Here is a 72,089-nt window from a genome sequence, read left to right as displayed (position 1 = left end):
ATCTGGGCAGTGGAAGGCATTCAGGCCTAAAAGCAAAGGACAAGGGAGGAATGCCAAAGGAGCTGGTAACCTTGGGCCTAAAGAAGGCAAGATAGCAAAGCGCTAAAAGGGCAAATGTGCTAAGAAGGACAAGGCAAAGATCAAGTGCTACAATTGTGGTAAGAAGGGTCACTTCGCTCGTGAGTTCACTAAGCCGAAGAAGGTATCCATTCTTAACAACTCTGCTATTACTTATGTTTGTATACATGTTTTTGTTGCTCATACTATTCTTGAGTGGATTGTAGATTCAGGAGCAACCAAACATATAGCCAGAGATAGAGTTGGGTGTGTGGATTACAAAAAGATACCAACAGACACGCAGTACGTTACTTTGGGTAACGAAACTCAAGAAGAAGTCATAGGAGTTGGAACCTACCAAATCAAATTGCGTCTGGGACGTACGTTACTTCTTCATGATGTGCTTCATGCACCTGGTGTCCAATGTAATCTATTTTCAGTACTTACTATGCTTAGACTTGGATTTAGTTTCCGTTTTGATGGTCCTTAGTTGGATTTTTATTTAAATAAACCCTTGTATGGACATGGTTATTTATCTAATAATTTCTTTATGTTGGATTTAGATCATTCCTCCTTTTCTTTTATTGCTCATAATGATGATATTTCTGATTCTGTAATGTGGCATGCTAGACTTGGACACATAGGAAAAGATTGATTGGCTAGACTAGCTAGAGAAGGCCTATAGGGGTCTATCACTAATGTAAGTCTACCTATGTGTGAATCTTGTCTAGCTGGAAAGGCCTGTAGAAAGCCTTTTGGTAAGGCTCCAAGGGCAACTCATCCTTTGGAATTAGTCAATTCGGACATATGTGGACCTATGAATGTTAAGGCACGCCATGACGCCTCTTATTTTCTCACATTTATAGATGACTATTCACGTTTCAGTTATGTCTATCTGATCTCTCATCGTTTTGAAGCATTAGATTACTTTAAGCGCTTTATGGCAGAGGTTGAGAATCAGAAAGAAAGGAACCTAAAGGTTTTTCGAACTGATAGGGGTTGTGAATATTTGTCTAAACAGTTTCAGGAACTGTGTGAGGAAAAAGGGATACGCAAGCAATTGACAATTCCTGGTACTCCACAACAAAATGGTGTTGCAGAGAGAAGGAACCGTACTCTATTAGAGATGGTTAGATCGATGATGGTGCAAGCTAACTTACCAATTTCGTTTTGGGGGGATGCATTGTTGACTGCTGCCTACATCCTTAACCGTGTGCCTTCTAAGTCAATTCCCACAACACCATATGAGTTATGGACTAGTGCAAAACCCAATTTGAAGAACTTATGACCTTGGGGTTGTGCAGGTTTTGTTCACAGTACTTCCTATAAGTATGGGAAATTGGGCCCTAGAGCAAGTAAGAAAATCTTTATAAGATATTCAGAAAACTCAAAGGGGTATGTAATGTATGGTGAACATTCTGATGGTGGAATGACTGAGATAGAGTCTCGTGATGTCAACTTCATTGAAGATGATTTTCCAAACATCAGTGAAGCAAAACAAAATCTTCAGCTTTATGAGCTGTAAGAACTTAAAGGTGTCATACCATCTTTGGGTAAGGGTGGAGAATCACAACTTCATCCTAAAATCGCCAAAGATAGTGGGAGTGATTTTGCTCCTAGTGGGAGCAAACCACTAGATAGTGGCACACAAGGATCCAAGGTACGTAGAAGTGAACGTGGAACTATTCCCCGTCGTCATTTTGAGATTGAAGGGGAATCTTTTATATGTGATTCACTGGACCTTGATAAGCCTGCTTCCTATGAGGAAGCATTAGCTTCACTTGCTTCACATGAATGGATAATTGCTATGAGGGATGAGATGGATTCTATGTCAAAGAATCAAGTTTGGGAGTTGGTTGACCTTCCGCTTGGGTGCAAGACCATTGGAAACAAGTGGGTTTTAAAAATAAAGCGCAAGGCAGATGGATCAATTGACAAATATAAGGCTCGTCTCATGGCGAAAGGCTATACCTAAAGAGAAGGGATAGACTATGATGAGATTTTCTCCCTAGTGGTGAGATTTGTCTCTATTCGCCTTATTCTAGCTATTGTTGCACATTTGGATTTGGAACTCTTCCAAATGGATGTAAAGACTGCATTTCTCAATGGAGAACTAGACGAGGAGATCTATATGGATCAACCTATTGGCTTTGAGGTCAAGGAATAAGGGCGCAAAGTGTGCCGCTTTAAGCATTCCATTTATGGCCTAAAGCAAGCGTCTAGACAATGGTATTTCAAATTTCATAAGGATATTATTTCGATTGGTTTCGAAATGATGGAAGAAGACCATTGTGTGTATGTCAAATGATTAGGAAAGAGTTTACTTATCCTGTCTTTGTATGTGGACGATATTTTGTTGGATGGAAATGATATGGGGATGATTGTCACCACCAAAAGGTGGTTGTCCTCTATTTTTGAAATGAAGGACATGGGAGAGGCTAATTATGTGCTTGGAGTTAAGATCTTCAGGGATTGCTCAAAGAAGCTTCTTGGTTTGTCTCAAGAATTTTACATAAAGACAATCTTAAAGCGATTCTGTATGCATAATTCCAGACCCATAGACACTCCAATTGAGAAGGGACATACATTAAGCCTAGAAGATTGCCTTAAATCAAAAAAGGAAAAGAGAGAAATGGCAAGAGTTCCCTATGCAAGTGCAATTGGAAGTCTGATGTATGCTATGTTGTGTGCTCGACCAGACATCTGTTTTGTAGTTGGTATGGTTAGTCGTTATCAAAGTAATCCATGACCTGTTCATTGGCAAGCAGTTAAGAGGAATTTTTGATACCTTCGTGGGACATTGGATCTCATTCTTTGCTATCAGGGTGGAGATTTGAGATTGAGAGGTTATTCTGATGCTGACTGGGCCAGTGATAGAGATGAGCGCAAGTCCACTACAAGTTATGCATTTCTACTTAGTGGTGCACCTATCTCTTGGTGCAGTAAGAAACAGTCTTGCATTGCTTTGTCCACAATGGAGTCTGAGTATGTTGCTTGTTCAGCAGCAACACAAGAAGCTATTTGGTTAAAGAGATTTTTCCAAAGCCTAAGGGTGACATCTCTTGCAGATGAAGCTGTAAAGATGTATTATGATAATATGGTAGCCTTGTCTCATGTTAAAGATCCTAAGTATTATAGCAAAAGCAAACACATACAAACTCGTTATAACTACATTCGTCTTGCTATTACACAAGGAGAGGTGATCCTCCAACATATCTCCACTAGCAAAATGGTGGCTGATCCACTTACTAAAACCATTGCTAGAGATGCCTTTTAGGCTCATGTTAGGAGTTTGGGACTTTGTAGGATTTGATATGTTTTTGGATACCTTATGGACATTTATGTTTATTCATACTTTATGCAATAATGATTCTATTCATTTTGATTCATCTTGTGATGTGATTGATATTGCATATTGAGCACACATTATTTGAGAATATGTCACGAGGTTTAGATCGGTTTACTCACATAGACGATCACTCTAGCGCTTAAGTAGCGAGCAGGATGAGACATAGTGATCACTTTGTTTTTCTGTAAATCAAGTAAGTGATCATCTTGATGATTAGGGAAGCGTGCAAGATAATATAATGAATGTCGCCTTAGCTAGCCTAAGATGAGACTTATGGGAGTCGCACTTGAAGTGTATCCACAACTTCATGAAGCCTAAATAAAGCCAAATGTGAGATCTTGGACAGGAACTTGATGTGTAACTGTGCTGAGAAACTTAGGTTGGTTGTTTTTGTGGCAATTGGACTAAGATTTGTATGGTGTTTGAGTGTGACAAGCCCAGTTAAGTGGGAGCTCCACCGTAGCATACAAATTATACTATATGTGCTATAGCCGACCAATTAAGGGAGTGATTGGATAGATCCCTTCTCCGTCACTATGTGAGCCCTAGTCGACCAATATATGGTCCATTTTATGCCCTTTTTCAACCTAGAACTATGTCATGAAGTGAACGTTTGATGTCGCTACTTTAGCATGTCATCTCAGGGCCATGATATATACGGTCTCGTGGAGCATGTATAGGAAAGCGGTCAAGTGTAAATGAATTGACATGAGTGTCTGGAGAAGATTATTTAGAACACACCATTTATTTTATGGCTTATAGCCCGAGCGATTATGAGGAATTTTTTTTTCAACATAATCATGAGCATATTATATGGTATTGGATCAAGTTTTGCTTTGAGTTTTGAACTCATGAGGGATTAAAGGAAACTTGATCAGGTGTGATCAAGTAATTTGGGGCATAGACGAGATACTATGAGTGATGTACCATGTTAGTTTAGATGGTGACTTAATATAGTACTCCTACCCTACACCTTCTCGTTAGGTCACACACTCCATTTTTTTGTATAAAGAGAGGATTGGACAAGAGATTGAGAGGAGCCAGTTTTGACTGTAATACCCAGTGTGGACGAGTGGGAGATGTTAGAAATTGGGCTGGTTTTGATCCAACCCATAAACCATGGCCCATGGGTTGTCCACATGGGTTATTTGATAAGTAAGTTTAAATTTAAACTAACTGATATTGGTATGAGTTATCAATATCAGTAGTGGGGTAATTTAAACTTAATAGATATTGATATGGGTTATCAATATCAGTGGTGGAGTAATTTGAAACTTAAAAGATGAGATCTTTTAAGGATTACATATATCTGATAGTAAGTGAATCTCTACTAGTATTTAAATACTCCTACATCAGTTAGATAGAAGTTAGACACAGTGAGTGAACATATGTATATTTCTGAGTGCTCTCTCAAAATAAGCCATCTCTCTGGGACACCATTTACTGTTCCCTAAAATTTGGAACGTGGAAATTAGGAGAGACTCTAGTAGCCTCTCCTGCGACTTGGAGGTGTTCTATAAAGGAGATCATGAGGAGTTCATAAAGCAAGCAAAGAACAAGATCCGGCAATTTGGTGATCTGTCCCACCAAAGGTATGTGTCTATATGACCTCTACTAAAGTATATATTTTTTCAACATCTCTATTAGAAAGCTCAACCACCGGCGAAAAAGAAATGGATGATCCAAGAAGAATTGTGACCGGGTGATCTGACACAGGGGACTTGGGTTAGGGTTAGGGATTCCATTCAATTTGGTTCAGATTTGGGGATTTCTCTCCATTTTTATTTTTTTAATTTTTTCCAAAAATAAAATTATTTCCTGTCTCTCTCTCTCTCTAGAGTCTAGAAGGGTCTGTAGCTATTTTTGAGAACATGCAACTGCGGATGGGAATTGTCCATTTGTTGACTTTACATTGCAACCAACACCGCACAACTATTTCAATATCAATTAAAATTAAAACATGTGACAGATATTTTGTTTTATAACTAATAAAAATGAGTTCCTATTGGTTCAACTCGTATAGAGTTTTTTCTTAACACAAAATATGAACCGGTGTGTTTGACATATAAATTTATCTATCCCAAAAGAAAAATATCAATCACCATCTAAAATGATCCTAACTTTATAAATTCCTCATCATGAGAATAATGTTTTCAATTGAAAACGTGAGGACCATCTCGTGGTTAAAATTCGAAACTGGACCCCCCCGCCCTATATGATCTCCTACCGACCTCCGGAATAAAGGCTAGATGTTCGAAGGTCAACATTTCGTTTGTACAAAACTGTCAACTGTGGTGTTCATTTGTATAGGTAGCATCTCGCAAAAGAAGTATCAACCCAATACTATATACATATTCTTCTTTTACCACTTCTTTTTTTCTTGACAAATAGCTTGAGCATATTGCTAAACTTAAACCATGGAGAAAATTGCTTTTTGCCCATTTCTGAAAAAAAATCTAGCATTTTGCCATCTTTCTCAAACTAATTAGGGAAATGCTCATCTTTTAAAAATCGAGTTTCTGAAAATCATTTTAGGGCCTATAGCGGCGTTTTTAAGGATCCTATAGTGACGTTTTAAAGACCTATAGTGACGTTTTGTAACTCGATTTTCATAAAGTTGAGTTATATGCAATTTTTTTTCTTTTCTTTACCTATAACTCGACTTTATGAAAATCGAGTTACAAAACGTCACTATAGGTCTTTAAAACGTCACTATAGGGTCCTTAAAAATACCGCTATAGGGTCTAAATCGATTTTCAGAAACTCGATTTACAAAAGAGGGCAAAACGCTGGATTTTTTTTCAGAAAGGGGCAAAAAGCAATTTTGTCCCTTAAACCATATTTATTAACAGTTATTATAGTAATAATACAGATACTATATCCTAAAGTTTGTATGAAGAGTGAAGACGTGCTTAACTCGTGTGATAAGACTATAATAAGAAAAAATACATACCTAGTGGATGGTACCGGGCAGAAGGTGATAACGTAGTCTGCGGATGCACATGTGAAGGTACTGGTGCCATCACCGTAAGCATAGCTGTAAGCGTATGGGCACAATCCAAATAAAAATCTTTGTTCCAATGTGTGTATTGTCCTATAATCCACCAATCGCGGTATGTGACACGTCTTTTCTTCTTTTTCTTTTTTTTTAATTAGACATACAATATATTATAATTGATACAATATAAAGTGGAACAATTTTATTGGGACATAACATTTTTTGTTGGTCCTCCAAAGAATAAAATACCAGGCAAAATCCAGTAATATTCAGCATACACATGAGATATGAAATTGTGGGAAAGTATCGAAGTCTATTAATGCTAAAAACAAAAGTATCCCCATTTTTTGGGTTAATAACAGAAATGAACCAGCCCAAATTCAGGTGGCATATTCTAAATGGTAAATGCCACTGGTGAGCAAGGCTTTTAGTCATTGAGCACTTTGAACAGAGAGGAGACCCACCTGGAGATGATGGCAAGTATGAAAGTAAAAGCTGGAGTCAGATCAACCATTGCTGAGGCCAAAGTTGGAGAGCTGTACCCTATACCAGTAAACATGAAGCTCTGCACACAGCAACTATAAAACCCACTAAAAATCATGATTGATTATAGATAAGTGTAATCAATATTCGGTTCATAGTTAAATAAAAGTTCTCGAAAATAAAATTAGCGAGTTACGCTTTGAGAACATGTTTCGAACGGCACCGTGACAGCAACTTCCTGGCCTATTGTATACAGTACTTTTCCCTTTACTTCCTGGGTTTGTTCCTATTGCTGGTTGTTTTGGGTCTTGCGTAATAGGCCTATTGTATACATCTCGACCACCCTGTACCACTAATTCAACGCCTTGGGATGAATCACAGCACGACTGGGTTCCCGGTGAACCAGGTCCTGGCTTTCGATTCGTGTTGCACAAAGGACAGGGCTTCAGAAGCGAACCTCCAATGTTGTATGGCTCATTCAACGAAGAGTACTCGATACAATTCACAAGCACTAATATAAAAGCCAATATTGTAAAGAGGACAGACCATTTGTACTCCATTTTCTAATGTAAAATCAAATAAACAATTAATGGTGATGGTTGGAAAAAGGTCTGTAACTTCACTATTTAAGAGGCTATCAGAAGTTGCTGCATATAAACTTAGAGCTGTACTGGCTGCTGAAAGAAGGAAAAGGGCAGATAGTGGAAGTCATAAATTATTTATTTATTTTAGTCACTATACTAATCTCTTTACCTTTTTGGTACTTTTATCTAATCAATAAAGACACAACCTTTTGAATAAAAAACAAATTGTTTTTATTTTTTATTTTTTTATTTTTTTAATTTTTATAGTAAATTTGAATATATCATGTGTAGACTGAAAAGTGTATGAGAATATTGAGATTAACTACTGTGAAAATGGAGAGAGAGAAAGAAGCTCTGAAGAAAGTGATGCGCTGGAGAGAAGTACCAAGAAATTTAAAGATAACCATTGTGATGAGGAATGTCAATCTGGAAACTCTGGAACTAATGCTTATACATTTAGGAGCTATAAGGATAAGTTGGTGGGGGATATTCCAGGGGCGTACGAACAAGCCTTTGGCTTTGAGGCTTTCATGGAGGATGAAGCAGACTCGGACTGTGAAGAGTCTAGTCTCTGTGAAGGTATGGTGGCGGTTTCTCTGTCAAAAGAAGAAAAGATCAGAATCCGTGTACTGTGGGGAAATGCCATCATTGTCAAAACGTTTGGGCGAAAAGTGGGTTTTCTTTTTCTGTCAACTAAATTGCGATCTATGTGGAGGCCATCTGGAAGAATGGATATCATTGATCTAGGTAACGATTTTTTTCTCGTTAAGTTTGAGCTGAAAATTGACCTAGACGTGGTCTTAAAAGGGGGTCCCTGGTTTGTTGGCCAACAGTTTCTTGCCATTAGGAAATGGGAGCCGGAGTTTAAGGCGGAGGAAGCTACTCTTTCCTCTGTGGCTGTTTGGATTAGGTTGCCTGGATTACCTATTGAGTTTTATGAACCCACCATTCTCAAGAAAATTGGTCGGGCAATTGGTCCTGTTTTGCGTATTGACTCTTTTACAGCGAATGGTGCTAGAGGCCGTTTTGCTAGACTGTGTGTACAGATTAACATTGATCAACCCCTCATCAATACTGTAAAAATTGGTAAAATGTCTCAGCCTGTCCAATATGAAGGGATCAACATGCTTTGTTTTGCATGCGGCCGTTTAGGTCATCGTATGGATAATTGTCTAGCAGTGGTTCGAAGCAATGCAGGGACTAATACAAGGCCCCCTACACAGTCACCACCGGAAAACCAAATGGCCTCTGATTCGTTGGTGTGTGACCAGGCCGGGGATCCTTTGAAGGATCATACTACTTCCAATGCTGATGTGGTGTTGGAACAAGTGGGCAAGGTGTATGGTGAGTGGATGGTTGTGGCACGTAAGAAAAAACCCAACGGGAAGAATAGCACCCACTCAAATGGAATCAGAGTTGATGAGACTAAGGGGCAGGATGTGCCACCAAATCCAAGGGATCCCCAAGCAATCCCTCGTGATGCGGCCCCTGACACCAGAAAAGACATGAAGCGTAAGGCTTCTATGTCTAATGCTGGCAAGGATAGACACCTTGGAGGAAATAGTCAGGATAAGATTGGCTCTAGTCAAGGTCCAATTAAGGGCAATAAGGGGCTTTCCTATAAAGCTTCCAGTACCTTATCTAAACCAAACCATAGGAAATCTGTTGCTGACTGCGTGGTGAACCATAGTTTGGGTTGGGATCAAAACCCTTGGCTTCCTAAGACCCTACATAACACTAACTCCCTTTTTTGCTTCGGTGCTGGGTCCTCTGAAAATGACTTCTCAAGACTTCCTTTGGGCAAGACTTCTGAAAGGGGAAATAATTCCTGTGGGGAGGTCAACTATTGCGGGAATCCAAAGGGACCCGACGGAGATCATGGGGTGGTCCAGTACAGAGGAGATGGAGGCATGGAAGAATATCTTCCCGTTAACAGAGATCAGTGCACGACTGGGGTATCTTCCGATGACGGACGAGGCGTGGTTCACCACTCCAAACCCATATTGGCACTTCTTGACGGATCTGCCAAAGTTTCCTCCGTTGATGTCTCAGCTGCCAGGGCATCTATTCGAGCAACCCCTTTGCGAAAAATCGCTGAGTGTCCTGGAGGAAATTTTTCTGGAGCCGGAGATTTCGCAGAGGAAAATCCTCCTAGAGAAACCCATCGAAATGGCCATCATGGGAAATCTGTTCAAGGTGAAGCTTCTGCAGTTCTCAGTCCTTTCAATAGCTCTCACTCTCAATATCTGCAGCAACATGGGTCCGTTAGGTGTGTTGAAGCATGTGGTGAATCTTTTCTCGGAAATCATTCGGGTGAAGAGAGAGTTGAAACAAACATGGAGGTTGAGGGAGACGGGTGAGGACCCTTCCCCGACTTATTTTGATTCCTGGTTAAATCTAAATCCTATTATGAATATATTAATATGGAATTGCAGAGGGGCAATGAAGCCCAACTTCAAGAAGACTGCACTGGATATTATTGAATGGCACCAACCTACTATCTTTGTCGTTACAGAAACTCGGATTGATGGGCCGAGAGCTGATAGCATTATTAGAGGCCTGCCATTTGATGGGGCTTACTTAACTGAAACTATTGGTTTTGCTAGGGGCATCTGGCTTTTATGGCGTTCTGAACTTGTGGATATGGACATTCTCTCTGCCACTGAACAAGAGATTCATACCATTATTCAGGTTAGATCCTCCTCTCTTACTTGGCTTCTTAGTGCTATTTATGGTAGTCCCCGTTTTAGGGAACATAGCTTGTTATGGAACAATTTGAAAATTCTTTTTGTTAGACATAATCTTCCGTGGGCGGTGATGGGGGATTTTAATGATGTCACAAAGGAAGAAGAAAAATATGGGGGCAATGGGATTAATTGTAGAAGGGTTAATGCTTATAATGAGTGTATGAATTTTTGTAATTTGCTTGATTTGGGGTTCTTTGGTCCTAAGTTCACTTGGTCAAATTGTCGGGAGTTCTCTGAGTTAATTCAACAAAGGCTTGACAGAGTTTGGGTGAATCCCGGTTGGAAACTTTTATACCCTGAGGCCAGTGTTTCTCACTTGGCTCGTATTAGTTCGGACCACTGCCCTCTTCTCTTATCTCTGTTGCCGAATCTTGGTCAAAGGGGTCTTCGCCCATTTCGTTTCCAGCCTATGTGGTTAAACCATGATGGTTTTCCTGGTGTTGTGAGGGAAGCGTGGGAAGGAAACAGTCAGGATGTTTGCTTTGCAGTTGAAAATTTTACTCGGAAGGCTAAGACTTGGAATAAAGAGGTTTTTGGAGATATCTTTTGGAGGAAAAGGAATCTAACTACGAGACTCCTTGGTGCGGAGAAAGCCCTTGCAAATAACCCATCGCAAAGATTGATTGATATTCATAAGTTTCTTTCTGGGGAGATGGAGAAGATTCTTGTTTTGGAAGAGGAGTTGTGGGGAATGAAAGCTAGGATTAATTGGCTGATTCAGGGTGAGCGCAACACCACTTTCTTCCATATCACCGCTTTGAATAGAAGGAGTAGTAATCGCATTGTTGGCATAAATGATTCTAATGGAAACTGGATTGTTGATATTGACAGAGTAAAGGAGATTTTCCTCATGGGGTTTAAAAAACTCTATTCTTCCGAGCAGGTCTTTTGTGAGAGAACCTTTCAGAACCCCTTTCTATTTGAAAATTCCCTCTCGGACTCTGAGGCCTTTAATTTGACCTTGCCTCCCTCAGATGCTGAAATTCTATTTGCCCTCAATTCAATGAAAGCTTTCAAAGCTCCTGGACCAGACGGTCTCCATGCTGGTTTTTTCCAGAGATTCTGGTTGGTTGTTGGGGACTCTGTTAAAATGGAAGTGAAAAGAATTTTTCAGACTAAAAAGGTTCCTCAATGTCTTAACAGAACCCTTATAGCCCTGATTCCGAAAAATTTGGGCCCTGAAACAATTAGTCACTTTAGACCCATTAGTCTCTGCAATACTTTGTACAAAGTTGTGTAAAAAATTCTTGTTCTAAGAATGAAGCATCTTATGCCTAGTCAGTTTTGCCCTTCCCAAACTGCCTTTGTTGTTGGCAGAAGAGGTACAGATAATGTTATTGTGGCCTAAGAACTCCTCTATGCAATGGAAAGGATGAAAGGGCGGACAGGTTATATGATAATAAAGATTGACCTTGAGAAGACTTATGACCGTTTGGAATGGGGTTTCGTGAGAAATATGCTTGCCAGTCTCAACTTTCACATGGACACGGTGAATTTGGTATTGAGTTGCATTTCCACTACATCTGTTTCCCTTCTCTTTAATGGCGAACAACTTGATGAATTCCAACCTTCAAGAGGGCTGCGGCAAGGAGATCCGATCTCTCCCTATATATTTATTTTATGTATGGAATTTCTAAGTGCTTTAATCAACAAGAAGTGTGAGGAGGGTGTTTGGGGCAGGGTTAAAGCCTTAAGGAATGGACCGGGCTTCTCACATATCTTCTTTACTGATGACCTTCTTTTATTTGCCAAAGCTACACAGGAGAACTGTGAAGCCATTTTTGAGGTCTTGGAGGAATTTTGCTCGGCAACGGGTCTAAAGATCAGTCGTGAAAAACCTAAAGTCTTTTTCTCTCCTACTGTGTCAACTGAAGATAGGGTGAACTTAACAAACCAGCTGGATATTTGCGAGACAAACAATTTGGGCAACTATCTTGGGTTTCCCTTGAGGCATAAAGGTAGAAATAGAAATGAATTCCTTTTTATTATCGATAGAGTTCAGGCCAAATTGGCTGGTTGGAAATCTAACTGTCTTTCTCCAGTTGGTAGACTTGTTCTTCTTAAGGCAGTGGTCACCCCCATTGTTGAATACTTTATGCAGTGCTGTAAACTTCCTATTAGAGTGAGTGAACGAATTGATAAGCTCACTCGTGACTTCCTTTGGGGCTCAAATGATGAAAGGCAGAGAATGCACATGGTCGGGTGGGATAAGGTGACAAATCCTACTTGCATTGGGGGGCTCGGCTTATTTCAAGTGAAAGCGAGAAATGATGCCATCCTTGCAAAATTATGTTGGCGTATCGCTTCGAATCTGGATGCGGCCTGGTCTCAAATGCTTTGTAAAAAATACTTGACCCCTGCCAGATTGAACGATAGGGGTAGAAAGTACCCCGCTTCTCGTACTTGGAAGGCTTATAAGATTGGAGGGTTGATTTTCAATAAAGGTTTGAAATGGGTTATTTCCAATGGGGAAGGTGTGAATGTTTGGAATGACTTTTGGCTGCCGTCAGGTCCGCTGAGAGGCCTAATACATGGTCCCTTGGTGGAAGGGGAAGGAAATATTTCTGTGAAAGATTTTCTGGCCTATGAGAGGAGTTTTTCTTTTGTTCTCCCTGATCTGATTGTGCAGGAAATAAGAGGCATACCCCCTGCTCTAAATTCTGCCTGCGAAGACATTCTCATTTGGGCTTTCTCCAAAGATGGTAATTTCTCCTTAATTTCAGCTTATCTACTTGCGAAAGATTTAAACCCCTTGAACCTTCCTACTTCTAAGATGTGGGTTTGGAAATCAAAAACCACGCCTTGCATCAAATTTTTCTTTTGGCTGTGCTTCCATGGCAGCATCCCCTGTAAAGAAGTCCTTGGTTCATGTGGTTTTAATCTTGATACTGTGTGTGAGCTCTGTGGTTGTAATTCTGAATCTATTATTCATATTCTTCGTGATTGTGATGTTGCGAGGAATGTTTGGAGGAATTTGGGTATAAACGATGATAACCAGGAATTTTACAATACTCCCCTTACTGTGTGGTTGAAGAAGAACTGTGAATTGTCTTTCTCGCTTGCTAGAACTGGGATTCCATGGAACTTCTTATTCCCACAAGCTGTTTGGCTTTTATGGCTGCACCGAAATAGCTATATTTTCAGGAATAAAAGAATTGATGAATCTCTCCATTTGCAGTGTATTAAGAAAAGTGTTGAGTTTTATGCTATTGTCCCAAATTCTTCTAACAAACCTCCTCGAACACAGATCCAAGTTAAATGGATGAAGCCCAATCCTGGTTGGGTAAAACTGAATACCGATGGGGCAGTTGGTGGTGCTCTCGGCAAGGCTGGTAGGGGTGGTGTGTTACATTGCAATAGAGGGAATTGGGTAGCTGGTTTTATTAGGAAGCTTGGTGCGGTGTCCAGCACTAAGGCGGAACTCTGGGCACTTAAGGATGGCCTTTTACTAGCTAAACAACTTAATATCCAGCATATTAACATTGAAATAGATGCTAAATATATTGTACATTTACTTTCTGACCCAAACACTATTAATCTGATGCTTGAACCTCTCCTAAATGATTGCAGGACCCTGATCAACTTGATGCCTAATTGCACTGTGTCCCACATATTCCGGGAAGCTAACAGTTGTGCGGATATTTTGGCAAAACTGGGAGCCGAGCTAGTTTCTGGCTTCCACATTTTGTATGAACCACCGCCTGTGGTGGAAAATGCGCTAGCTTTTGACAAAGCTGAGCTATTTTGTAATAGACTGATTATTTAATGTTATTTTCCTTCCGCTGTTTACCAAAAAAAAAAGAATATATCATATGTATTAGGACAAAACTTAGGTGCAATATTTTAGGTACTGTTCATTAGGTATTTCTCTTAAAATTCAGCCATATAACTACTTAATTAAAAAATATACTTTTATCCTATGAGAAAAAAATTCATATAGCAAAATTTTAAGAGGGGAACTTAAAGAACAATACTTAAGTATTGTACCTAAGTCTTGCCCTATCTACAATGAGTCCATCCATTTACGGATTTGTCACATATTAATTTATAAATAGTAATAATTGGATAATGGCAACGTAGAGGATAGAGTAACAACAATTATTTCGGATGTGTAAATAGATATGTTTATTTTATTAACTAACCTGATTTCCTTATTTTCCTAGAAAAAAAGAAAAAAGAAAAAGGACTTGACTTACTTTCAGACCTCGAGTCCTACCACTTCATAAGGACATTTATGGTCTTAAGTAAGCTCCAAGGGTTTGGTTTGACAATTTTACATCTCAGCTGTTCCATTTTGGTTTCATGCTTTTGGGGCAGATAGTAACTTGTTTATCCTCATTCACCCCTCTTGTGTGGTTTATCTTCTCCTTTATCTTGATGATATAATCATCATTGGCAGCAATTCTTCCTTTATCATAGGCATTATTCAGCAACTTAGTGCCATATTTGCTCTTAAAAATCTTGGTCCTTTGAGTTACTTTCTTGGTTTGTAGTTTAAGTACACTCCTACTAGTATATTTGTTCATCAGTCAAAGTATGCTCAGGATCTTTTCATCAAGTTCAAGATGCTTGATTGTAAACCTTGCTCAAATCCTTGTTCCTCTACTCATCACTTAGTTCCTGCTAATAGTCCAATTTTGCTTGATCCTACTATCTATAAGAGTATGGTTGGAGCTCTTTAATATATGACTTTCTCGAGGCCTGATCTTTCCTATGCTAATTGTTGATGCCCACTTTGGCAAGGAGGCCCAATAGTAGGAAGAAGCCCAACAATATCGGAGGAAAATAGTTAGTAAATTGAGAAGAAAACCATTAAGTTTGAATAGCAGGAATAATGGATCATATGCCTAGAAAATAGCAAATGAGCCTTAAAGAAAGTAAGCGGGCCTAAAGGAGCCCAAAGAAAGAAGTAGTAAACCCATGGGCATTATAAGAAATAGAAAGCAAGCAAGGATGGGCCAAAGAGGCCTGAAGTAATGAATTAAGTGAGTAAGGGGTTGGTAGGAAAGCCCATAAACCCCAAAAGTAAAGGATATGGTAATTTGGGCCGGGGAAGCCCAAAAGACTTAGCAAAGGCCCATGGGAATAAAGAATTAGAATGGACTGAGGATGACCAAGGAAATGAAATTGGCTGAGGATGCCCAAAAGGAAGAAATGGGCCAAGGAAGCCCTGAAGCAATGGAATGGGACAAGGAAGCCAAAAACAGCATGAATACTAGCCCAATGATAATACTGGGCCACTGGAATTAAGCAAAGGGAAAGCACATAGCAGGCCTAAAAGGGAAAGCATATAGCATGGGTCAAACAATAACACAACAGGAATGACAGAATGGCATGCCAGAAGTGCTAACAGACCCGTGAAAGAGGCAAAGAATGGATTAGAGAAGGAAAAGCCCATAATCAAGCAAGGCCCAGCCTAGAAAGGAAGTGAGACATAAAGAATGAAGGCTCAGAGACCCATTTACGCCATAAGAGGTCAAGAACGAGCAGCAGAATGTACAAACGAGCCTTTAGGTCATGGCAAACACATAAGCAGCAGATGAGCCATAGACACACATGGAAGTGGAGCACACACAAGGCTCAGGCACCACCAACTTGTACCCAACCAATACAAGAATGGTGGGCCATGGGTCAGAGGTAAGAGAGGGTATGGTCTGGCGGGGGAGGGGGGGAGGATGGATGCTGAATATATTGTACATTTACTTTCTGACCCAAACACTGTTAATCTGATGCTTGAACCTCTCCTACATGATTGCAGGACCCTGATCAACTCGATGCCTAATTGCACTGTGTCCCACATATTCTGGGAAGCTAACAGTTGTGCTGATATTTTGGCAAAAATGGGAGCCGAACTAGTTTCTAGCTTCCACATTTTGTATGAACCACCGCCTGTGGTGGAAAATGCGCTAGCTTTTGACAAAGCTGATCTATTTTGTAATAGACTGATTATTTAATATTATGTTCCTTCCGTTGTTTACCAAAAATAAAAAATAAAAACAACAGAGTTCATTAATTATTATTATTATTATTATTTTTTGGAAAAAAAACTGAGCACATTGATTATGAAAAATAAATTAGAGGGGTGTTTCAAGTTTCAACAACCAAGGGAATCGACTTCCTTTCCAATTTGATCATATTTGGTTCGAAGAAATATAAATAAATAAATTTTACTACACAGATTTGGGGAAAACATCGATTCTTGACTAATAATAAAGCATGAAGTCTACGAATAACTGAACACAATAATTAAAATACATCAATTAGGGGTATTTGGTTTGCCGTGTTGTGCTCTTGATATGATGCACGTTATCTTTATTTGGTTCATTTGATTTTTTCTAACATTACCGTAATCTAGAATTACAAAATATATCACATTATCTTAATTATATCACTTTTTTTTTTTAGAGAATCATATCACTTTTTTAAATTAAGGTAATTTTACATTACTGATAGATAGGATGTAATAATTTATAGAATGGAAAAAATTGTCCATACCAATAAATTTTATTTACAAAATTACTCTAATATATTTTGAAGCCCTAGCCCCTTTCTCATCAAACTCAAATCCCAGCCTCCTCTTTCTCTCTATAGAGCCCATTGTTTCAAATTTGATTTCATTGGACAAATTTCAATTTTGATTTTTGATTACCTGTATTGAGCCCAAGAGTTTCGATTTCATCTCTCTCTCTCTCTCTCTCTCTCTCTCTCTCTCTCTCTCTTTCTCTCTGTGCAAGAACATGAAGGGATGGTGGAGATTGGAGAATATTCTTGAATTTTGGTTTGTTCTTTGTTTGTTTGGTTGGTGAGAAAGTGAAGAAAATGACTAAATTTTGTTTATTTTTTGTGGATCTAAGTTGTTTGATTGGTGAGAAAGTGTGGGAAATGGAAAGAAAATTGTTTTATTTTCTATGGATTTGAGTTGTTTGGTTAGTGAGAAAGTAGTGAGAAAGTAAAATTGTAATAAAAATTTGTTATGTTATTTTCTGATTTTTAATTAATTTTTTTTTTTTTAGTTATGTAAAATGGATATTTTTGGAAATTCAAAAAGTTAAAATTGTAATGATCCTGTAAATGTTAAGAGCCAACCAAACACAGTAAAGTTATATTATTGTAATGAGAATACATGAATCTAATATTACAAGAATGTTACATTACTGTAATGTGACATCATGCAAACCAAACACCCCTTAATGTAGTCGTTAAATTCGACTTATCAAATATGATTGCCATGTATGAACTGTGTTCTTTTTCTTTTCTTTTTTTAGAAACTATAAACTGTGTTTTCAAGAGTATTTTTACGTTGCACAATAACTTTCACAACATTTTTCATAATATTTGAGTTGACATGTTTATATTAGTTTGCATTTGAGTCTGTTCGTTGATATTATTTTATTATCTACCATTAACAACTTGCCGCCTCAATAATTGTGAAATATTTTGTGACTCCCATTTAATGTTAACTAGCCTCCCATTGATTGCAAAAAGTAACAACATAATACAAAACGACAAAATAGAAAAAGAAGATAACAACCAGCCTAGACGTACCTCAAACCCTCATAGTCTCGTCTTTACTCCCTATATAAGAAACATACCTCTTTGAAAAGAAAGATGGTGATGAAATGAGAAAAAAATTGTGAAGATCAAAGAAACTGTGGAAATAAACTCAAGAAAGAGATAAAGAAGAAGAGATTAGAAAAAGTATGAGATTAATAAAAAATTACAAAAACAGAAATACATAAACTAAAAAATTAATAATTTGAACCATGTTAAAGGAAACAAACCTTTCTAAAATTGGAGATAGTGATGAAGTGAGCAAAAAGTTGAGGTAATCCAAAAGTCTATGCGAAGAAACTGAAAAGAGACATGTAGATGTATTTAAATAGATATGGTGTGTACTAATTTTGAGGAAAAAGATTTGTCAAATGTGTGAGATATATCTAAATAGAGATAGTATGTGCCAATTTTTAAGAAAAAATGATGCGTCAAACTTTTGAAATTTATTATAACTGTTTAGAAAAAAATTTGAAAAAATATTTTTAAAGTATTTAACCAAAAATTTTGGTGCCAAAAACTTGCGGCGATTTCATTTTGGAAATTAGAAAAAAGAAAAAACAAAACATAAATTTAATATTAGAAATGGGAGAGATAAAAGAGGCTAAAATTTAAAATTTTGAAAATGAGTAGTTTTACATGAGAGTCAGTGATATATTTTTACGAGATTGTCCTTAACTTTTGTCTTTGTTTAAACTTAGGTGCATGAGTATTTTTAAGTTACAAAAATGAGGATCCCAAATAAGAGAAGTCATTTAAATAATAAATATATATACTATTTAACAATTTATTGTGATTTTTCTCTGTTAACATTATCTCTAATTCTAACTTTTTTTTATATAATTATTAAATTAATCACTCCATTCATTTAGATTTTTCCATAAATAGGATTGTAGATTAAGTTCATTTAAGATTTTTTTTTTAAAAGGCCAAATAAATGGTAAAAGTTGATGATAATTATTGTTTTTCTTTAATAATATATGTAATATATTTAGTCTCACTTAGGATATATTATGCTCTTTCGTTAAATCTTTAAAACTCTCAACAAGATTTTTTTTCCCAAGTGCTTTTGTTAAATCTCTAAAGTCATGTACATGATTTTTTTTTTCTTTTAATCCATAGGTTATTACTATCTTATGGTTTGATTTGTAAGATTATTTAGCCATGTGTGTGTGCGCGTGCGTATGTGTATGTGAGTGAGTGTGTGAGAGAGACTTAAAACAAAGTATATGGAAAAAGTTTATCTTTAAATTGATTTGGAGGAAATTACTCTAACCCACCATGTAAAAATTGATAAAATCATTTATGTGTAGTTTTAGTCACACAACTTATTTAATAAATCATGTAACTTGTTTAAAGAATACACATGGATGGTTTATGAGTTGCCACATATTAGATTAGGATATCTCCAAACCAATTTGGACAAAAAAAATTTCCAACTAATATAATCATGTAAACTTAATATGAGCATAAACATAAACAAGGATAAATAAAATAAATTGGCGTAAATGCATTTTTAGTCCCTAAATTTTGGGCTCATTTCTATTTTTGTCCCTACATTTCTATTTTACCGCTTTTAGTCCCTAAAATGAAAAACAAGTTCCATTTTGGTCATTACCGTCACTCACTTAACGAAAATTACTGATGTGGCAAACAGAGTGCACTGTTGACACAATAAATGCTGATGTGTCCATTAAAATAATATTAAAAAATTTATTTGGTATTTAAAATATGCTGCTTTAGCATTTTAATTTAAAATTTTAAAAAAAGAAATTCCAATGTTCTAATTTTCTTTTCATTATTTTTTAGGAAGAATGTGTAGATTTTCTCATATTCTTCCCCCATAAAATGATTGATTGTTCTCCATGTTCTTCCCCAAGAACATGGTTGCCCAAAAAAATTAAAAACTCAAGATTTTCTTTTCTTTTCTTGCATTTTTTTAGCACCAAAACAGGGAAAAACACATACAAAAACCATGATCAAACTCAACAATTCTAACACAATCAACTAACAAAATTCAAACCACGGTCAGATCAAAAGCAAAATCACCAAAACCTAAAGCCGATTCTTATCAATAAAATACACCTAAACACAAGCCAATCCTCATCAGTTTTAGATCTGGTTAGAATTGAAACCCAAAATAAACATGAATTCAAATCTAATTTCATCTTAAACATGAACACAACCCAGAAAATTTAATCTTAAGAATACAAACTTAGAACACAACTAGAATACAAGATCACAAATACAATAACCTCCATAACACAAGAACACGCACAAACCCGAAACCTCCAGCAGATCAAACATCAAAACCCATTAAGACCAAAACGTCTCAAATCCAAAACACCAAAACATCTTAAATCCAAAAAACCAAAAATCCATTGAGACCAAAATCCAGCAATCACAATCTGATTGAGAGAGACCCACCGATTTGAGAGAGAGACATCAATCTGAGAGAGAAATTGAGTTGAGTCGTGTTGCCTTGCTCTTCCTCTAAACCTCGATCTGATAATTTCAATTATCCAAATCTAAAAAATAGAGAGAGAGAGAGAGAGAGAGAGAGAGTTAGAGAATGTCTTCGGCAAAGACAGCGCGGAAAAGAGGATCGTCGGTGACGGCATCGAAGGAGAATGGTACGAAGGTTGAAGAGCGAAAGGGCTGGGTTCACCGTCAATATGCTTCAAATCACCACTGATTAGCCACTCTCTCTCTAAACCCAAATCCAAACCACCGCCGACCTCCGCCCCTTTCTCTACCCAAATCCAAAGCACCACATCTCAGCCCCACTTTCTCTAAACCCAGATCAAAGCCATATCCCAAAAACTAGAACCTGAACTTAAAGAGAAAAAGAAATAAGAGAAAGCAAAGAGGGAGAGAGTGGAATTTGAGTCTTTGACCCGAAAGGGAGAGAGAGATAGGAAAATGAAAAATGAGTTTGCACAGTGTTTGAGTTTTGTGTTTATTGATGATGTTGTGTTTGGTTGACAAGAAAATTTAAGAAAAATTGAGAAAGTTACTGCAAGTTTTTTTTTCTTAGTCTTTAAAACTGAAAAGAAAAAAAAGGTTATTTTTTTAAATTTAAATTAGAATTGCAAAATTAAATTTTTTTTAAAATTTTAAATTAAAATGCTAAAGTGGCATATTTTAAATACCAATGAATTTTCTATAATATTATTTTAATGGACATGTTAGCATTTACTGTCCCAACAGTACATTCCGTTTGCCACATCAGTAATTTCTGTTATGTGAGTGACAATAAGGACTAAAATGAAACTTGTTTTTCATTTTAGGGACTAAAAACAATAAAATAGAATTATAGGGACCAAAATAAAAATGAGCCCAAAATATAATGACCAAAAGTACATTTACACCTTTAATTTTTTCAAATATCACATTTTTATTCTAAACATGTATAAGACAAATAAAATATTAAAATGGAGAACGAAATCAAAATATTGATATCAATATAATTGTATTCATGAACATAATCATTAATAAAAATATTTTGGTTTGTTATAGCTCTTATTTAATTTTGTATTTTCGTAATTGTTATAGAAATGTTTTAATAAATTGAGTGTAAATATTTAATATTATTAATATTGTACGGTATGAAACTCTCCCGAGCCCATTTGGGCTTTTCACCTTGAATTTCAACTTTACGACTTGGCCCATGAGCCCAACTTACTCATCTAAAACCAGGCTTTATGACATTAAGCCCGACCCAAAACCTTTCAAGCTAGTCACTACAATACATACACGCCACTGCCCATCGTCCGGGAATTGCTTGGCAAAATACGCCCCGGGCGGATGCATGATTGCTCGGAGTAAAATGCACTTGGTTATTCGGCGATATGTTGCCGAACATCTCTCCTGAAGTGGGGAGCCAGTTCCAATGCCACTCACACCACGCCCTACTCCCACCTAAACATCCACTTACGATTAACGATATTGGACCTCCTATTGCGCTGACCTCAAAGGCAATCATAATCCCTTCACTAACTTTGGGCTATAAATATGAGAAGAGAAGAAGAGAAAAGGGTTGGTTGGGAGAGCGAGAGAACTACTGAGAGTTAAGTGGTAGAGCTATAAGGAAGAGGGAAGGTATGAACATTTTAGAGTTACTACTGAGTCTTCAAGAAAGAATCACCCAGTGTAGGAAACCCAAAACCCACATTACAAATAAATTATGAGCCCAAGACAGAGACAGCCTTTTAAGCCCTTTTTGGGGGCGCACAATTGGCGCAGTCTGTGGGAATCTCCTACAAAGTTGTGGTTTAACCGAGACTCACTCGCGGAAAAATGTCCGGAAGACGTTCCGGGAGCGATGCTGAAAGCGGTTTAGTGGGATCTTCTCGGGGATCATCCTGGCGAGAATAGAGGCAAAAAAGGTGCGAAGATAGGGATCGTGAATGAGAGGAAGAGCGGTTTGGCCTCGGAGAGGGGTTGTACCAAACACAACGGACAGTGTCAGGCGCTTCAGAGCACAGGCAATTTGACGAAAGAGACAAGGAGCTCGAGCGGCTGCGTAGGTTGGTTAGATATCTGGAGCTGGAAGCAGGGGGTAGGCACCGTAGAAGTGATTGAGACAACCGAGAAGGAAGATCTGGTACGAGCGAAGATCGTTACGGAATGGGGTCCAATCAATCTAGTTCCCGTCGACACCGAGACCGTTCGCATTTGTGAAAATCCCGTCAGCGACGGTACCGTTCACGTTCACGGGAATATGTAGATCAGGGTTCAGATTCCCCCAAAGAACGACGGCCCCATAATGCCGCCATGGATGCAATGAGCCGCGCACTACATAGAGTTGCTCGGTCACCGTTCTCAGATGACATTGAGTGGGCCCTGATGTTGGACAGATTTACGTGCCCTCCATTCAATTCCTACGATGGCAAAATAAATCCGGTGGAGCATGTCAAACACTATATCTAGATAATGTCACTGCATACTCATAATGATGCGCTGATATGCAAAGTATTCTCCTCAAGCCTTGGCCCTACCGCTTTGAGATAGTTTAATGGATTGCAGAAGGGCTCCATCCACAATTTTGCCGAGCTGATACAGGAGTTTGGTGTTCAGTTTGTAACCTACAGCCGAGTACCACAGCCAATAAACGTGTTGCTATCCATGAAAATGAGGGTAGGAGAAACCCTTCGTAGCTATGCTAGCCGGTACTGGCAACTCTACAATGAGATCAGCGAGGGCAACGAAAAGATTGCTGCAAGCACTTTTAGGATGGGATTGCCCAAAGATTTTGGACTATGGGAATCATTGACTAAGAAGCTTCCCGAGGACATGAGGCAATTGATGAGGCGCATTGAGGATTATAAACAACTGGAGGATGACCGGCTACAAAGCAAAGGTAAAGCGCCAATGATAAATTGTCCTCGGCAGGGTGGCTTCCCACCCAGGACCCGAGGGAGTCTGAGGATTGAGGTGGCGGAAGCACAGGTAGGGGAGGTAAATGTAACATTTAAGGAGCCAGTGCATATGATTGTAGACAAGATTAAGAATGAGCCGTACTTTAAGTGGCCGAACAAGATAGGGGGTGACCCATCTAGGAGAAATCAAAACTTGTATTGTACTTACCACAAAGATAAAGGCCATACTACATAGCAATGCCGGGTGTTGAGGGATCATCTCGAGCAGCTGGCGAAGGCTGGCTATTTAAAGGAGTTTCTGACGGATGTAGGAGACTGAGTAACGGGGCAAGGTACACCGCAAAGGGGGAACCCCCTTCCACCCCCTATTGGGATAATTGAGGTCATTCATGCTACCCTGAAGAACCTCACGACAACGAGAAGGAAAGGAGTGTTAACTGTAGTACCGGTGGAAGGCAGCTTGAGCATACAGGCATTTGGGAAGAAAATAAAGCTTGCCCGGGAGCCTATCGCTTTCGGTGACAACAATTTGGAAGGAAAAATTCAACTGCAGGGCGATGCGTTAGTGGTCGTGGCCTGGATAAATGGCTTCTTAGTGAAGAGGGTGAGGATGCCATATGTTAAAACTTTCTCCAAAAAAAAAAAAGGAAAAAGAAAAAAAGGGGGAAAGTTTCAAGCATAAGTGTTAGTGCTTTTCCTTGATAAAATTATTTCTCTAAAAGAAGGTGAAAAATAAATATAGAGTAAAGCCGATAATTAAGGGTAATTAAGGGTATGCTGACGTAGCTTGAATTGGCTAAGCTGTCTTTCAAGCATGCTAACTATAAGATTCTACATAAGAGTCTTATTTGCTAATAATTTATGATAGTTTTTCAATAAGCTCCAAGGTAAAGTTGTTATATTTAATTAACCACAAACCAGCAATAATTATTCCATGGGCTAACCACTATATTTTTTTTCGAGAGACAACCAATTTTATATACCATAACTATCACTTTTATTGGAATACTAGCTTGTAGGGGTGTTTGCAGTGTAGTGTGGTGTAGTTTTTGGCTATTTTTTATTATTGCACTTTGCAGTGTGGTTTAGTTAAAATCATAATTGCACCATACCTCAATTTTGCAGTCAAATGTGCGATGCGGTGTTGTGTGGTTTAGAGTTTAGCCAAAATCATAACTGTACCGCACCTCAATTTTGCGATCAAATGTGCAGTGCGGTGCGGTTTAGAGTTTAGCCAAAATCATAACCGTACCGCACCTAATTTTTGCAGTCACATGTATGATGCGGTGTATAAGATGCGATTTGAATGGTTTGAAGCTAGTATATTTTCCAAAATTTGGGCTTTTCTGGCTCAGCCCAAAATTAATTTTTCCCTTTATTTTGGACCAAGCTTTAAACTATTAGAGCATTCTCATTAGGTGTGCTAAATGTGCCAAATGCCAAATATTTGGCACATTTAGCACACCAAACACAAAAACAACCTCTAATGAGGTGTGCTAAATGTCTCAAAAATATGAGACATGCTACAATACGCTCTCAAATATGAGAGCGTACGGACACCAATGCCATTTTACTGTTTGGCATATTTAATTCTTTTTTCTCTCTCCTCCTCTCAATTTTCTCTCTCTCTCTCTCTCTCTCTCTCTCTCTCTCTCTTGAGCATTCTGAAACCCATCTCTCTCTCTCTCTCTCTCTGGGGCACTCTCATCGCTGTCTCTGGGGCACTCTCATCGCACTCTCGTCGCCACGCCCACGCCCATGCCCACGTCGTCTCATCGCCGTCTCGCCACACCCACGCTGTCTCGCCATGCCCACACCGTATCGCCACGCCGTCTCATCACCGTCTCGCCATGCCCACTCCGTCTTGCCACGCCCACACCGTCTCATAGCTGTCTCGCCTCGCCCAGACTCGCCACTGATCACTAACCCACTTTGCGACAAAAAGGAACTCCGGTGTGAAGGAAACGGTGGCCGGGGGTGAAAACTTCCATCGCCGTCTTACCACGCTGTCTCACCATCGCCGATCTCGCCGTGGTGTATGTCCGATTCAATTTATGATTTTAGTGTAAGTTGTAATTAATTTTATAATTGATTTGGTGGATTTGGGATGTGGCTTTGTTTAATTTGGTGGATGTGGGTTTGTGCGCAACCGATCTCTCTGGTTGTGTTTTGTTTTGTTTTTTTGAGGTGGCGTTGGTGGATGTGGGTTTGTGCGGGTGGTGGCTGTCGGTGTTGTTTTGGCAGTGGTTGTTGGTGGCCGTTGTTGCGGCAGTATAAGTTGTGCCGTTGTTGACGATGAGGATGAGAATGAGAATGATAGGGAGAAATTTACCGTTTGAAGTTTTTTTTTAATGGTATTTTAATGTGATGGATATATTATTTTAATGTATGGGATTGAAAAATAGAACACCTGATAAATGAGATGTTGTAAAATAGTAAAGTAGGTTTTTGATGTGTCAAAATGGCATTTTTTATACAACAGCTGATGAGAATGCTCTTAGCTAGTTTTTCTTAATTTTGGGTTGACTTTCTTAATCAACACTTGCTAGGGTTATTAAACTTCTTTTTTAAAAACTATGGTCATTAAACTATTAATACTATATTTAATATCAAAAAAAATATTTTTTATTTAATATAGAGAGAGTGCGGTGTGGTACAGTTTGTGCGGTTTTCTTATTATAAAACTACAAATTGCACTGCACCATACAGTGCGGTGCATTGTTACTTGCGGTGCGGTGCGGTGCGTTTATGCTATTTTGCGGGTGGTTTGTGTGGTTTGGTAAACACCCCTATTAGCTTGTAACCCGTGCTTACACACAAAAACATTGAACAATAAAAAAAAAGTCAAGAATTTTACAAATATTTTGTAATAATATGTAAATTATAATTTATTATTATTGTTATTCTTCTTGAAAAATGTATTGATTATTATTAATTATAATTCTATTGTTGCTAATATTTAACTTATTTTAACCTCCATGTATCCAAGAATTTTGATCAAGGCGGTTCAAATTGTCTTCCTCATATAGGCTTCAACAAAACATTAGTGTTGCAATTTAAATTAAGCTTCCCATTTAAATGAGCATGCCATTGAACGTCTATTTTATAGTTCGTAAAATGTTAACGAATGCTCCAAGGACATTGGTTTAGAAACTATTTTTAGAAACATTTTATAGGAAAATGATAAAGCAATTAATTTTTTTGACAGTTTTTTATATTTCTTATAAAAGTGGTGTTAAAAAACTTTCTTAATATGATTTTTTAACAATTTCCCTAAGAGTACCCATTAACATGACCCTTATAGTTTTAATACTAGAACCATTGGCCCCTCTTAAACACACAAAAATCTTGAAGTAAGTCCCATGAGCTATATCCTATGATGCATCATAGAAAATTGATACTTTTATTTGGACCAATCAAACCCAGAACCTAATCAATTTGCTCATTTATCATAATGTCAATATTTGTAAGAGTACTGTGGTGAACAACACTTTTACATGATGAAATAATCTTTGCATAACTTGATAAGAAGGGAATAATATCTCTTCTCCATCAATTATAAACTATGCAACTCAGTTAATTGCATGCGGTTTTCCATCATCCCAATTAGTTGCGCACTACATGCCATCATTCAACAACACCAAAAACATGTCAAAGCACCAAAGAAAAACCGGTACTTATTTTGTAATGTAACAATTTGTTATACTCACCATAGAGACATTTAAGTTATTTATTTGAGCAAGAACAGCCTCTGCAAACTGTACACAAATTAAGAAGTTAAACTGGACAAGTTTTGAAAAATTGGACTTCAATTGTTTTAAGACTCATGGCACAAAATTGGACTCAAATTATAAATTTTAATTAGATTTACTCTAAGCTTTAACTTATATATATATATATATAATGCAAGTTTTTCTTAACTAAATATCTGGTAAATCCATCATCCCAAATACTCATTTTCAAAAAGATTAGAGAACAAGTGAACAACTTTATATACAAGTTCAAGCCTATTTGAGAGGATTTTAATTTGGTCTGATTGGTATAATATGATTGCAGGTGTATCAACGAATTTTGATAGACTTCGATTTGCTACATGAGGTGTTATTTGGGGCTTTGACTTCGTTATTAAAAGGAATGTGGGGAATTTAAATTTTATAACTAACAAACTACAAAATATTATTACGAAAAAACAAAAACAAAAACAAAAAAAAAACACAAAATTTTAAAAGGTCAAAAAAAGCTACCAAAAGTAACATATGCGAAGCAAACATATATATTCAATTATTACTAAGATTAAAGATTAAAAATGTTGATTAATTTTATTATAAAATGCTTACAAATTGATATGACAATGAATTTAACAATAAATATATCCACAAGTACGAAGATAATTTGTAAATATTAGATAATACAATGGTAATATTGGTAAATTAAAGCAAAAAATCAATAATAAATTGACATCTATTTATCCTAAAAAAATGTTGTGAATGTATCATTAATTCGTTAGTCGCAACCACCGTGAATACAGAATGATAGAAATTTTTACATGACTCATTAAAGTGAAGTTGTGATTCTTGTTAACGGTAGAAAGAAAAATAATATCAATGATGGATCCATGTAAAAATAATTATCCACTATTCATAGTTTGCCATGTTAACAAATTGTGAAGGAAGTTATGTTCGTATTAATAAAAATTTTAAAACCATAACCAATTTTATAACTTGTTGATGTGGCTAACCGTAAGTGATAAAAAAAGAGTAATGAGTCTATTGTAAAAGAAGAGTAATTATAATATGCTATTAACTCCGCAGCTCAAATTTTTTTCCTCTTAAAATCCCAAATACTATATGCATGAGAATGTGCTAATTTAGCTACAAGACCTTTGCCACTGAGAAGGTATTTGTTATTAAATAATATCATATCAGAAGTATCAAAATTCAATAAATATGTGACATATTAGTAAAAAATAACTAATTCACTAATAATTAGAAGATATATGTTAATGAGTAGTTATTTTTGTATACATACTTATTATTTATTAGATTTTGATATGAATGACGCGTAATATCATTTGATACAAATTTTTTTTTTTTTTTGGCCACCTGACACTTCCAATCGTAGTTGGTCGCATAATATAATTCTGAAAATGAATATGAAATTCGTCGTATTGCTGGAATAACAAAGATCACATGAAAGTCACATAATGTCACTTCTGTAACAAACCAAAAGAGTTACTGTTATGGCGACATGTTTTACGAGAAAGTCAGAAGAATCCATCAAAAAATTGAGTGCACGCCGCGCTAACTTAAGCCGTACTGGCTAAGGCAGCAAATCCAAAAGTGTCCACCTAGCCTCCCTTTCTCATTTCTTCGTGTCAATTTCGCAACATTTTCTCATTTATCACAAAGTGCGCGCACTGCGCACCTAAGCGCACTATAGCAAAATACAGAGACCCACTGCTACACCAAAGACCAAACTAACACCCACTCCTCTCCTCCGATTGAAAGTTCGTTGTAACCCCCCCGTGACTCCGTTTTCCGTTAATATCCCCCAAAAATTAAACCATGATTAGCACGGTAATTACGAATCTGCCACCACCCTCACTACCTTATTGAATTTTTTTTTTTTTTTTTTCCTGTTTTTGTTTTCATTTCAAACTCAGTTTTTTCTTTTTTTGAATTTTGCAAAATCTCACTCTCATGGAGCAGAATAGAACTCTATCGGGCTCGTCGCAAAGCCCTAGATCTCCGTCTTCGCAACCACCCTACCTATCGGTTTCGGTCAGTGATCCTGTCAAATTAGGCAATGGCGTCCAAGCCTATATCTCCTACCGAGTCATCACTAAGGTAAATTCTCGCAAATTTGAGCTAATTCATGCTTTTTTTAAACCAACAAATTTAAGTTATTGGATTGGGATTTAGGGTTAGGGTTTTATCGCTGGATTTTCATGGTTACTACTCTTGAGCTGTTTGTGCTCAATTTTGAATCTAGGATAATTAAGAAGAGATATATATATTTAGATTGATTATGAATTTCTATATTTGTTGTTATAGGAAAGAAAATTATTTATTGAGATAATGAAAAAGCTTCCAAATACTAGATCATGGAAATTTTGTTTAGAGGGTTTGGTCAAGGTTGTTGAGAAATGTTATGGTTAGGTCTCTTGAAGGCTATAAAAAAAGGGGGTTAGGAATAAGAATTTTTTACCGTTGGTGGCTGAATTGGTGCCATGCAGATTAAACTGTGAAGTTAGAAAGCATTAAACTTTATTGGGAAAAATAATGGACGTGGTATTGGTTTAGTAACTATTTTAAGAAACTTTTTTTATGGGAAAAGAAAATAAAAACAGTTGATTTTTTTGACAGCTTTTTTATTTTTTTTATTTTATATTTTATATTTTCTATGAAAGTGGTATTAAGACTTTCTTAAAAGGACAAAACTTAGGAATAATACTTTAGTTAGATACTATTCCTTAAGTTTTTCACTTAAGATTGAGTCACGTGGCTACTTAACAAAAAAATATACTTTCTTTCTATAAGAAAAAATCTACATGACAGACTTTTAAGAGGGAAACCTAAGTACTGTACCTAATTCTTACCCTTCTTAAAATGGTCAATTAATAAATGCATTAAGAGTACCCGTTAACTAGACCCAACTTTATTTATGCATAACTTGAAATTTTATGTACATTTTGGAGGATAAGAAGTGGTGGGTGTGTTTATGTTTCCATTTAAATTTGAGAAATGCTATGGGATTTTTCAAGTGTGCCTTGTGATAAAAATTTTAAGAATAGAGCTAGAGCATATGTTGAATGGCGGCAGATTGACAACCGAGTGTGTTACTAGTGTACTTGCATGCTACAAAATTTTGATTTCGTGGCCACTGTCATCGTAATCTTCTTGAGTTTAAGTGTTTAACATCTGGATTTGAATATTATGAAGATGTAAAGTGAACAAGTTATGTCGTGTTACTGGCCAATGGGTTCTTGTTCAAATGGCATCTCCTTACCTTGTAAGAGCAAGATGAGGGTGAGATCATGGGTTCAAGACCCAATGGGCGTGTCTATAACTTACCAATAGAAAACATTAAAACTTTATGCCATGTTATGGTTTGAATGTTGGAAGATATTGTTTTGGCAGACAAATTTTCCTGAATACCAAGGGCCAGAGAAGATTGTCATTCGACGTTACAGTGATTTTATTTGGCTACGTGATCGTCTTTTTGAGAAGTACAAAGGCATTTTTATCCCTCCTCTTCCAGAGAAAAGTGCTGTAGGTAATGAGCTTACTGTCTCCTTTTGTCTTTTACACTTTATCTTCTTCTAAAACTAGAAAATGCCATGAATATATTTGCATGGTAATAATTACTTTTCAGGGCTGAAGTTTACTTCATATATAAAAATGTGGTTGATTCAGGGGAAAAAAAGTGGTTGAAGATATCTTGGCAATTGGTTGAAATTACCAATCAAGCATTAAGGCAATGCCTGGATGGTTGGACATTTTTATTGCAATTTCTGTCTGTACCATTGAATTTCTGACATTTGGGTGATATATGTGGCTGAAATATTTGCTTTGTGTGTGCATGTGTTTGTGTGCTTGCATGCGTGTATGAATTGTTTTGAGCAGTTAACCTTGTTTTATTTTTTCCCAAAGTGAGGGAGGAGAAGTTAAAGAAAGGTAAAATATTTTTTCAGCAGTAATATATGTATTTAAGGGGCTTTATTGATCCCCTGGGGGCCCTACCTTTTTTTTTTTAAGTAGCTAGAAAATGAGAGCTCACATGGGTTGTAAAATACATGAGTGCTATGTAGCCTATTCATGGATGGGGATTGACCCTGAGATTTGTCAGCTGAAGAGGGCTATTGAGTTATATCCATGAATTTCAAGCTTAAGTTTTGGCCATCAAGGTGGCTGAGATCTGTCATGAGTAACTTTTGCATGACCAAATTATACATTTCACTGTGATTGCCAAATGTTTGAGGAAGTTTGTTTATACTTAGGACTGGTTGCAGCCATGCAAGATATTTTGTGATGGATGTTTTTGTGTAGACTTATACTACCTCTATGGGTTAAGGCATTTGTAATGGGTGGAATCATGAATGGTTCTTTATATGTTGATTCTTGTTCAGGTGCTTGAAATTCCTCTTAATTGCCTTCCTTGTCATAGTCAATTGTGGATGTCTCTTCTGTGGTTTTGCATTATTTTCTACTCGTTTTTGTCTGATGCACGTTTACACTTTAACAAAATTTAATTGCATTTCAGAAATTAGTGTCACATTGCTATTGCTTGGGGCCATATATCAATCAGTATCTTTTTTGGATAAATTCATATGTCCAATGCTTAACATGCATGTCATGTCCAAACATGGATTTAGCTTATACATCTCTGTTGAAAGTGCAATAACCTGCTCTGATAGTGTTGCTGTCTGTGCTGATGAAGATTCAATTTTGGCTTTGTCTATGACATTATTAGTTTATTCTTGAATTGAGACAAAAGATGTTGCAGTATGATTGTTTATGAAGCATTCTGAAATTTGATTGTGACTAACATCAGATTCTCTTTTGCAGAGAAGTTTCGTTTCAGTGCTGAATTCATTGAGATGAGGCGTCAAGCATTGGATATATTTGTTAATCGTATAGCTTCACATCATGCACTTCAACAAAGTGAGGATCTGAGAACCTTCTTGCAGGCAGATGAAGAGGTGACGTTTTTGAGTCTGATGCTTTGAGTTGTACAGTTCTGTCCTTTGCTATCCTACTATTTAGTTAATTCTGTCCAATCTTCCTGCCTATGAGTTGGACAAATCGTGCTTGTGGACTTAACAGACGCACACATTACTTATAAAATAAAATAAAAAAATCTGACACACATTCAGTGGAAGAGCTAGGATTTTAAGTTAGGGAGGATAAGGTTAAAATAAAAGGCAAAATTAATTTTAAAATTTTTAATTAATATAAGTAGAAACTAATTAATTAATTAATTAAACAAAAATTTGGATTAACATAAAAAATATAATGTAAATGTAAGTTCTAATTTTTTTTTTTCATGCCTAGTGTTAAGTTAGTATAATCATTATTGTTAGATTGTATTTTTTATTTATTTTTTAAATCAACTTAAAAATACAAATTTTCATTTTTCCTATCTTAGATTGTGTCTATTGCCAACAAACTTAAAAGAGTATCTAGCATTGTAGAAGAATTCAAGAAAATAACATATGAAATTTGGCACATTTATTTTGGGTGTCGCTATAGTACACCATTTTATAACTTTAAGACTATGTAGCGTGTGTGTATATATATATATATCTTAGTTTTGTAAAAGGGGTGGGGTTGCCCCCCTCTGGCTCCGCCCTGCTCACAGTGACACTTTGATATCAATAGCCTAGATTATCTACTCTAGCATGTGGATGTAATAAAAGGAAAAAAAAAAAAAAAATACTGGTCATAAAAAAAGAAAAAGAAAAAAAGAAAATATATATATATACACACATATATATCTTTCACGGTAAAGTCATTTTCCACAACTTTTTATCAGCTTGGTTGCACAAGTTTTTTTCAATTTTGAATCGAAGGACATTAATAATGTTGGTACTCTAGTGTTGACATTGCCTTTTTACTGAAAGTTGTCCTAGGTGACACTGCTAGGGACTGCATTAAAAGTCTTAGTTTCCCTATTATGCAAAATCACTAACTGGTTGTTTATCAATTAATCCCATACAATTCCACAATGTTATTAATCATAAAGGAATAAGAATCTATTTGTGAACATTTTTGTCAATGGCAGAGCGGCCAAAGATACAATGAAGAAAAAGAAGTTTAATAACACCAGAGAAAACTAGAGGGAATGACTAACTATAAATTAATTAGTTTTCTCATGATTGTTTTTTTTTTTTTTTNGTGGATTTATCCTTTCATTTGTCCATTATAAGCAAGAAAATTATCCAACAGAAGAGGGGGGGGGGGGGGTGCGGGGAGTAGAAGAAGAGGAATAAGTTATGATCAAGTAAAGTTCATAAATGCCTAATGACATTGTAATAACATTTACATTAGAGTTGAATTATACTGATAGTGTTAAACATCTTAAGAACATAAAAGAATTTATCTAACCTTGAAAATTTGCATCAAATCTGCTGGCTTCTTCTTAAAAATACCAGTCTCGGTGCTCTTAGCCTGTCCATTGTCTGAACAAAGATGAAAAACAAATAAACTAAGGGCATTAGTAGTAAATACCACAAAACTAAAACAAAAAGAAGAGGGGGGGGGGGGTAAAAGTAATCTTGAAGAACTGTACAAGCATCAACAATTTTTTTTTTTTTTTTTGGGATAAGTTAGGTTACCATCATCACTGAGTAAGAAAAATCTTCCTAAAAGAGGCCTTCTAGCAATGCTTAAATAACCAAAAACATAAAGCTTTTGTCATTTGGGAAAAGGATTCAATAGGATTCCATATAACATCACCAGCAATGGGCAGCACCAATGCCTCATACCAAAAAGGCTAGCACTTTAAATTCATCCATAGAAATGTCACATAAAGCTTATTAGATGAACTAAACCTTTGATAACCTAGCACTTTTCATACAGACTCCTCTAGCAAAGAATTTTAAGAATTCCTGTTGAGACTTGTAGAATTTAAGGCCTTAGGTTGAAGCGCACATCAGAATTGAATTATTGAATTCTCTCAAGGCTCCTGAAGATATTCCCATGTAATACATAAAATTTTCAAACTACCAGACCAGTGGCTTACTTTCAGGTCAGATACAAGATTTTAAGCAATTTTATTTTGAAAATCAGACAAGTAAACAACAAAAAATTACTGGAGAGCACATGCCTTCTAGCTCTCCCACGCATGCCCCCCCCCCCCCCCCCCCCCCCAAAAAAGGGTTTTTTTTTTTTTTTTGAAGGAAGAGTTGAAATCATGAAATGCAAGCACAAAATACAGTCTTTTCTTCCCCTGTGCAATACTTTGGTTGTGTATTTATCTTCAATGCCTATCAGATTAAGTGAGCTACTTGAACTAGTATGCGATCCATCAGAAAGATGATCTGATCTAGCATTAACTCATCCTTCTGACAATCTAACAGGATGTACAGTCTAAAGTGAGTGATGTTGTTCTTGGGAAGGAAAAGCCAGTGGAGGAGTCAGATCCTGAGTATGAGAAGCTAAAGCACTACATTTTTGAGCTTGAGAACCACTTGGCTGAAGCTCAAAAGCATGCATATCGACTTGTAAAGAGGCACAGAGGTAATGAGGGTTATGAATTTGCATATGAGTTTCAGATGCTTTACCTGTTGGTGTTATTCTTTCAGGTTTTAACTTCATTCATTCTTGTTTTAGTGGGTATATGCAAATGACACTTGAGTTCTTATATTTGTTTCCTTAGAGTTGGGGCAATCTCTGTCAGATTTTGGGAAGGCAGTCAAACTTCTTGGTGCTTGTGAAGGAAATTCTCTAGGAAAGGCATTTTCTGAGCTTGGGGCAAAATCAGAGATATTATCAATTAAACTACAAAAGGAGGTAGGCTTTAATAAAAAAATTCACCCTTTTTCTTTAAGCTAATTGTGCTTGTGTTGTTTGCATGCTCGCATCTGGTTGTGTATGTGATGTTAAAAGGTTGAGTTTGTCATGTAATAGGAAGTTTATTTTCTTTGTATTAATTTGCAGGCACACCAACTCTTGATGAACTTTGAAGAACCCTTGAAAGATTACGTACGCGCTGTGCAATCTATTAAGGTGGATATTCTCTGTCATTAACAATGTTTGACCATATCATCCAACTGAAGATTTTAATTCTTAATTTGTCAAGATAATCCTCTTTCTTGTGTGTCCTGAAACAGGCAACTATAACAGAGAGGGCCAATGCCTTTAGACGACAATGTGAACTGGCTGAAACAATCAAGTTGAAAGAGATTAATCTGTATGGTTTTGTTAATATCTCTATTAATTTGCGTTGCTTATGTCTGTATTTAAGTGGGCTATTGATTACTTGTAATTTTTGCTAAACAGTAATAAACTCTCACTAATACGTTCTGATAAGGTGGGAGAAGCTGAGATGGAATATAATGAGGTAAGTCAGCTCTCAAGGCATTCTCTTTTTTACGTTTTAGGAATTTTTGTTATTTGACTAAACTGGTTTGGTGATGCAGTTGAAGGCAGAGAGTGAGGAAGCAACAAGATTATTTGAGTCAATTGTGCGATTGATGAACGAAGAGCTAGTGCACTTTCAGGAACGAAAAACTTTAGATATGGGGATTGCTTTCAATGAATTTGCAAGAGGACAGGCACGTCTGGCAAATGGTATTGCCGATGCATGGCGAAGCCTTCTTCCTAAGCTCGAAGCTTGTTCCTCCTCTTAATGAAAGGACTCCAAAAGCAAGCAATTTAATTTTTCATGGTGGTTCTTAAGAAACACAGGAAAAATACTTGTTTTCTTGGGGGTTCTTTGAAGTGGCAATGGCAACTCTTGCTGTGTAAAACTCATCTTTCGTGAGCTGATTCCGCCGTTCTGGTGTTATACGAGATTGTAGTTATTCTCCATTTTATTACCTGTAAAAATTCAATGCCAAGTGGAACACAGGGAAGCAGGTTTATCTTTTGAAACATCAATTACAGAGAAAACTCGAAAATTTTCGTGTTTATATCACACTTCAGAGTATAAAATGCTTTCAGCGAGTATTATTACACTTTTTTTTTTAAAAAAATTTTAATTTTATATTTTGTAAAATCTTGACATTCGTTGCTTCGTGCACTTAGAAAATTACTACAGTTGGTTATCCCAATCCCAAAAATCATTCTAAAGGACTTTTCCTATAACATTTCATCTGAAGGATCAAATATCTAAACTCACTTCAAACTTATTTGTGATTGTGTTGGATATGATTGAATTGCTGCAATTTGCTAATCCATCATAGCCATCTAATTAATTACCAGCCAAATCAATCTAACAAAATGATTTATCTTTAGATAATGCATGAGATATAATGGCTAGGGATTAGGGATGTGCAACTAACTTGCTGATCTGCAAAAATTGATCTGCTCCAACCTAACTCAGTGTCACAGGGTCAATTTTTCACTCAAATTTTCTACTCGTGATGGCTTTAAGTCCTTAACTTAGTCTCAGCTAATACTACACAAACTACAATAACACTTAAAACAAATTATATAGGGATGTTTAAACACACAATACACACAATATTTATAGGGAACCCCCCCCCCCCCAACCTTTATTATACATAATTTTCTCAAGGCCAAAATACACTTTGTTGTTGACACCCCCAACATCTTTAGGGTTAAATATACAGAATTAACTGCTATGGCAATTACTGCCTAGTAACTACCTGAGTCTTAGACAATCTGCCACTTGTGTTCAGACTTAAGACACATTCAACTGATGTTGTCTTGGCTTGCTTTCCACATTTTCAGCCCCTACACAACAGGTCTGATCATCAGGAAAGCTAGAAACTACTTGGTAACTGCCACTGCACATGCTGCATATGCACAACCCGTGTCTCAGCATACCATGGGGCCTCTGCCCATCTTCCAGTAGCCCACACAATATGTTCCCACACGTTTTGGAGAGACTTGGCCCATGCTTAAGGCCTCCCATCAACACTACAGCTCACACAGCATGCCCACATGCAGTACACAAAGTAACTGCCATCAGCCCATTAGCACTTGTCCATGTTCAACCAGCCCCCACTAGCTCAATGCCTTGCACACAACATTCAATCATCACAGCAACCTAGCCATGTCTTACACTCCAGCCACCAAATCCACACACAAGGAACCCACAACTAAGCCACTAATGTCATGCACCACCACATAGGGTTAGCAACTCAAGTAAGGGGCTAGGCTGGTCCTCCTCAAAGAGTTTTAGGAGCATCACTAGTTAGGCATGAGGAGCCATGAGTATGCTGAGAAAACATGAAGCCAAGTGATTGGCCCAATGCTGTCCAAGTATCCTCATTCCTCATGCCTTTATCAGCAACACATAATGCTCCTAACACATATACATTTTTTAAAAGTTGGTGAGTTGAATTGGATTTTCAAATTTATTTATTCCTTATTTTCCCTAAACATCATAGCAATTAGTTTGCGAGTTAAAACTCTTGGCCGGCATGAAGCAAAAGTTATTTAAAACCTGAATGAACCGACTTTACTACACTCTACTCAGCTTATTATGAACACCATATAAAAAGCCTATCCATCTATCTTATCCTCTATAATTTCTTTAGTCTTTACACAGACTCTCTCTCTCTCTCTCTCTCTCTCTAGTCTCTATTATCAGAACTCAGACAAATTCAGAAGCCATGGCCTCCTGCGCTGCGAGGCTACTCTTCCAACCCCCACGTGTCAACTCCCACGTGCCACTCTCCCCTTTAACTGTTTCTTCCCGCTCACCATTGCTCATCACTTGGGACAAAGACAAAGACATCATCAACAATCGGTTCCTCTCTAAGCTCAGCCAACGGAGTCTGACGTCAGTAGCCAAGTCTTCACCGGAAAGTGACGGCATTGTACCGGCCGACGAAGATGGTGTCTCTCTTGGGACTCTGAAATTGCCTTCCAATACTAACCTTCAGAGATTTGAGAGCTTGCTCTTCCAGGTACACAACATAACACACACACACACACACGCACACATATAAATCTTTATTTATTTTAATTATGATCATATTCATAACTCATAACAGTGGGGCAACAGTCTTTGCCAAGGAGCTAATCTGCCACTACCTGTACCTTTGAAGGTAGGTTGCTTACTTGCTTTATTATTATATTACTATATTTCTTTCATTTCATTAGTTTTATTATTATTATTATTATTTTAACTTAAAGAGGCAACAAATTTCACAACTCGTTAAGTTACGTAAAATGTTAGCTGCCTTTCTGCGCAATACCTTAAAAAGAATTAGTCAAGTTACATATTAGGATTCCTTGTATATAGTCCAAATCGACCTAATGAACACCCAACCATGTTACAACTCATTGTCCAAATATAGACAACTTGGGATATCACAATACAACCACTTAATGCGGTTGGCACTTTTTATTTATTTATTTTTGGAGAATCCAATGTTGTAGGCACTTGACCAATGCTTATCAGTATATATGTTCATGTTAAAAAAATTATTTCATAGTGTTGTAAAAAATTGGTGAAGTTTAATAAGCGGTGAAAAGGGTGGCTTTATTATTTGGGGCTTTGTGTGGGTGGGAATTTAGTGTAATGCTTGAGAAGTGGTGAATTGGGGAAGTGAAAGAAAGCTGCCAAAAAAAAAAAAAATAACTGGTGGAATGCTCTTGAAATCAACGCTGGATTATCAATTATCACGTGACGGGTAACTTTGGAACAACATAATTTTGCAGCATAGATCACTTAGGGACCAATTAAATACGGGGTCCATACACTTTCTCACATGCTTTCCGTAGGTTTGATGTATCCCCTGCCCATTTGTTAGCAAAACACGCTCATGGTATTGAGAACTTTGTTTCTTAAATTGAAGAGAGTCCTTGTTTCTTAGAACATGCTTTCTCAACTAATGTAATTTCTTTTTGTTCATTTTAATGAAGTTTCAGTATTCCTATATATAAAAAAAAAAGGTACGAGGTCTAGTCCTTATCTTGCAGGACACATGTACAAGGTCTAGACCTTATATAGAGTTCTTAACCCATCATGTCTTGTTGTGATTATAGTCAACTTGATAGAATCATTCTTGTTGGTAATGTTCATTTTAATGAATTTCTTGGTTATTTATTTGAGTCATGATTTGCTTGTTACTAGTGAGGTTGTTCAGACTAGAATAACATTGTGAAGTCTAACCATGTAAGATAATGCTTGTTGAATTGCTATCCTAAGTGGTCTTTGTGGTGAATGGTGATGGATTAATCTGCATTTCAATTATGCAGGTAGACAAAATTCCTGGTGGAGCTAGACTAGGTTTTATTACGATTGGTGATGGGAAGACTGAGGTACTCGTGTACATAGATTGCTTGGTTTTTCCAGCAACTGCTGATTCTGGTCCAGTTTTCCGAGCTATAAGAAATGGACCCTTAAAAGATCAGTCACCTCCTGGTGAGCCAAGAATCATGAGAAGTCTTCTGGAAGCCTTAAAGAAGTCCGTGGAAATTGCTAGAGTTTGAACGAGTATTTTTTGTGTGTGTTTATGTAATATTTTTTACTATTAGTGTGTTAAATTTAATAGTATAGATTCTGTTTTAATTATATCAACGTTTTCATGCATAGTTTGTACTTCAATGAAGCTTGGTTTTTGCAGAGATCTTAGTCCTTGTCTCATGTATATGCTTGCCGACCAATAGATCATCCAGGGTTTAGAATCTAAACGGATTACCTTAGGCTGTTAGTTTTAGAAGGTGATGTAAAATTGTTTATAAACAGCATCAATCAGTATGAAGCATTTGCTTTCTACTTGCATGCTGGGACAAGAACGCTGGAAATGATGTGCTTTCTTATACTATTTGGGTCTCATATAGCTTCCTATATTGTGGGTACAAGAATTATGGAACAGCATGAATCTTTTTCGGATTATAAGGGTTTTTGTGATTCTATATTTCTTTATGCTAATTGTTAATGAACATATAAGAGGTATCTTGTCAAGGAGCATATAACTAGGTGATTCTTATGTGCACATTTGTCTCATCTTCATGCTTTGGTTCTTTCATCCTTAAACAATGTCTTATAGCTAGTTTATCAAAAAAAAAAAAAAAAAAAGAGTTAACAAGGCATACTTAAAGAGAAAAACTAGTATATTCAGTGACATCCATGCAGGCAGTATATTCAGCTATATTGCAATGAATATTCTAGAATCTTAAACTGAAATGCTCACACTACTCTTAGCACTTGTTTTTAATGGGATGTTCTAATTGGCAATACACAAGAACTTGGTTCAAGAATCTTTGATTTGGATTTCGAAGAAAATGAAGATACAAGCAGAGTTGGAAGGAAGGCTTGTTGATGGAGAAGAAGATGGTTATGATGCAGTTGTTGTGGGGTCTGGATACGGTGGCTCTGTTACTGCTTGTCAGATGTCAATTGCAGGAATAAAGGTATGTTTAATTGAGAAAGGCCAGAGATGGGAAGCTCAAGATTTCCCAACTGACAGCTTTAAGATCATGTCCACTTTGAGGATGGAGAACCGGGATTTAGGCATCAGATTTGGCCCAAAAGATGCTCTATTCCAGGTTGTTTTCTCTTTTTACGATGTTCTCTTTGAACCCAAATATAAAGATGAAAAAGTGATTACACAATAATGTTTTAGCATATGGATATTTGGAATCATTGACAACCATGAACAAAAATATGAATCTGTTATTAGGACAATTCCTTTGTACATTTGTGTAGATATTTTACTAATTAATTGATATAAATTGGTTGTCACCAAAAACACATTGAGCCTATAGAAGCCAAAAAAATGTAGTAGTCACATGAGTTGAAAACCTGGTTAAAATATCATGTTCCTAACCGTAGGCTTCAGTGTAAGTGATGAATGTAATTGTTAACTGTTTGATGAAAATATAGGTTTATGAACAAAATGATTCTCTAGCAGCAGTGGCCTGTGGACTTGGTGGTGGTTCACTTGTGAATGCAGGAGTGATGCTGCCAACCCCAGTTTGTGCTAGAAGGAACCCAAAGTGGCCAAAGGAATGGGAAGGGGATTGGGATCATTGTGAAGCTTCAGCTGTTGCCATGCTAAGAACACAAAGTATTCCCATCAAGTTTCCTGCTGCCAAGGTCTTGGGAGAAATAGTTGACGAACAGATTGCAAATTTATTTGAGACTTCAGTGAAGCTAAGCATGAATTTTGATCTTGAAAAGTCAATGGCTAATTCAATGACACCTCAACAAATTGACAGCTGCTTGGCCCTTGGAAACTGTCTTGCTGGGTGTCCTTATAATGCCAAAAGTTCTACTGACAAAAATTATCTAGTTTCAGCAATCCAGGCATATTTCTATCACTTCATATGTTAATAACTGCAAAACTAAATTTTCATTTACTTGGTTCAGAAATGTTCCATAAATATAATTTGCTTCTCAGATTTTGTGGCTGAAAGTCCAAAACCAAAATGATGGTAAAGATTAGAACAGCATCAATTTGTTTAATCCATTATTTTATATTTTTTTTGTATTTTCAAATGCTATAAGAAATAAAGGAAGTAATATTTGTTGGGTTGTCCAAACAGGTTCTTACTTTCCCTGTTGAAATTAGAATTTCTTTATGTTGCAGGCAGGATGCGAAGTTAGAACAGAATGTCAAGTTCAGCATGTGGTTAAAAACCCATATTATACTTGCCAAGAAGAAGGCAGAAATAGCAGAAAGAGAAGATGGCGTCTTTACTTGGATGAGATTGACCATATAACCAGTGATTTTGTAGTCCTCTCAGGTAGAAAGCAGTAGCAGCAAATAGTTTGTACCTTTTGTTAGAAATTTTGTTTAAAACGATATGTTAACAAGTTCCAATTATATGTTTTCCCCAGCTGGAGTGTTTGGGACAACTAAGATACTTTTTCCGGTCACAAATGCGAGGATTGAAACTTTCAGATGCACTTGGCTCTGGATTCAGCTGTAATGGAAATACTGTGGCCTATCTTGCTGGAAGCCCACTACCCTTGAATTCTTTTGGATTAGACCGAAAGCAACTCTCAAAGATACCTTTTCAAGAACGGCCAGGGCTGGCCATCTCTTCATCTTACACGTCTTCATTGGGTTTCACCATCCAGGTCATGGAACTTCTCTAGTAAAACTTAAATTAACTATACTTCTAAATGGGGTGTTCCTTCATGTCAGCTTGTCATGATAGAGTTTGATCATCAGATTTAGTTGATGATGAATCTGCTTTAGTAGCAAACAACACGTCAAATTTATCCTATGGGGAAACCAGATTATGAATTATATCTATATTTTGGCTTAATAGATGCTTGTGACATGCTGATTACCTAGGGGTGTTGAGTTTGACTTGAATTATGATCCAATATGCTGGTAGAATCCCCAACCTCGTGAAAAAACATAGCTGGTGTGAAATTAATGTATCTCAATCCATACTCTATTGACAAATGGCATTAAAAATTAGGTAGCTAGTATGATCAGTTTTTGAGTGCCCATGCAATCTAGGTCTTTGCACTAATAAATTCCTATGAAGATACAATCTCAAAGTATCCAAACATGCTTGCATACATAGACATGCATGAATTTAGAACTATAAACATTTTTTTTTCATTGTGAACTTATCTGACACACCCCTTTTTCATTGGCACAGAGTGCTTACTTCCAACAGCTTATCCTCACCTGCCATTTAAAGGGATCACAACTTATGGTTGGCCAACTGGCTACTAGTTCTTTCATGGGATTATTGATAAGATAAGATATATTATAGGTTTGAAAGCAAGTCAAGCAGTTGTTCTTAATGGAATGGGATATGATGAAAGTGATGGGAAAATTATGATGGAAAAGGACATGAACAGAATTTGCTCTAGTCCACCCCATGATCCTTTACTCCCCAAAAAAATCAAAGCCTTTCAAAAACTAAGAAATTAGGAGGAATTCTCTTCTTATCAAGTTACTGAAGCACATCGGTCCATCTTCTAGGTGGGTGCAATGCATCATCTGATACTTCATATGGTGTTTGCAACCCCAGTGGTCAGGTATTTAACCCAGAGTCTTCAGTCATGGTGCACCCAGGCCTCTATATCTGTGATGCTTCTCTGATCCCGTGTTCTGTTGGCATAAACCCATCTTTTACTATTGCAACTTCAGCTGAGTATGTTAGTAAGCACCTTGTACAGGATGTTCTCAAGCATAAGAGAGGGTTGAAACTGCTTATCAAAACCCACATTCTATCTCTAATAAGAATACAAAGAGTGGTTGGAGATCAATGGTCATGTTTAAAGAAACCATGAGGGGTTATGTGGGGGGTATGCCATGCACAGCTTATCTAAAAATGAAGATGAATTCTCAAGAACAGAAGGGCTTCAGTGAGTGGAAGTCGTGTATCAGCAATTGTTATCCTTTTCTGAGAGGGAAAGTTGGTGGGTATGTGGAATTTAAAGCAATTGAGAAGGATAAATTACAATTCATAGATGGGAAAGTAAGTTTGTGTGAAGTAGATTACAGAGCTCCTTACACACACTATATGCATTATCATCTTCTCCTTGCAGATTCTTCTGGTTCAAGGTATGAGAAAGTTTAAATTCGCCTATCATTTTCTTTGATTATATTAAAGAATTAATAAATTCTATTTCATGCAGACATATTCTTGAGGGAAAGAAGATAATGAATCCTTATCTGTTTGCATTATGTGCATGGAGGGAGATGACGACATTGCATGTGACATTTAAGAAAGTTGCAGAGAACAATTCAAGGGAAGACATGATGCATCTAAAAGGCGAGCTCAATATCTCCATGATAGAGCTTCTAAAGAGTTTCATAAGCCATAGAGGAAACAACAGAGGGAGGTTTATATGTCATCTATTATACACACTGTACAGAACCTATTTCCTACAGATACCACAAGGGAGCCACAAGGACTTCACCCCATCAGATTTGTATCTTAAATTTTATCCAAGCAGCACCCTCCATGAAATTAAAACAGGTACCAGGAATCTCAATCGAATGTTTAAGAGTATAAGAACTCAAATCTGCTTAGAATTGATGTCAGCATATAATGCACTCTCAAGAGAATCAATGATAATAAAACTCAGAAAAGAAAGACTAAATAAAACTATGGGGTATTCATTTAAATTCTACCAATGTGTTAACTAAAAACTTATGAAACATACTTTCAAGCTTAAATTTAGATAAGTTGATGGAAGAAGAAATATCCATCAACGTCAACTTACACACTCAACTTGGAGATTTGACTTAATTAATCACCAACATGATACCTGATGGAGCACAGAGTTCTTTGCTGTTAGTTTTATTTCCTTTACTTTATTACTTAAGTTTCTAATCTGGGTCCTTCCTGTATATCATGCAGAGGATGGATTTATTATCAGTTGCAGGCAATGGAAGTGCAAACAAAATTTCTCAAAGCTTGAAGGACCAAAACAACCACGTCCAATTCTCCTTCTTAATGGGTATCCTACTGAGAGTTGCTGGTTGCCCACTGAACCAAACGATCTAATCAGAACTTTACTAGAAGAAGGGCATGAAGTATGGTTATTGCAACCAAGGTTACACCCTTTGAATCCTTCAAATAACTTCACAATTGAAGATATTGGAAGATTTGAAGTCCCTGCTGGTAAAGAATTCAGAAACATACCCACTTGAAATCAATTCTTACTAACCTCTACTGTCTTGTCAGTACTCAATTTATTATTTTCTTTTGTAGCAACAAATAGGATCATTGAATTGCATGGGAAGCACGTAAAGATACATGTTGTTGGACATTGTGTTGGAGGCTTAGCCATACGTGTTGCTCTCATGGGAGGGCACCTCTCTGCAACCCATATAGCTTCTTTGTCTTGTACCAACTCTTCAATGTTCATCAAGTTAAATCCTTTGTCCATGTTAAAATGTGGCTTCCTCTGATCCCAGTAAACTCTCTCTCTCTCTCTCTCTCTCTCTCTCTCTCTCTATTGCTGTAAAATATAGTTTTGTCTTGAAGAACTTGTTTGTTTTTGTTTTTCTTTGTTTTTATGTTGTCTTGCATGGCTGTGTTAATCTTCTTTATTCTGTCCCTTTCTACTATGCTCAGCCATTAAGAATAATAATCAGAATAACAATAACAAACGAACAAAAATAAGATATCTATGTCTAATGAAGGCATAATGTGATATAGCATAATTTTTTACAAATCCATTTCTCCTTGAGCTTAAGAAGGTTTTCAAATCAATTTGCAGCTTTCAATGGCCATACTAGGCAAGAACACAGTTCTGCCTTTGTTGGAAACATCAAAGTCTAGTTTGCCTCATCGACTCTTCAAATCCATTACCCGTTTGATACCACGTTATGAAAGATGCACCTATAATGAGTGTGAGGTTTTTTCTGGTGTATTTGGAAACACATTCTGGCATGAAAACCTAATCCCCAGCATGCACTACTGGTTAAACAAAGAAAATGTGACAAAGCTTCCCATGGCAGCATTTTCCCACCTTAGAAAAATCTGCATTGCTGGTAACATTGTTGACAGTGAAGGAAACAACTCATATTTGATCCATCCTGAGAGAATGCCACTCCCTACGCTTTATATTTCTGGAGGAAGGAGTCTTCTTGTGACTCCGGAGACTTCTTTTCTTGCTAACAAGTACATGAAGTTGCACCAGCCTGGTTTTAGACATGAAAGAGTTGTAGTGGAGGGCTTTGGGCATTCAGACCTTTTGATTGGAGAAGAGTCATATAAGAAGGTTTTTCCTCACATTACATCTCATATTAGATCAGCTGAAAGAGAAAATGGTGCCATTAGTGTTGGGGGAAGGAAGTGTAGCAAAGAGGCCATGGATTGGGAAGATGATCCTTACGAACAATATGGAGGTTTTAGCACTTGGTTTTCTCCTTGTGTTGTTATTTTGTTGTTTCTCATGTTAGTTGCACTATTCTTGTCAATGTTCAATGTGTTTTAATGAGGAAAAGTTATTTTATATCGTTTTAGTTGATCCTTATGAAGAATATGGAGGATTCAGTACTTGGTTTTCTCCTTTTGTTGTTATTTTATTTGTTGTTTCTCATGTTAGTAACTTAGTTGCACTATGCTTGTCAATGTTTAATGTTTTTTAAAGAGGAAAAGTTATCTTGTATCGTGTCAGTTGAACCCATTTATTAAGGCAATTAGAATACTCCATAATTAGCCATTTTATTGTATTTCATTAAAGATTGGTATTGGCTAATGAAATTTGCGGCTACTTGATCTTTAAGTCAAACTACTTACAGTTCGTGGTTGTCATATATATATATATATATATACACTTTTGTTGTTGACGGATGTCATTCGTTTAGAAAATACTTTCTAACCATCATGTATTATTGGCGTAATGTTCACTCCGTAAAGATGTTGAACTATATATATATATATATATTATGCTAGGGTAAAATTCCATTTATAAGAGCATTACCATCAGGTATGTCAAATGCTAAATATTTGGTATTTGACACACCAAAAACCAACCTTCATAAGATATTTCAAATCCCAAAATTTTTGCATGCGGTTACAATACACGGACAAAAATGCCAAAATTTTTATTCTTATTTTATTTACTTTTTCTCTCTCCTCCCAACACATATCTCTCTCTCTCTCTGGTTCTCTCAACTCTCATCTTTGTCTAGCCCTCTCTATTGCACTTTCACAGCCACACCGATCTCACCACAGTGACCACCACACTGTGCTGCTGAGCTTGCCGTACCATCCACCATGCCATGTCACACTACACCGCTAAGCTTGCCGTGCCATCCACCATGCCACATCATGCCGCTGAGTTTGCCGTGCCATCCATCCCCCCCCCCCCCGACGCTGTTGATCTCTCACCGTGTGAGACATGTCTGTCTGTCTTTCTCTTTTTTCTTTTTTTTTTTGCCGTGGGTTTTATTGTTGTGGCTATTGGTTGATTTTCATGGGTTGTGGTGGTGGCTTTTTTTGTTGTTGCCGGTAGGTTGTGAGGTTTAGGTTTATCTAGAGGGATTGGAGGTTAGGTTTGTTTGATTTGAGATGTGTTTTGAGGTTTGTGAATGTGGTGGGTTGTGGGTTAGTTGTGGCAGTGGTACTGTGGTTGTGGCGGCAATTTGGTGGTTGTGGTGGTTATTTTTGGGTTGTTGTGGATTTTTTGTANTTTCAAAGAGAGAGAGAGAGGTGAAGATTTTGGATTTGAGAGTCACTGTTTATGGTTTAGGTGATGGGCATAGTAAGAAAGCTCTACCACAAATTCCAATCCATGGTGATTCCGGTGGTGTGTGTGGAGGTGGGGTGAACGTTAGAGGAGGGTTAGATTTTGATTTTTCATTTTAGATCTGGTATTATGAGCAACAATGCTAGTGACCGAAAAAAACTTCACAATTTTTGTCACAGCTCATCTCCACGTGGCGAGTTGTGAGTGATGGAAAAAAAGAATAGTAAGGGTCAATGAAGGTCCACATCTTCACTACTCATAACTTGCTACGTGAAGATGAGCTGTGACAAAAATTATGAAATTTTTTGTAGCACTAGCTTTTTTCATTGTGAGCTACTACTGTGTGTGAATATATTTTTATTACTTTTCAAAAACAGATACAGTAAATTATCTATTTTATACTACATTTTTTATTCAAATATTATTTTTTATCAATTTTTTATTACTCTTTTGTGTGTTTCAATTCAAAGTTTCAAACTTTTTATGCTTTGGTGCTAGTGATGACTACCTCAATTTGATAAATTGTCGCCAACAAATGGCTAAAACTTTTCTAAGGTGGTATTGCGAGAAATTAGTGCGACTTTTTGGACCAACATGGCAACAGGTGCTCGTCACCATTTTTTTTTTTTCAAAATTTATGTACAACGAAGCAAGCTTTTCCTAAAAAAAAAAAAAAGTGATGACTGACTAAATAAGTGGAAAAAAAAAACAGCAGTAATTTAAAAATTGATGTCCTTAGAAAGCCTGAATTTTAGTTAAATAAAAAATAACTAATAATTAAAAGATAATTTTTAAATCTTGTGTTCTATACTTCTATATATATATATATATATATATGTATATTTATATATTAGGACTATCCACGGGTCGGTCCGGGTTAGATTTGTGCCCAACACGAAACCGACCCACCGGAATTGGGTGGCAGAAAATTGCACCCACGCGCCGACAGCTAGAGTAGTCAGGTTGGGTGGATTAGACCTTTAACGGGTGGTGGGCGGGTCAGTCAAAGTCATAGATCTAAGAAGACGACAAGAAAACGGTGAGAAAAACTCAGATTCGGCAAAAATCTCATCGAATTCTATGAGATTTAGGTCTGTTTGGATACTGCTTATTTGGCTGAAAACTAAAAACTGAAGACTGAAAACACTGTAGCAAAATAAATTTTAAATGTGTGAATAATACTATAGGACCCATTTTTAATAAAAAAAGTTGCAAAAAAAAAATGTTTGTGGGTCCTGTGAACAATGCACGGGACCCACATGTTTGGGCTGAAATGCACTTTTTCACAAAAAAGAAAAAAAAAAGAAAAAAAAAAAAAGAAAAGAAGAAGATGGAAACATAGACGCTGAAACGTGCCTGTTTCATTCGTATCCAAACCCAGCTTTCGCCAAATTCAGCGAAAATCTCACTAGATTCGATGAGATTTCACCAAATCTAGTCAAAATCTCATTGGATCTAAGTGAAATATTGCCAGAATTTGGGTTTTTTCGCTGAAATCTGGAAAATTTCATCGAAATCTGTGTATCTTTCAGTCAGTTAGGGTTTTTCAAGTTTTAGGGGAGGGAAACCGTAACAGAAACTGACCCGCTGGAGTCAGTTTTTGGTGGTGAAGACTTATCGCCAACCACTAGAGTAGTCAAGTCAGCCGACATCGAATCAGATCCAATCGATTTCTTCGGGTGGGTCGGGTTTTTGGATGATTCTGGACAACCCTAGTATATATTATAAGCTTCAATTTCATAATATAACTGAAAGGAAGAAAGAACAAAGTGTATATCTGCGTTACAAATAATGGCCAGGGCTGTTGGCAGGTTATCCTTATTGAAACACAAAGACAAGCTAGAACCTAAGGCATGTTTAGAGCATTCACATCAAGGATCTCAAAAAATATAGCATTTAATAACTCAAAACCCTGCTTAATCAATTTTAACAGCTCTCATTTATGAGAGTTCACTATAGCAAGATATCAAATTTTTTTTAGATATGGCATCTTTGATGAAATATGATTTTTTGTGGTTTCAGATGCTAAAAATAGTTTTTAAGTAGGTTTGACACCCATGTTGTGAAGGCTCTTACCTATAATATGGGTAGCAACATAACCTATTCTTCTAACCCAAATAAAAGAGAAACATTAGCACAGCAGTGCCATGCCAAATGCTAGTTTAACATATACTTTTTTTTTTTTTTTTTGTTAATTTCAACACACCACTTTACAATACACCTTACATTAGATATTATATTATTTCCTTCAACACATTAAAATAATATATACAACACATTAAAATAATCTTAAAAATCTCATACAGTATAATATATAAATAAATACAAAATTCCTCACCACACACAACACACCCCACCACAACCCACCACCACACAAAATCAACCCCTGGCCACTAATCTCAGCCCATTGCAACACCCAAAAAAAAACACCACAACCAATATCAACCCATTGTAACCAAAAAAAAAAAAACTACAACCATCGCAAAAGAAAGAGAGAGATCAACAGAGGCTTAGGCAGAGGAGGCTAGGCAAGATTGATGACAACTTAAGAAGAGGAGGCTGGGCGAGACCGATGACAACTGGGCGAGATGTAGTTGGCCAAGGTTGGGGGCTTGGCGAGAGTCGTCTAGCAAGATCGGCGGTGGCATCTAAGAGTGAGATCGTCGACATACGAGGTGGCAAGATTAAAGGAGAGATTGATGACAAGATTGGAGGTGAGAGTGAAAGGAGAGGATGATTCTATAAAAATAGAGTGGAGAGGTTAAGAGTGAATAAGAGAAAATGAGAGTGACTAAGAGAGGAAGAGAGACTGAGAGAGTGAATCAAACGGGTGAGAGCAAGGAGAGAGAAAAGTAGAATAAAAAAAATATTAAAAGGTTTTAGCATTTCTATCAATACAATTCTAATATTAAAATTGTACTCTTAATCAGTATTAAAACTTTTAGCATTTAGAACATGTGATGTGAGAGGTTTTTAGGTGTTTAGTGTGCCAAATACCAAATATGCTATAATAAGAGGATTGAGATAAATGTTGCACATGATGCAATTGCTTTCAACCTTAGCCATTAGATTAAAAATGTTTTTATTGTTTGCGAGAGAGAAAATGAGTAATTACACCCATTAGGTATTGGACTAGATTTCAATCCCTAATAAGACTAGACTATAGAGGACAACAATAAAAAAGAGTAAAAAGACTGGTAACAAGTAGATTTTACACTACATTTCAAAAATACCAATATCAAATTATTTATTTTAAATTACATTTTATTAAAATATGTTTTTTTAACTTTTTATTACTCTTTTTATTTGTATATAAAAAAAAATTAAAAACTAATTTTGTATATGAAATAATAATCATCTAAAATTTATGATGATTATTGCAACAATTTAAATTTACACAAAAATTACATGATATAAACGAATGACAATCAAAATTTACCTCTTCTTTTTTTTTTTTTTTTTTTTTTTCCATTTTACATTAATTGATACAAGTACTATATGCCTGTACCTAATATGTGAGGTGATAATTTAGAGAATATTTAATGCTGTAACTTAAAAATATGTTTTTAATTTTTAAATAATATTACATCATTTTTCATATATTTTTTCATTTACAAGTATTTAAAAAAAATACAAATTACAAGGCCCCTTAAGCTCAAAATATAAAGGGTGAAAAGTGAAACTGAAAAGTGAAAATTCGAATAACATTCTCACTCTTTTCAAAAAAAGAAAAAGAAAACGCGTATAGGTTCTCAAGAAAGAGCAGTTTGGCTCCTCTGTGGCAGTTATGCTTCTCTTCCTTGTAGTATATGGTTTCCCTTCTCTGTGAGAAGGATGGTGGGTTCTCAAGTATAATTTTCTACTTGGAGATTTGTTTTGCTTTTTAGTGTGTCATTTTTTTATATTGCTTTCTTTCTTTTTTATTTCAAGCCGTATCTGCTACTACCTGTTTCTCTATTTTCAAATTGTGTTAGTCTGCACTTTGCTTTCTTTGTCTCATTCCAAACCATGTCTGTTACATCTGTCTTTTGTTCAAACTCACTTGCCTTAATGGAGGATTTATCAACTCACTGGAAGAAGTTATCTTTGTCAGAATCTGAAGAAAACCGGGTTGCACTAAGAATTGATAGGAGGAAGAGAGATTTTATACTGGTAGGGAAATTTTTCACTCGTAGATCATTAAATATAGAGGCTGTTGCAAAAACATTCAGACCTTTATGGCGCACAAAAGGAGGATTCAATGTTTCTGTGGGTGGTGAAAACATACTGTTGTTTGCTTTTGAATTGGAAGTTGATGCGGAAAGAGTTATTCAAGGTGAACCGTGGGCTTTTGACAGGCATCTTGTTGTCTTTGAAAAATTTGACGGATATGTTCCTATCCATATGTTGGGTTTTAAATCAACAGCCTTTTGGGTGCAAATTCATAATCTGCCTTTTCCCCTCCAAACTGTTGAAACAGCTTTTAGTATTGGACAAACCATTGGACCTGTGATCAAACCAAAAGATTTGGGCGAAATGTTGGGGCCGAACTTTATGAGAGTGAGAGTGGTTGTAGATGTCTCAAAACCTTTATGTAGGGGAAGGAAGATCTATTGGGATAAGGATGAAGGGTGGGCTGCTTTTATGTACGAGAGATTGCCGAATATTTGTTATTGGTGTGGGTCTGTGTCTCATGATGATAAAGACTGTTCTCTTTGGTTGCGAAGTAAAGGTACTCTGACTGTAGCAGAATAGCAATTTGGGCCGTGGATTAGGGCGCCTCTTTACAATTCGGCAAAAAAGTCTTTTGTTGCAGTTCAAGGATATGAGCATGTGAATAGTGGTGCTACACATGGTTTTGCTGGTGTATTGAATACTTCAGATGCTGGTGTTTCAGGACTGAATGATGGCTTTGAAAACACAATCACCTCTTCTAATTCACGTGCTACAAAGGTGAATAGCTTGGTGCCTTGTTATGTGGTGGGATTTAGGGATGATGAAGAACACATTTCTTCCTCATTGAAACCATTTGGATCACTGCAGATGGTGATGGACGATGCAAGGGCAGTTCCAGATTTTGATGAATAGTTACAACTATTAGATCGTGAGATTGACTCCTCTCCAAACCTTTCCAAACTGGAAAGTGATAACCCTGATGCCGTTTCAGTCAATGTCCCTATTTTTCCTCATGCCAAGTCACGCATTGAAGTGTCAACTCAAAATCAAAAATTAAATGAGGTGGACGCTACTCCTAATTTTTCTCATGTTCAGCCTTGCATTAATGCGTTAACAGCAGGTCAAGAATTAAACAAGGAGGTAATCAATTATGAGGGGGACTCTTTGGAGGCAATCCCGCTTGAGGAATTTAATATTGGCCAAACTTCTACTCCTACAGGCAAAAAGACCTCATGTGGCAGACCTAGGAAATTCACACAGGGAGATTTGTTGGCAACTGGGATTACAAATCAGGTTTATTTGGGAAACTCTGTACAGATAGTCCATACTCCAAAAAAAACATGGAAACGTATTGCTGTTAAAAAAGAAATTTCTGCAGATAAATCAGTAGCAGGTCTTGACATTGGTGAGAAGAGAAAAAGTGCTAATTTAGATGGCAAGGAAGATCATTCTGTTGATGGGGGAAAAGAGGAATAAGATTGAGGTATGTCCTACTAATCCAACGGCGGAGGTTGCTCAGCAACCCCGCCGAGCACAATGAGTCTCTTAAGCTGGAACTGTCAGGGGCTTGGGAACCTTCGAACAGTTAATGCCTTGGCAAAGGTAGTGAATAAAGAAGAGCCCATTATTGTCTTTCTTATGGAGACAAAGCTGAAAAAAGATTGGCTGGAATTGATTAAGGAGAAATGTAAAATGAAAAATTGTTTTGTTGTTCCTAGTATTGGAAGTAGTGGTGGTCTTATACTATTGTGGAAAGAAGAGTTGAAGGTAGATATTAAGACTTTTTCTCAAAATCATATTGATGCATGGGTCAATGGTGGGGAAGTTGGTTGGTGGCATTTTACAGGTTTCTATGGTCATCCGGATATGACTAAAAGGCATGAATCTTGGGCAAAATTGAAGCATCTAAAAAGAACGTCTTCTTTACCATGGCTGGCCATTGGTGATTTTAATGAGATTATGAGTCTCTCGGAGAAGGAAGGTGGAAGTATTCGTCCAAGAAAACAAATGGCTGACTTTGTATCTACTATTGATTATTGTGGATTGTGTGATTTAGGTTTCATTGGATCTAAATTCACTTGGCTATATCAAACAACTAGTGGGGTTCAAATACGAGAGAGATTGGATAGGGCTTTGGCTACATTGGAGTGGAGGTCTCTTTATCCAATAGCTAAGCTTCACCATTTATCTTCTTCGGTGTCAGATCATTCTTCATTATCATTTCATTTGTTTCAACAACAGAAGAAAAGAAGACACAAAAAAAAATTTCGGTTTGAGTCAATGTGGTTGAAAGATTTGAGATGTGAAAGGGTTGTAAAGAATGCATGGGAGAGTGGTCAATTGATAGATTCAGATTGGGTTCTTCACAATTGTTTGGAGAGGTGCAAACTTGAATTGTCTTCTTGGAATGCTATGGAATTTGGCCATGTGGGAAAAATTATTAAGGAACTTCAAACTAAATTAGAATGGTTAGAGGTGCAGCCCACATCCATGGAAGTAGTGGAAGCAATGAGACATACTCAAATTGAACTGAACTGTTGGTTGGATTGAGAGGATGATATGTGGAGACAGCGATCAAGGATTGATTGGTTTCAAAATGGTGATAGGAATACAGCTTTCTTTCATGCCAAGGCTTCGGCTAGACATAGAAAGAATTTAATGGAGGGTTTGCTAGATAATGATGGGGTATGGCAGATTGAAGAAGATAAAATGGAGGAGATAGCAATTGGGTACTTCGGGGATCTTTTCTCTACAAGTAATCCGGTGGATTTTTCAGATTTACTCTTGGCTGTGCAACCTAAGGTGACTAATGCTATGAATGAAAGGCTGGTTCGGCCTTTTGTAGAGAGTGAGCTTTGAAGCAAATGTATCCACTTAAGGCACCAGGTCCTGATGGGATGCCTCCTCTATTTTTTCAACACTTTTGGAGCACTTGTGACACGGTGGTCACCAAAACGGTACTTGATTTTTTGAACCTTGGTATTTTTCCACCTAATTTTAATGAAACCCACATTACTCTTGTCCCAAAAATTAAAGAGCCAAAGAAGATAACGGATTATAGACCTATTAGCTTATGCAATGTAGTTTATAAAATTGCTTCTAAAGCTATTGCAAATAGGTTGAAAAAGTTTTTAGCTTCGATTATTAGTGATACATAGAGTGCTTTTGTCCATGGGAGATTGATTACTGATAATGTTTTGGTGGCTTTTGAAGCTATGCATCATATTAGCAAAAAAAAAAGGGGAAAGGTTGGGGAAATAGCTCTTAAATTAGACATGAGTAAGGCTTATGATAGGGTAGAGTGGGTTTGGCTTGAAAAGGTTATGGAGAGATTAGGTTTTGCTAACCGGTTTAGGGATTTGATCATGAGATGTGTTTCTACGGTTACCTATTCAATTAAAATTAATGGGACTCCGAGAGGACATATTACTCCATCTAGGGGAATCCGTCAAGGAGACCCTTTGTCACCTTACTTCTTCCTTTTATGTGCAGAAGGTTTGTTTGCTTTGATTCAATCATCAGTGAATAGGGGTCAACTGGAGGGTGTTAAAATTTGTAGGGGTGGTCCTAGATTGTCTCATTTGTTTTTTGCGGATGATAGCTTGATTTTTTGCAAGGCAATGTTAAAGGAGTGTGATGAACTACAACGATTGCTTGCTTTGTATGAGAAAGCTTCCGGTCAAAGTTTAAACCGTGCAAAAACATCTTTGTTCTTCAGTAGCAACACTCTAAGGGATGTTCAAGAGGAGATAAAAAATCGGTTTGGTGCCCAAATAATTAAGCAACATGAGAAGTATCTTGACTTGCCTTCTTTGGTGGGGAAAAATAAAAGACTTACCTTCAATGCTATCAAGGAGAAATTGGGGAAAGTGTTGGCGGGTTGGAAAGAAAAATTGTTGTCCAAGGTCGGAAAAGAAGTTTTGATCAAAGCTGTGGCTCAAGCAATTCCGACTTATACTATGAGTTGTTTTAAAATTCCGGATTCGCTTTGTGAGGAACTGATGGGGATGATCAGGAATTTTTGGTGGGGCCAAAAAAAAGAGGAAAGGAAGATCGCATGGCTTAGTTGGCAAAAAATGTGTGAGCCTAAATGTAATGGAGGATTGGGTTTTAAAAATTTAAAGTTGTTTAATATGGCTTTGCTCACAAAGCAAGGTTGGAATCTTCAAATGGGGGGTGAGTCTCTTGTTTATAGGATACTCAAAGCTAAATATTTTCCAACAACTGATTTTGTTCATGCTCCGATTGGACACAACCCTTCTTATATTTGGAGGAGTTTAATTTCTGCCTAAAGCTTAGTCATTGAAGGTATGCGATGGAGAGTTGGTAATGGAGCAAATATCAAGATTTGGCAAGATAAGTGGTTGTCAGGGGTATCATCTCATAAAGTACTTTCTCCAAGGTTGTTTTTGAGTGCTGATATGAATGTTGCTGACTTGATTGACTCACAAACGGCAAGGTGGAAAACAGAAGTGCTTGACAACCTCTTTATTCCTCATGAAGCCGACTTGATCAAGAGTATTCCTTTGAGTGTTACTCTACCAGCGGACAAACAGGTTTGGGCTGAAACTTCTACTGGAAATTTTACTGTTAGAAGTGCTTATAAATTAGCGGTTAATTTGTTTACAAATGCAAACCATGGAACTACTTCTGATGGTCGTTTATTGAGAAAATTTTGGAACAAAATTTGGTCTTTGCCCATTCCCCATAAGGTGCGGCACTTTTGTTGGCGTGCTTGCCGTGATACTTTACCAACTAAAGTCAAGTTAAGGAGGCGTAATGTGATTACAGATGATATGTGTGTTTGCTGTCATAAAGAAGCTGAGACGAACGAACACATTTTTTGGGGCTGTCCGAAAGCACAAGAAACTTAAGCCGCTTCAAAATTGCAACTGCTGCATTTGGATGTTCATTGTGGTTCCTTTATGGATCTGTTATGGCTTGTTATGATGAGTAATGAGTCAGGTGAGGAAAAATGTTCACAGGTGGTCATAATGGCTTGGGCACTTTGGAGTAATAGAAATGAAATTCTTTATGGTGGAGAAGGCAAAACAAGTCCGGCTATTGCTCTTTGGATAGCACATTTTCTTCAAGAGTACTGTCTACTACAGGTTCAAGCTTTAAAGCTACACCAGATTCGGTACAGCACATACCTGATGCACAACATCAGCCTATGCTTGCGGCCTGGCTTCCTCCTTTAGCGGGTTTCTTTAAAATCAATGTAGATGAGGCTCTTTTCTCATCAAAGAAGCAAGCTAGGATTGGTTTAGTGATAAGAGATGTTCAATGCAGATTGAAGGCTGCTTTATGCAGAAAAATTAAAGCTCCAATGGGGTCTGTTGAAGTTGAAGCTAAGGCCTATGAGGCTGGTCTGTTGCTGGCAAGGCATTTGGAGTTGCGAGATGTTGTGTTGGAAGGTGATTCCTTGATAATTTCCAATGCTCTCAAGCGACATACAATACCACCCTCTTCTGTAGATGCTATCTTGGAAGGCATTCATGAGTTAGGTGCTGAACTTGGTGTTGTTCATTTCTCTCATGTACGTAGGATTGGCAATAAACCATCCCATATTCTAGCAAGACAAGCTCAAAACCTTGTCAATGATGTAATTTGGATTGAAGAAATTCCTTGTTGTATTTAGCAAGCTCTTATCCAGGATGTATCTTTATTGTGATGTTGTTATAATAATATTTTCAGTGTGTTTTCTATCAAAAGAAAAAAAAGAAAAAAAAGAAAAAGAAAAAGTCACGCACAGACTGCAAAGGAATTATTTACTGTTTAAGGTAAAAAAGCAAAATATACCGCTGGGTAAGAGCAAGGCTAATTGGGTAATTTCGATAATGGGCACAAAGTACAGAGCCAGTTCTACATCACATTGGCTTACGTGCGTTTAACTGCAACACTAGATTTATTTTAGATTTATTGTCTACCCTTTTTTTCCTCTCTTTACAGTTCACATTACGCGTGTACTTTATTTTATGTCTCTTACCGAATCTTCCTTCTTTCATTCATTCAATCTCTTCCTTTTCAACCACTCCTCCGCCTCTAAAAGCCACATCTCCACCGTCTGCTCTAGACACCAATCTTCCACCCTCCCTTCGACCTTCTCTGCGTCTCTCTCTCTCTCTCTCTCTCTCTCTATAAAAACCTTCAAATTCGACCCACTGCGTGTCTCTCTCTGTCGCAAGATGAGAGATCTTAGGTATGGCTTTTATTTTGTTGATGTTAATTGTCATCAGATCATGTGTTCATCGGTGCGGTTGACCATTTTTTGGAGGCATTTATTTTTTCACTGCACACAGAAGAGATGACATCTCTTTTCTCTAAGATAAAGAGCCTCCACCGCAAAGCCGAAGTTGCAGATCGGAGTGAAGCAAAGGGGGATGGGGTAGATCGGAACGCCGTGTGGAGATTATGTTTTCATGGCTGTTCGGTGTTCATTTATTTGTACCACACATACCCAGTCGAGAGAGAGATATCATGACATCGGTTTCTCCAAGAAAAGAACACCTCCAAGGTAGTTGGCGATGGCTGTCTGTGTGTTCAGACATCGGCCGATCTGAGTAGGGCAAAGGTGGATGGGTAGATCGCCGATCGATAAGGTGTGAACTTTTGTTGGTCGATCGAGACCTATCTATCAAAGGTATGCTTCCTCTTATTCTTTTCCGTTATACCCTGTAAGTAAATTGAAGTTATTATTATTTTTCATATCTGCGGCTATGATGACCGTGTGTTTTTGTTATACTTATACCTGCGTTTCCTTATATTATTTTCCCTTACGTTTTCTTATATATCTTTCTTTGTTTTTGAAAGAAACTAACAAATTTTCTGTCACCTTCGTAGGTCCTTTTTTTCAGAATGAAAGCAGGGCATGAAAAACTGGGGTAAAAGATAAGCTATTTTTTGGCTTCTACTTTTTTTTTTTTTTTTTTTTTTAACGTAATGTAAGCTACACACGTGGGTGGGGTGGGGGGTGGAGGGCTATGGCTACCCCAGAATTTTGAAATATTCTTTATTTTTTTTATTTATATAAAATTATTTTACTATTTTGAATTTTTAGCCTTCAAAAATGGCACGACGATGCTTTAAAAAAAAATTTTGGCCTTTATTTTTTTCAATTTCATTTTTTTTATAGGGAGATAGTTCTTTATTTTTCTCAATTTCAGTTTTTATGGTAAAAAGTGATCTTATATTTGGTGAATTTTTTCCCTATGGATGTACTAATGTATGACTTATATTCCACACACACGTAATACATAATGCTAGTTTTTTTTGTTTTTTTATTTATTTATAAAAGTTTGGCACCTCGTTTGGATTTATTTTTTCAATCCATTATGTGGTGATTAAGTCATTGAATCATTAACAAAATTTTTTTATTACTACAACTACATAAGAAAAATCTCTGTAGTTGCTACATAAAGGTTTAGAATAAGATAGCTCCAAACATATTCCTCCAAGTTTTGATTATTCAAGTTTTTGAAAATTTCATTAGTTCAATTGAAATATTTTTTATATATAATTTGAAACAAATTTATTTTTGATAGAAAATACTAATTGTTTTTTTTTTGGGTGTGTATGTATGTAACTTATGAAATAAAAAAAGTGTGTATATGTGTGTTAAAAAGGTATTTTTTGGGTTGCCTTGACTAATATATTAGTGTCACATTAGTGTCACAATTCCCCGTCCCTGATACTATAGCACCGTAAATTTTCTGGAAAATTATTCATTCTCCTAAAAGCATTATCTAGAAAACCGTATCATTTTCTTGTGTTTGGTAGTGACCTTGAAAATGAGCTGAAAATGTGATTTTTCATTTTCGGTGAACACAAAAAATGCATTCAAGCTATAGAATATAAATTTTTTTTAGTCGCAAGAAATGTAAACCGTATGTCTTGTACGAGTGGAAAGGTCAACTAGACCGGTTTCTGTGAAGTACATGAAATCCAAAACCAGTCTTAACACCCAAAAAAAAAAAAAAGTCTTAACACACTACTACTCAGCATGTCAAGCCGCTGCACCTCTCGCCCCTGCATCTCGCCCCCCCCCCCCAATCAGCTTCTTCTGCTGCATCTCTAGCACGTCCAGGCTGCCCATTTAGTCAAGTGGTAAGTTGAAGCATGCCAAATTTTTGGGGATAGCAAGATATTTTCTATTATGCTTCTACTAGGAATAAAAGCAACCAGAGCAGTGTCAATCAATTTGCTTAACATTGGTCTGAGCCTACCCACATAATAAATCAAGAACCTTCTCCAATGATACCCGCATAATAAATCAAGAACCTTCTCCAATAATACCCACTGAATCCCAAACGGCCCAAATATAAAACTCCGCAACTTAAAAGCTTCACTACAATGTATGAAAAGGTGGTCCACTGTCTCCCCAGTCCCCACTACAACAGCACATACAACAACTCACCATTGAAAACAAGAAAGAAGAAATTTTGCTTACAAGAGAAGTACCTCTAAAATTCTAATTGCAGAATGCAGGTGTATAAGCTCTCATTAAGCCAACAAAACTTAGGTTATGTTTGGTAATCTATGAACTATATATTATATATTGTTTTCTAGGCTAATCTATGAACATTTTTTTTATTGATATAAAAAAAGATGTCTAAACAATCACATGCCAGCATAGCAGGTACATGCATTTGTTGCCAGACTAAAACACGCTCGCTAAAGTCTGAACACACAGGCATTGTATATTTCAAACATAAGGCCAAAACCTGAACATGAAATCTCATTTAACTCTAGCTTGGGTCTTTTCTTCATATATCATTGGTAATTGATGCTCAAGTTTGTCATGTCTGGCAATTCCTCTTGTCAGGCTGTGAACTAAAGAGGATTTCATGGATGACAGGAGGAAAGTGGAGGGAGGGAGGAGAGAGCGGTGGGTTTGGGTTTGGCCGCAAGGTTAATTTGGACTTTGTCATTGTGCTTTTGGTTTCGCCTTTTTGTTTCAGCTAGGACTTGAAGCCTAGGTTTCATTTAAGTTCACTAGGCTTCTCCGTGTTTTCATAACTGAAAACAGGTTATTAGCTATTCTCAGTTTCCTTTGGAAATTGAGATTTGGAAACCATTGTATATATTATTACAGTTTATAAGCTCTCCCTTTGTTCCTTAATCCTCTGCTCTGTACTTAGTTCTTTTGTTGGCTTATGTTTGTTTTGCTGTCTTTTCTTGTTGTTTGTTTCCTTCTCTGTATTCCTTGCTCTACCTTTTGTTTTTCATGAGGTAGCTCTTTGAATATACATCTTTTTACTTATCAAAAAAAAAAAAAAAAAAGCTCTAAAATTCTTTAGGTCTATTTCTCTCTTCTTTCCTTTCAGATCGAACACCCTGGGTTTTTTGCTCTTCTTCCCCATCTGATGCCGCTGAGAAAAACAAGAAGCAGCTTGAATCACCTTTCAATGAAGAGACACAAAACCGGAAGCTGTGATTGCAGTGAAAAAGACACGAAAGTAAGGGCTATCACTATCAGAGTATATATTATTATTATTATGTTAAAATGCAAAACACATAAAAAGGAGTTAATTTTACGCATATTTTGTGCTACGGTAATCATATAAATTTACATAATTATGCACTTATTATTGTGTGTTATTTTTAAGTAAAAATGTGTAAATTTTATATAAATTTTTATTATACACCAATTGATGTGTGCTTTAAGTTTTTCTAAAATCTATTTTAGTCTCAACTTTTCTTTAATTTTTTTTAGTTCTTTGAATTTCAAGTTTATTCATTTAAGGCATTTGTCAACTTTAGTGCTTTTTTTTTTTTTTTTGAGGCGGTAGTGTTATTAAACTTGGCGCGACCCAGCCGGTCGGACCAGTGACCTAGCACATTGACTGAGCTGGGTGATCAATTAGATCGGGAAAATATGTGACTCAGTTAAAACCAGTGCAACCTGGTGGGTTTTAAGCAACCTGTGTGACCCGGTTGGATTTTATTAACACAGTTAGGTTTGTGAATTGTGTAAAATTACATTAATATATTCACTTTATTGACTCTTTTATTATTTGTGTAATAATATGGTAATTTAAACAAAAGAAAACTTAAAAAATCCAAAAAAAAAAAAAAAAAAAACATTGTTCCCTGCGCCCTGTCCTACATTTTCACACTTTGTACTTTATAGTTTGTACATGTACCATCACTTTTCAGTTTTCACAATTCTCAAATTCTGCTGCCATGGGCTACTATTGTGCATAAATATTTTTTATGCTTTGAAGTCTGAGCAGATGTACTTGGCCAACAATTAGCATGTAAGTATGACCATATAACTCTATGTCATTGCCACCATCTTCCTTTGTTTAGGTTTTTTTAATATACTTTATTTTTTGATTGCTTTTTAGTTTAGGCATCTTTGGTTTAATTTTTCTTTTTTTGGTCGTGTACAGTGTGAATGTGTGACATTGTTTCTTCTTTGAGTTTTGACTATTTTGTTGCTTTGAATTTGTTTGTTACTTTAGGTATTAGCTGACCTTAACTTTACTGACAAATATAAATTAATTTGTTTGTTTCTTTTAATGCTATTGCTAATCAAGAAAGGCTGGGTTTCAATGTTGTAAAAGATTTTGATTGCAATTTGCAAAGATCAATTTCTGAATTCTTGTACTCCTAAGGAAATGTGGTTTTAAGAAGAAAAAGAAGATCCTAAACGTATTTAACCATTATTGCCTGGTAGGTTTTCAAACTCACAACTATCACCATCTTCTTAATTGTCTGTCTAACTCTGAAGTGCGAATCATCACAAATGATATCAAGTGGTTACCCTTGCAAAAATTTGGCAGCATTTTCAAGATAAACACAAATTGAATAAACTCCATCAGGATTTTGGATGAAATCTTAAAACCTTGCAGAATCCATTATAATGTTTCCATGCTCACTTATCACCAAAACAACTACATTCATGATTTTGTCCTCAACTTTTGAAAAATATATTGCTCAAGTGTCTTATGATATGCCAATTGGTCCCTTTTCTTTAATGTCTCATGTGTAACTTCCTTCTTTCGTAATAAAGATTCCATAACACATTCATCTTGCAAACGAAATTTCTAATTAAACAGCTTTTTTCTATACATAATGTAGAAGGGCAAGAACTTTCATAAGATATTCAGTTTGTATCAAGGAATTTTTAATTCAAGAGTTTTCAACTAATATATTTTTTTGTTGGAAAGTTACACATGCATCAGATGGATCTTGAACTCTCTGACATCACCCTCTACCTTGCTCTTCTGAGGGGAGGAGGTGCCATTTGAGCTGAGCTGATTGGCGAGTTTTCTATTTATAATATAAAAAGATAAGTTTATTATCGGTTTTACTAAATAGAATTAAACGCGTTGGCTTCGTATTAAATACTATTGAAATTGTTCTAAGCAACAAGTCAAGAGACTTACTAAGTCAGCCAAATGTGATCCTATTGAAACAAGTAGGCCTGATGCTCTTTGTCAGTCTGCAGACTCTGCATTTAGCTCCTAAATAAAAGAGAACAACCTAGAAGAGTAATAAAAGTTGTTCCAGGAATAAAATAATTGAGCATGTAAAAGAAACCTGTGAATCTGAGCACCAAGCAACATAATCTCCTAAAGTAACTCCTTTGACAAAAATGATGTATTTGCATTATTGCATAAGGTGTTGGCTATGGATGCCCTATAGTTGCACAGGAGATAACTATAAACCAAATTTGAAGGAATGACATCCTCAAAAGTTATAGATTCAAAAGCCATTCTCGCCCCTTTTTTTTTTTTTTTTTTTTTTTTTTTTTTTTTTTTTTTTTTTTTTTTTTATAAGCTACACACGCACTTAATGTGTCTTGAACTCATAACTTCACATTTTACCCATTTTCTTATATAGGTGAAGGTGTCATTTTTGCAAAACTTTTTTTTTTCCTCAGTACCATATGAGTAAAACTGATTAGAAAATGCCAATTTAAATTTATAATGAGGAAACAAAAGAGCAAGTTTGACTCAATACTCATGTAGGACGCATGGTACTGGAAAAGAAATCCTTAACTATAACATTTTTATTTCGATAGTTATAATGGGGTAGGAAATTTGAATTTTAAATGTCTTGGAAACATTAAGAGGAACTTTTTTTTTTTTTTTTTTCATTATTTATAGTTATCTTGTAAACACTAAGACTAAGGTGCCAACTAATTGAGTTATAAAGCTCCTGACATATAGCTTACTCTACCCTCAAGCATATAAGCTCATGGCCATGTTAAACACAAATAGTAGTAACCAACTGTTTGAGATGGTTATATTGTCTGCACCTGTCAAGCAAAATTCAACTTGAAAGTCTACCTTTCTCGTTCAATGTCAACCTTATTCATCAATGGTTTAATGTGTAAATTGCAAGAAAATAAATGGTACGCGCAATCTCAACATTAAATAAGAATCTCATATTTTAAAAATAATAATAATAATATAATTTCACAGACATAAGTCTAAGCACAATCTTAGGGCATGTTTGGTAGATGGTAATAGGCGCTGTAATGTAATAAGTATTTCTATAGTTTGGTTATTCTTTAGAGCATGTTTGGTAGATTGTAATAAGCGCTGTAATGTAATAGTTATTCCTATGATTTAGTTATTCTTTAATTTGGTTATGTCTTTATTATAAGGAATAATCATTCATTATGAATAGCTATTCTTCAAGATGAGGAATAACTATTCATCTTTAAAAGGTTGTATTAGCTATTCCTTAGTAAGAGCAATAATTTCAAAACTTAATATATTTCCAAATAAACAAGCTTTCCATATACATCTAACAATTATAAAAATAAAAAATCACACATATCTTTCTTAAATTTAAAAATAACAATTTTTAAGGAGATATAATTGTATAAGTAAGAAATTTTCTAAAATAAATGTTAAGTTTCATTCTAATATTATAATTCACAACCAAACTAATGAATAGGTTTACAACAAATTTTATTCATAGTAATAAAGATTACAATTTCTATTGTAATTCTCATTCAGTGTATTAAACGTACCCTTAGTTTGATTATGTTTTTATTACAAGGAATAGTTATTCTTTATGAATAGTTATTCTTCAAAATGATGAATAATTATTCATCTTTAAAAGGTTGTATTAGCTATTCCTTAGCAAGTGCAATTATTTCAAAAGTTAATATATTTTCAAATAAACAAATTTTCCATATACATCTAACAATTATAAAAATAAAAAATAACACATATTTCTATTGAATTTAAAAATAACAATTTTTAAGCATGAAAAATATTGAGAAGACTCATTATCAAGCATGAAGCAATGAAAAGAAACCGATTTCCCTCATCAGCTCATGTTCTCCAACTTAAAAAACTATACGATAGTTCAATCATGAATATCAAGCTGCTATGTTCTAAAAGGGAAAGAGGACTAACTTGTTTTGCCTTAAACATAACATATTACTTTAGTCAAATCTTTCAAGTTAGAGCATTCGACACCCTTCTTTGTCCTTTTTTTTTTTTTTTTTGTGTGCATAGAATCAACAGATGAAACCCCGTCAAATGGTTCCAATTGCATAAAAAGCTTGTAAAACCCATCCAGAAATTGGGACAAATCAATATTATTCAAACTCATTCCTACCTATCTATTAAGCTTCAAGTTTTTCAACCCTAAAGGAAAAAAATTTACTTAGCTTGAACAAGATGGAGTTCTTCACACAGTAATTCTAATCAACAAGATAAATTAGTACCTATCCCCAAAAGCTTAAGCCATAAAAAAAAATATATTAAATTTAATTATTTAACAAGAATTCTAACTCTCTATCTCACGTATGGGCCCAAACTGCCCTTAAATTTTAGAGCCCATCGTGTGAAATTTTTAGTTTTTTATTTTTTATTATTTTTTTAAATAGGACGTAGAGTGGAGACATTTGCACTGATATCATGATAAATTAATTATTGTCCCAAAGAGCCCAGTGTGTGAAATTTTTAGTAGTATTTATTTTTTAAATAGGATGTAGAGCGAAGACAATTGCACTGATATCATGATAAATTAATTATTAATCCAAAAGCTTAAGTTATTAAAAAAATGGAAAATTTACACATTTAACGATAATTCTAATTGAGAATTATGGGTTTTGAACTAATTTAACATACTCAAAAAACTAATGCTAACAATAAAAAACTAACTAGAGTAGTAAGGTAAGGGTTTTTGCCATCACTAGACAAAAGCACTGAATCCAAAACAACATAACTATGCTAAAAAACCACTAATCATGTTCCACATTTGAACATAGAAATGACAGAATCAAGCCCTAAAAATTCATGTAGAATTTAACCTGTCGTCCACCTAGAGATACAACCCAACAACAATTGCAACCAGCATTAGCTTCAATTATTAACCAAATTCTCTCTCTCTCTCTCTCTCTCTCTCTCACACACACACACACACACACACACACACACACACAAACACACACACACACACACATAGGTACAAGGCGGCAATGTCCTTGAGGGAAGTGGAGGCGGCAGCTTTGATGACTGGGGAATCACTAGCTAGCAACGAGACGAGAACCTGAACGGCCTTTGAGTACATAGTACATATATATATACATATATATATACATACATATATATATATATACATACATATATATATATATATATATAAAAGCACTGAACAAACCAAAATTTTGAAATTAAGTGAATTGAGAAGTAGTGTTTTGGTTTTTTTATTTTTTTATTTTTTAAATATAATTTGATAGTTAGTGGCCGTTTGGCTAGAGTGATGACAGTTTCAAATGGTTATTTTTAGGCTTCAAATTGTGCTTTTTAGTCTTGTAAATGTAAGAAAGTGCATTTTTGTAACAATTGTAGATTGCCACTTTTTAAAAAATTTTAAATAAAAATTATGAACCAAACTCTGTATTAGGGTAGATTTGAACATTGAACGTTTTTACTAGACTAGAAACATAAAAAAGGTGATGATACAAAGTTCTTTACCATTATGATTATCACCAATTCACTATTAGGGTGAAGGATTTAAACATTTGACGCTTTTACTAGAAACATAAAAAAAGTGATGATACAAAGCTCTTTACAGTTATGATTATCACTTATAATACGGTTTTGGGCAATGTCAAAATAGAAGATGAAACTTGAATTAGAAGGGACAATTTATTCATTCTAATAAGTTTTGGTTCAAACCAACAAGAAAATGACACGTCATTCATTTCAATCGTGTATATATTATATATATATATATATATATATAAAGTCAAACTTGAGATGAAAATTCAATTAGAATCCTCAATGTGTCCTATTTAATTTTTTTACCTATTTTTTGTGTCAAATCTATATATAATTAAAGTCAAAGCTAAAAGAACGTTCAATTAGATTCTAAATTGGATTCCAGTTGTATATGTATTCGAAATTCTAAATTAGACTCTAATTTTGCATCTTGTATCCTATTTATTTTTTAAAAATGTTGCGCCAAATAAGTTAATTACAGGCAAAACACAATAAGTTTGCTAGAAATTAGCCGTAAAAAAGCCAAACATCGTTGCTGTCCTAAGTCCTCCTCCACGTCCATAATCCACACGACCAAACTCACATTTTGTTCTTCGATTAAATGAGAAAATTGAATATAGACATGTGAGATTAGTGACTAAAGTTTGTATTCTCCAATGGAGTAAATGTGATGTGGGTTTGGGTCAAATCGTAACACCAACGGATCCAGATTCCTCTAGGCCGCGGCGTGGTTACAGGTATGTTCTTTAAACCAATCCCTCTCTCCTATTTTATTTGTTTATTAGTTTTAAAATGATAATAATACAAGGCATCCCATGCACACGGCCTAATTTGTAGTATTTGCTTGCAACGGGGCTAGGTACTTTTGTTCTTCAATGAACAAAGAGAAAACATAAGGGCTAGATACTTTTGTTCTTTATGAACAAAGAGTGAACATGATTGATGAAGCAGGATTGAATAAAATCATGAGTAGTATTGAATTTGTTTTCAAGGGATTACAGTTAAAACATGATCAGTCCAATCTTATGAACAATAGAAGTGGGAGAATAGAAAATAGGGAGGTGATGAAAAAGTAGGAAAATAGAAAATATTTTAATTTCGCTTATTTATGTTTGGTTGGAGAAATTGAAAATTGGAGAGATGAAAAACTTTTTTTAGTTTGGTTGAGAAGAAAAATGGTATAATAGAAAATGTGATTTATATAAATTTACTGTCATGCTCCTATTAAATATAAAAAGTAATGAATTATATTTTTATTAAAAAAATGGAGTGCACTTCATTGAGAGAGAGAGAGAGAGAGAGAGAGATAGCAAAAATCCAAAATAAATGAGATAAAGAAAAAACGATTGAAAAAAAAAAACATATGAAAGGAAAATGGCTGAACAGTAAACAAAAAAAAAAAAAAAAAAAAAAATTCTTTTTCTTGTTTATGCTTGATTTAATTAAGGGACAAACCTTTCTTGAGATTTTGAAATCATAAACGAATCCAACTCTCTACAATATCTTACTTCAAATAAGATCAAGACTCTTTCGTAATTAAAGTTTAAACATTGACCTTTCCCACATTAATTAGCGGCAAGAGTCACTTTTTTCAAATACCAATGGTTGATTTGTCCTGAGTCAGGTGATAGACAAATACCGTTCCCACATTAATTAGCTGAATGATTGTTGTCTTTATCAATCATTCTATGCTTTTGTTGAGCTTACTTTTTATATTATCGGTGGTTTTTTTACCCTTTTCCTTGACATCAAAAAAAAAAATAAATAAATAAATAGAGGCGTGTTTTGACTTTGTAACTTTCAAATTAGGTACATTAACTTTCTTATTGTATAGGTTTGTATTAAACTTATTTTGCGTCCACGTTTAGTATTTTCACTTTTTTTAATATATATATAAGCTGCAATTGTTGATTTTTAGAGACAAAATTTACTGTTTATCCATTAAAAAATATTAAAAATAAATTTTACGGTATTATTTACACATTTAAAATTATTTTGCTACAGTATTTTTAGTTTTCAATTTTAGCAAAAATAAGTTGTATCTAAACGAACCCATTATAATGATGTGCTAAAAAAAATTTAAGAACAATATGATTGTTCTCAAAATAAAAATCAAACCAATATTATATAAGTGTTTAATTAGGAGAATCAACCCTTTTCACATGCTATACCAAATTTTAAACTATAGTTAATGGCAATTTTTTATAATATTTTATATTTGTCAATCTCTTCGAACGTCACCTCCTCCTTTACTGACCATCCAATTTTTTTTTTTTTTAAACAAAAAACTCAAACTTGTAAAATTGTTCTTTCAAAAATACAACCTTCAATTTAGGAGTATTTTTTAAAAGTTTAATTTTATAAACAACTAACCCAAAGAGACATGTTAAGACAATCCCTCTCTACATTAATGTAGTGTTTTTTTAAGAAAAAGATTATAATTTACACCTCTAAAATTCGGAATAATTTTAATTTTAATTTCTAAAATTTCAAAATGTTATCAGCATTATAAGGTTGGGCTTTTGATTTAAGTTCTTCTATTTCCGATAAAGTGCCATCTAAATCAAATAAATAGCATAAAAAATNGTTAAACTTACTTTTTCTTTAATTGTCGGTTTTTTATAAGAATCGAAACATATTAGTGTTGGTTCTTGGTCAAACCGACCGGTCCGTTCGACTTTTATTTAAATTGGATTTTTTTTTCAATAAGTTCAAACTTGTTCAAGAATTGCTTGATTAATTTTTTTTCTCAGATATATAGTAAAACCATTATTATTTTTTTTTTATCTTCGAAAGTCTATGAATTTTTACTTATTTTTATATTATCAATAAACTACAAATACTTATTTGATATTTGATATCATTTCAACATATACATGTCAATATTAAATCTACAAGTAAAAATATAATTTATATATAACTAAATCGAGCTTTATATTCATAAACTTGTTCACGAATACATTATTATATTTGAGTTTGACTAGCTTAATAGTTAAGTTGAAACTTACACTTGAGTTTGGCTTGTTTGCTTAACAAAAGAATATAAACTAGCATTTTTTTGTACTGAACTTAAGTTATTTATAAACAACTTGTTTCATTCATTTATTACCCTAAGAAAAATTAAAAAATGAAAGAGAAATAAGTGGAAAAAACTAAATATATTTTTTATGCTATTTATTTGATTTCGTGAAAACCATGAACTGGGACGGTTAAACCAATTTTCAATAATTTCAGTAAATTGAGCAAAATAAACAAAAATCTTCATCATTTTGATAGCAAAGTTGGTGCTTATCTCTCATTGAAGGTATATTGTTGCTGGTTGTGAGTAAGATGAGATTTGAGGAAATCTGAAATTTGTGGGTAAAATAAGATTTAAAGAGGTGGGATGGGAGAAGCAAAGTGAGAAATGTGGTGCTTAAAAGAGTCAAAAGGAAGAATTTTTGGTTTTAGCCTTTAGTTTATGAACTAGTTCGGAGGAAGAGAGAGATCGAATGAGACAAAAGTCACAAAACACTAACAATGAGCGGGTTTAAGAAAAAAGATACAAAAATACTAGTATAATAATATGAGGTTTACATTTTAAAGACAACAAAAGTAAAGAAAAATAAAATAAAATAGTGGAGTAGTTTGAAAGATGGCAGCGTGTGAAATATTAATACCGATTGCATTTACATGCGAATTGAGGACTTTGGGTGATGCACCTAAATGCATGGCAGCCAGCCATGTGTCACTGAATGTATTTTACTAATTTTCTCCTTTTTTTTTGTATGTTAATAAATTAGTATTAATTGGAAATGATAAATAACTTATTTATTAAATATTAAAGAGTAGTTTGTGCTTTAAATCATTAACATCTAATTTAACTCATTTTTATTTTAGAATAGATTTTTACAAGAAAAATATATCAATCCTACGTTGAGGGAAGTTCAATTAAATTATGTATTCTTAATTATGTTATTAAAAAAAAAGAAAAAAGAAGAAGTTAAATTGTTGTCGTTATTTTTTGTAATGTTAATTTAATTGTTTATACTTTTTTTGTCCTACCCATTTATATCTAATATAAAGTATAAAACTCATTTAAAATTGTTAGTAAATAATACGATAAGTCATTTTTAATTTTTATAATTTTAAAATTATTAATTAAATTATTTATGACAACACTCATAAAATTGGAATCACTCTATTTTTCGGTTCTTTCACTAGAATCATTCTATTTTGAATTTTGCTTTGCTTTTCTCGGGAATCAAACAAAGAGATGCAAAGTGGCTTTTTTGGTGTTTGTTTGTCGAGAAAATTTTGATTTTCTAAGAAAATGAGAGGAGATTGCCAGTTGTGCATTTAGAGTAATGAAGTAAAAGAATCCCAAATCTAAATGCTATGTAACTTGTGTGTGCGGATCAAAATTTTGAAATTTTAAGGGGTAACATTAAAATTACTCTAAACTTTAAAGGTGTAAATTACAATTTAGTATAATAATTAAATTATATAGATTGGTTCCACCAAAACCAATTGGGAAAATGATTTTACCGAAAAAAAAAAATTGGGAAAATGATCATTTTTATTTGAAATATAGATCCATTTCATGGCTTAGATTAGTAAATATTATAAATTTAAAAGTGTATAGATTGTCACGTCATTTAAGGGACACTTTACATAGTTGGAGATATAAACATAACCTCGAAATGGAATGGATTTTGTTCGAGCACATTGGGCCTGTAGAGGCAAAAAAAAAAAAGTGGTAGTCATGTGAGTTGAAAATTTGATTAAAACATCTTTGGTTTCTTAATTATAGACTTCAGTGTTGATGATCAATTTATGTGCGTGTGTATTTGATGAGAATATAGGTACATGAACAAAATGACTCTGTAGCAGTAGTGGCCTGTGGGCTTGGTGGAGGTTCACTTGTGAATGCAGGAGTGACAGTGCCAACCCCAGTTCGTGCTAGAAGGAACCCAAAGTGGCCAAAAGAATGGGAAAGGGATTGGGATATCTGTGAAGCTTCTGCTGCTGCCATGAGAGATAAGACATGATGCTTCTAAAAGGCAGGCTCAGTGTCTCCATGGTAGAGCTCTAAAGAGCTTGATAAGCCTTAGAGGAAACAACAAAGGAGGGTTCATATGTCATCTATTATACACACTCTACAGAACCTATTTTGTACAGAAACCACAGGGGAGCCACAAGGACTCCCCCCAAAAGATTTGTATCATAAATTTTATCCAAGCAGCACTCTCCATGAAATTAAAACAGGTATTAGGAATCTAGATCTGCTCAGAGTTGATGTCAGTATACAATGCAGTCTCAGGAGAATCAATGATCATAATCAGAAACAAAAGACTACATAGAACTATGGATATTCATTTAAATTCTACCAATATGTAAATTAAGAACCCATGAAATGCACTTTCAAGCTAAAAAAATTAGATAAATTGATGGAAGAAGAAATACCCCACCATTGAATTGTACACTCAACTTCGTGATTTTACTTGATCACCAAAATGCTAATGGAGCATAGAGTTCATGTTATTTCTTTTACTTTGCTGTATTACTTAAACTTTCTAATCTGTGTCCTTCTTGTTTATTATGCAGAGGATGGATTTACTATCAGTTGCAGGCAAAGGAAATGCACCCATAATTCCTCAAAGCTTGAAGGACCAAAACAATTATACCCAGTTCTCCTTCTTAATGGGTATTCTTCTGACAGTTACTGGTTGCCAACAGAACCAAATGATCTAGTCAGAACTTTACTGGAAGAAGGACATGAAATATGGCTATTGCAACCAAGGTTGCACCCACTGAATCCTTCAAACAACTTCACAATTGAAGATATTGGAAGATTTGATGTCCCTGCTGGTAAAGAACATAGAAATATACACCACTTGAAATCAATTCTTACTACACGCTCTAATGTCTTTGAGTCTTCCCAGTTCTCACTTTATTTCTTTCTTTTGCAGCAATAAATAGGATCCTTGAAATTGCATGGGCA

The 72,089-nt window shown here is 35.7% G+C and overlaps 5 protein-coding genes and 1 long non-coding RNA gene across 6 annotated transcripts; all 6 read left to right on the top strand.

Annotated features, from left to right (window-relative positions):
- Window positions 1-22,902: 22,902 nt before the first annotated feature.
- On the top strand, window positions 22,903-23,385 carry LOC111998096 (uncharacterized). The gene has a single exon (XM_024030205.2). It carries the CDS (start codon window positions 22,903-22,905, stop codon window positions 23,383-23,385), a length of 483 nt encoding a protein of 160 aa, XP_023885973.2.
- A 5,384-nt stretch (window positions 23,386-28,769) lies between these two features.
- Window positions 28,770-35,829, top strand: LOC111998099 (sorting nexin 1). The gene is given in 10 exon segments (XM_065780010.1): window positions 28,770-28,996; window positions 30,290-30,425; window positions 31,718-31,851; window positions 32,424-32,435; window positions 34,168-34,390; window positions 34,530-34,663; window positions 34,811-34,879; window positions 34,984-35,063; window positions 35,153-35,213; window positions 35,293-35,829. Coding segments are annotated over 10 exon segments (1,206 nt in total). The 5' UTR covers window positions 28,770-28,849; the 3' UTR covers window positions 35,503-35,829.
- Window positions 35,830-37,285: 1,456 nt separating this feature from the next.
- On the top strand, window positions 37,286-39,418 carry LOC111998102 (uncharacterized). The gene is made up of 3 exons (XM_065780009.1): window positions 37,286-37,752; window positions 37,840-37,897; window positions 39,054-39,418. Exons 1-3 carry the CDS (start codon window positions 37,456-37,458, stop codon window positions 39,281-39,283), a joined length of 585 nt encoding a protein of 194 aa, XP_065636081.1. The 5' UTR covers window positions 37,286-37,455; the 3' UTR covers window positions 39,284-39,418.
- A 307-nt stretch (window positions 39,419-39,725) lies between these two features.
- Window positions 39,726-41,346, top strand: LOC111998097 (uncharacterized). Its single transcript, XM_024030206.2, has 2 exons — window positions 39,726-40,342; window positions 40,680-41,346. Exons 1-2 carry the CDS (start codon window positions 40,079-40,081, stop codon window positions 41,127-41,129), a joined length of 714 nt encoding a protein of 237 aa, XP_023885974.2. The 5' UTR covers window positions 39,726-40,078; the 3' UTR covers window positions 41,130-41,346.
- A 6-nt stretch (window positions 41,347-41,352) lies between these two features.
- On the top strand, window positions 41,353-45,802 carry LOC111998101 (uncharacterized). Its single transcript, XM_024030210.2, has 7 exons — window positions 41,353-41,542; window positions 41,637-41,879; window positions 42,416-43,329; window positions 43,404-43,747; window positions 44,132-44,395; window positions 44,486-44,690; window positions 44,997-45,802. Exons 3-6 carry the CDS (start codon window positions 43,031-43,033, stop codon window positions 44,683-44,685), a joined length of 1,107 nt encoding a protein of 368 aa, XP_023885978.2. The 5' UTR covers window positions 41,353-41,542; window positions 41,637-41,879; window positions 42,416-43,030; the 3' UTR covers window positions 44,686-44,690; window positions 44,997-45,802.
- An 11,239-nt stretch (window positions 45,803-57,041) lies between these two features.
- LOC112038863 (uncharacterized) lies at window positions 57,042-61,795 on the top strand. Its single transcript, XR_002885896.2, has 3 exons — window positions 57,042-57,771; window positions 57,972-58,012; window positions 60,455-61,795. It is a non-coding gene; the product is annotated as an uncharacterized LOC112038863 (long non-coding RNA).
- Window positions 61,796-72,089: the final 10,294 nt, after the last annotated feature.

The sequence above is a fragment of the Quercus suber genome, unplaced genomic scaffold (genome assembly GCF_002906115.3).
Source record: "Quercus suber isolate HL8 unplaced genomic scaffold, Cork oak 2.0 scaffold_223, whole genome shotgun sequence".
Lineage (NCBI taxonomy): Eukaryota > Viridiplantae > Streptophyta > Magnoliopsida > Fagales > Fagaceae > Quercus > Quercus suber.
This window is presented reverse-complemented; position numbering and strand designations above follow the sequence as displayed.

What these genes read in the sequence shown, in the direction of transcription:
- LOC111998101 (XM_024030210.2), top strand. Translation starts at nt 43,031, where the DNA reads ATGGTCATGTTTAAAGAAACCATGAGGGGTTATGTGGGGGGTATGCCA. An exon ending in GCAGATTCTTCTGGTTCAAG is followed by an intron (nt 43,330 to 43,403) that starts GTATGAGAAAGT and finishes TATTTCATGCAG; the next exon opens with ACATATTCTTGAGGGAAAGA. An exon ending in CCTCCATGAAATTAAAACAG is followed by an intron (nt 43,748 to 44,131) that starts GTACCAGGAATC and finishes TATATCATGCAG; the next exon opens with AGGATGGATTTATTATCAGT.
- LOC111998102 (XM_065780009.1), top strand. Translation starts at nt 37,456, where the DNA reads ATGGCCTCCTGCGCTGCGAGGCTACTCTTCCAACCCCCACGTGTCAAC. An exon ending in TTGAGAGCTTGCTCTTCCAG is followed by an intron (nt 37,753 to 37,839) that starts GTACACAACATA and finishes AACTCATAACAG; the next exon opens with TGGGGCAACAGTCTTTGCCA. An exon ending in ACCTGTACCTTTGAAGGTAG is followed by an intron (nt 37,898 to 39,053) that starts GTTGCTTACTTG and finishes TTATGCAGGTAG; the next exon opens with ACAAAATTCCTGGTGGAGCT.
- LOC111998096 (XM_024030205.2), top strand. Translation starts at nt 22,903, where the DNA reads ATGAGGGTAGGAGAAACCCTTCGTAGCTATGCTAGCCGGTACTGGCAA.
- LOC111998097 (XM_024030206.2), top strand. Translation starts at nt 40,079, where the DNA reads ATGAAGATACAAGCAGAGTTGGAAGGAAGGCTTGTTGATGGAGAAGAA. An exon ending in CAAAAGATGCTCTATTCCAG is followed by an intron (nt 40,343 to 40,679) that starts GTTGTTTTCTCT and finishes ATGAAAATATAG; the next exon opens with GTTTATGAACAAAATGATTC.